Source organism: Dasypus novemcinctus, chromosome X, assembly GCF_030445035.2.
Source record: "Dasypus novemcinctus isolate mDasNov1 chromosome X, mDasNov1.1.hap2, whole genome shotgun sequence".
Classification (NCBI taxonomy): domain Eukaryota; kingdom Metazoa; phylum Chordata; class Mammalia; order Cingulata; family Dasypodidae; genus Dasypus; species Dasypus novemcinctus.
The window spans coordinates 126,181,202-126,253,290 of record NC_080704.1 but is presented as its reverse complement, the minus strand read 5'-3'; the positions used below and the strand labels follow the sequence as shown (position 1 = coordinate 126,253,290).

The 72,089-nt window shown below is 42.6% G+C and overlaps 1 pseudogene; it reads left to right on the top strand.

Moving 5' to 3' along the window:
• Positions 1-31,904: 31,904 nt before the first annotated feature.
• Positions 31,905-60,316, top strand: LOC139438004 (protein polybromo-1 pseudogene; annotated as a pseudogene).
• Positions 60,317-72,089: the final 11,773 nt, after the last annotated feature.

Here is a 72,089-nt window from a genome sequence, read left to right as displayed (position 1 = left end):
CCCCCAAAGGACTTGCTTGATATCCCTGAGAACCAGGGGACGGAAGAACCCTGACCATCCATCGGTGTCATGCCAGGCAAGATCTTCAGCCGCCTGTTGCGAGGAGGACTGGCCTGTGGCGCCTACGATGACGGGTCCGGCTGTGAGTGGGAAGTCACGAGCTTGGGAGAGTGGGATGCAGGAGATTTCGGCACTGGTGTCAAGAAGGCCGTCCATCCACTTTCCATTGACCTTGATGGTGAGGCGCGGCTGCAAAGCGGGCGACATGGGAACGGACAAGTGGATGCCTACGGGCGGGGCTGGCGCGGGGCGATTGGAGCCTCTTGATGGCGGGGCTGAGGCTTGCCCCGCTGCCCGTTTAAAGGCTGTCTCGGAACACGGCAATCGCGAGCCCAATGATACCCTTTTCCACAGCGCGGGCAGGGGGTGGAGGGCGGCCGGGCGGCAGGAACAGGGCGCGGTGGTGGCACCATAGGCTGGACTACGGGTTGCGGCGGAGCCGGAAGGTTGGGGCACTCCCGAGCGAAGTGGCCCAATTCGCCGCAGCGGAAGCAGGTGTTGGTTGTTTGGACTGCCACGACAATAGCCGCTGCAAGCACAGATGCTTGCCCAGAAACTCCGGAGCATGCGAGGACCCAGTCTTGGAGCGGCTTGTCACGAAGGGGACGAATGATGGCTTTGCAAGCTGGGTTAGCCCCCTCCTGCAGGATGTCCTTAACGAAGGACTCGCGGGCTGCATTGCCGACGACTCACCTCTCTGCAGTGGCCTGCACATGAGCTACGAACTCATTAAACGGCTCCTCGGGTTTTTGGAAAAGTTTCACGAGGGGCTCTGGGGTGGCCGCGGCGCACGAACGGAAGGCTCGAAAAACACAGTCACGGAGCTGGATGAAAAACCCAGGCGGGGTGGCAGTGTAGGCACTGGGATCGCCGTAAGGGCCGAACCCGAGAAATGCGTTTGCAGGGTAATGCACACCCTGACGAGCATTGTCGGCAATCTGATTGTCGATCAGGACACCGAGATGGGCTCGCCAGTCAATGAATTGCCCGGGGGAGAGAACCACTCGGGCTAGGGAGATCCAGTCGTAGGGGATGCAGCGAGGGATGGTCATACGCTCGAGAAGGTCTTGGGCATGAGGGCTGGCAAGGCCATCCTCTTTTATCGCGTTGCGGAGCATTTGGATGTCTTTGGGAGAGAAGGGGACCCACGCTTGTGGGCTCTGCGGAGTGCGAGCGGGATTGAGGGGGAACATCTGAGCCAGAGGCGGAGTGGGGGAGGTGAGAAAGGCGGTGTCGTACGCTGGTGGAGGAGGATTCCCGATGCTCCCGCTATTGCTGGGGCAGGCGGGATGCGAAGCGGGCCATGGAGGTGAGGCATTGGCAGTGCCACCGGGCGCCGGCCAGGAGGGCGCGGCGGCAACGGTGTTCCTGATTGGCCAAGATGGCGGCACGGTGACATCACGCCTGACATCACTTCTGGCCTCGGGCCAAGATGGAGGAGTGGCCACGTCATTTCCAGGTACAGGCCAAGATGGCACCGGAGGCTCTGCCGGTTTAGCCGAAAATGGCGATCGGCAGGCATCCGGGACGGGACCGGATGGCGACGAGACAGGAAGAGGTGGGTAAAGGCGGGAAGAGGGCGCCGAGGAAGAAGAAGGAGGAGGTGCGCCATGTTGGCATTGTTTGCAGGACGCGGTGGGGGGGGGAGAAGGCGGGGGTCGCCATGTTGGTTGGGGTCCGGATCGGAGGCTGTGGGGGGATCCAGTTCGAGCGCGGCCTCTAGCTGGGCGGACAGAGAACGAGCATCGTCGTCTCCATCAGGATCGCAGGTGAGAGGGTGGCTAGGCTCACAGGCAAGAGCGGAGGCAGGGGAGGGCACACCTTGGAGACAGGCGCGGATAGCGACGAGGGTCGGGATAAGGCCGGGGGGAAACTGCTTGCGATCATGCTCCATAGCGGACGTCACCCGCTGAATTAAATGTTCGTAGGTCTCTGGGCTCCAGAGAGCACAGGTGACGAGCCAAGGGTTAAAGGGTAGGAGAAGGTCCCAATACCGCTGTAGCTGACGGAGAGAGACCTTCACGTGGTGAGTCTCTAAGAGGGCAGCGAGCAGGCGGACTTGAGGAACCTGACGGGATGAGAGGGAGGCCCCCATCGCGGCAGAGGGCTCAGGAGGGGGGTGAAAGGAGCAACGCCAGAGAGTCCCTACCTTGAGCGGCGGCACGGGAGGACGGCGATGGGTCCCGTGCGAGGGGTCAGCAGCGGGCTGGCCAGACAAGGGGCCGTAGCTGGGGTCCCTGTTCGGGCACCACCTGTTGGCCTCCGCTGCGGCACTGCAGGCAGGTCGCTGCAGGCGAGTCGCTGCCGGGGATCGGGACTACGCCACGGCCTGACCGGGGCGGCAGCGGGCAGCTCAAGGCTTGGTGGGGATGCGCGGTTCGATGGAGGAAAAACCACAGAGACGAGGTCTATGCGCAGGTCTGATTTTATTCGGGAAGTACATGGGGTTTTATAGTGTCATGGAGGCGTGGAGGTTGTGGGAGGGGCATGTCCGCGGGGCAGCTGAGGATTGGCTGCAGAGGCAAGGGCGGACCTGCGGTTTATGACGTAAGCCATTGATGGCAGAGGGGGTTGTTTCCGAGGTTGTGCCGGGGCGGATACGGGATGAGGGCGGTTGAAATGAGGTGGGGAGAACAGCGATCGGCTGGGAGGGGGAAGATAACAGTGGCTGGGAGGAGGGGCAGAGGGAGGCAGCAGCACAAACTGCTGCTGAGAAGGGCCATAATACAGGGAGGTTACGAGGAACAGGCGGGCAAAGTATAAGGAAGCGAAAGGCAGGGTGGGAGCAGGGGACACCCTTGCCCCCCTTTTATCTCTTCTTTGTGTTCATACTTACCACCATCTCATCTTAAATTCCACCCCTGCAGACATCGGCTCATATCCTTCCTCCACTCTCCGATTTCCTGTAAGCCTATCATTCAGTCTCTTGCTATCTAGGGCAGCTTGTTTATTTCATATCATTAAGGTCATGTAGTATTTGTCCTTCAATGCCTGGGTTGCTTCACTCAACATAAGGTTCTCAAGATTCATCCATGTTATCACATGTGTTTGTAGTGTGTTTGTTCTTACAGCCGAGTAGTATTCCATTGTGTGTATATACCACATTTTATTGATCCACTCATCTGTTGATGGGCATTTGGGTTGATTCCAACTTTTGGCAATAGTGAACAATGCTGCTATGAACATTGGTGTACATATATCTGCACTGTGGAATTTTATTCATCATCTGTGGAAGAGATGATACCAAGTATACAGAATCTCTTCTTGAAAATTGAGGAAGAGTGAACACTTTCCCACTCACTCTGTCAGGCCAGCATTACTGTGATACCAGAACCAGACAAAAGACATTACAGCAGGCATTTTTAACCAGGGCTCCACAGATCCCCAAGGTGTCCATGGAAAGATTTCAGGGGGTCCATGAGTATGAACTGAAAAAACAATCAACTCAATTATATATCCAACATGATATGTATGTTGCATTGCCAAAACCTACACCACAGTTTAATATTCTTATTCAAGATAAACGACAACAGTCTGCACATTGACATTTCTTTAAAAAAAAGCCTTATTTTTGATCTTTGGTTTATTACTTACTGTCCTAACAAAGGACATATGTATCGTGTTATATCACATGCTTTTTATTTTTGAAAATGTATTTCAATATATTTAACTGATTTTCTTTGCAATTTTATTTTATGCATTTAAAAACATTCTTGTGGGGATCTGTTGGTTTTGGTGAGCTCACTAGCAAATAACATCTAGCCAAAATGGCTGCTAAGCATATATAATGGCTATCACAAATGGCACTGCCCTTCTTCCTCGCCACCTTCCCGCCAGAGAAGTCCGCGCGTGCCAACTTCAAAACTACCTCATCCAATCAAGTAGCTGCTTCATATTACCCCATTCCCCTTAGCCTATCTATGATTGACACATCACCTCAAGCTCCCACCCCTGCCTATATAAGCTGTACCACTTCCCCAATAAACTAGACCTGCGCCATGAGCCTGCGTCTCCGGAGTGGTTACTGTGTGTTTAACCCGACTGTGTGATACTGGGGCTCCATCATCACTTACCTCGTGGACAGGCAGCCTGCCCCAACCGGGCGGGATCAGCAATATGTTGGTGCAGGTGTGATATGTTTATTAAATATTACATAGTATAGTGTGGACTTAGTGTGATTTTTATTTTGATGTAGCATGATTTGAGTACAGTGGCTAATTGCCTGCAATAAAGTAGGCAAAAATGGTGGAGATGGCTTTATGACACTGTGGGAAAACTCGAATTTCTAAGTGTTTGCTAAAAATGACCATTTTAACAGATTTTGAACTGTGTTAGGTTATCAGATAATGAAATTATGGGAAAGTCAGAAAATGTAATTTTGAAAAATTCTGAAATTTAGTTTAAAGACATGCTGATATTGAGTGTCATAAAACTACTTGTCACTACCTTCTGAGAAGGGGTCCATGGTTTCCACCTGACTGGCAAAGGCATCCATGGAACTAAAAAGGTTAAGAACCCTACATTACAGGAAAAGAAAACTACAGATCAATACCATTCATTGATGCAAGCTTTCTAAACAAAATATTAGCAAATCAAATACAACAGTATATAAAGTGATAATGCATCACGACTAGGTGGAGTTTAATCTCAGAAAAGTAAGATTGGTTTAGCATAAGAAAAAGCAATGAAAGTAATTGATTATTTTAGCAGATTTAGAAAGAAACACCATGTGATAATATCATTATATGCATAAATAGGCATTTGAAAAAATCTAATATCCATTCCTGATTTTTAAAAAAACCCTCCGCAAGCTAGGAACAGAAGGCTATTTCCTAACCTGATAAAAGGCATCTATATAAAACCTATAGCTAACATCATACTTAAGGTGAAAGACTGAATTAATTTCCTCTAAGATTAAGACCAAGAATTCCGGACATGGAACACTTTCCCATCAGATTGAAGCACAGGGCCTCTGTTTTCATTCAGCACAAAATCCCCCACCATGTTTTCCACAGTGTCTTGAATGTAGTTAATAAGAAAGAATTGGCTGTACAAGAAGCCAAAGACTTCTGACTTTTTGTTCAGTTCCTCCTCTTCTACTCAATTTTGTTTTCCTTTATTTACTGCTCACCTCTTTGCTTGTATTGCAGTGTTTTTGTTTGGTCTGCTGTTCTAGAGTAAGGTGTTTTGTTTTGTTTTTCATTTTTAGATTTCTAAGCTTCCCACAAGGCTGTACAAGAAGTGGTGGCATTCAGTGGGTATAGTTTCTACTCTACTTTCTATTTACATTGCCTTTGTTCTGCCTTCTTTTCAGAACCTCAATGACTCTTTCATCTGTTTTGCTTTTGAAACAATGAATCCTTTCTTTTCTGTCTCTGGGTACCTGGAAGTTCCTTTTTGTCTTTATTCTTTTCTGATAATTTATCTTTTTCCTTTCATTGACTGTTGTGTTAATTTTGTCAAAGAATCAAATTATTTCATTTGTTGTCAGCCAGAATAATGCAATCAAGTGTGGCATTTAGGATAATCCACTGGTATTTGGGAATGCTTTCGTACATACCAACAAATAAATGTGTTAAAGAACACATTGGGTGATGCCTGAAGACATATTTTTAGTTCTGCATTTTGCTTAACTTTTTTTCTTTCACAGTATTTCTAATTCACTCAATCTTATCAACTCTACATGTGTTTTCATAGGCTGGTTTCACACTAGCATGTAGGGCATAAAGTGGCTTTGGTTCTTTTACCAAAAATACCTTGATTTCTTTTTCTGCTTCTCATCTATTGTATTTTCAATATTAAATTTTATCAAATTTTACCTTCACAGAACACATTCTCTTACTGAAAGTTACCACAATACCTTCTAAGAACCTGGGCAGAATGCAAACATATTTTGCTTTGACACCCTAGGGAGGGAACTTTATTGCATTTATTTTGATTCTGCTTTTCACCCCCTTCACTTCCCCCCTTCCAGGCAGTCAGGTGCACAACAATCAAATAAGAATGCGGCTTATGAATAGAAGGTGTGGACTCACTGGAAAGGGGCAAGTCGCTCCCCCCTTTCCAGCTTTCGGCCAAAATGGGCAGACAGAACCTACTCAAATTTGGTAACTCTCCCAGAGACCCAGCTACCCTGACTGGGGCAGCCCCAACAAACTTGGGTGTGTGGTGCAGACACAGATGGCCTCTGAGCCTCAGCAAAGGGGCAGACCAGAGACAAGACAGCAGAGCATGCACAAACATCTAGACTCCGCAAACATCCAGACTCCTCAGTTTTGCCCCATAATCATTTCACCCCCTTGCCAATGGCAAGGGAGGGTTCCAGCTCAACTGAATTCTACTTACATGACCATACAACTCCAACTCTAGCATTGAGCTGACACAGACAGAGGCAAAAATGTCATTAATCTGACCCACAAGTTCTCTCTATATATTTTCAGCATGGCTGCCCCCACAGCCATCACAAACCTTAGAACACTTAACATTTGGTATAAAGTGAATTCATTCACAATTTAGCACCATAACAAAAGATTTCAGCTAGACCTTTTTCACTGTTTAACTTTATACCCAGACCAAGCTTCACTAGAAAAGCCAATCCATTTTCCTGTAACCAAGTTTTTTGTTTTTTTTTTTAAATCCTGACCAATTTTCAGGGTGTTAGGACTTGAACCTATAAACAGCCCTTCCTATTATAATCAAGTCTCCATTCCTTTAGTGGATATGAGCCCAGTACCAGATTCTAATATGCAGTTAGACAAACCCAAAGCACCAGGGCTTTTCCTGGTTTTTCTCCTTTTTCCAGATCTAGAGAGAACAGTTTTCCCCCAATTTTCTGGGGCTACTAGGGTTCTCTCGGGAGATGATCAGCCTCTCCCTCCTAGCAATTAAAGCTAGGGCTTTCCAGACTGTGCTCACCTGGGAAGTCTTACCCTCTTCCATGTTCAGAGTTCTTTTTCATTCCCAGAAGCTTTCTCTTCAGACATTCCATTGCCCTCGATTTTTTCTGGAAGATTCTGGTGGAGCCCATATCATTTCTGGATTAAATTTAATCCAGGGGCACCCAGATTTGGGGTTCACCTGAGTCCTCCCAGCTTCCTTGGGGATTTGGAAGGGGCAGCAAAATGCTACCATCTCTGGTCTTCATTTGCAATCCCTCCGTGGTAGCCAAAAATGTTGTAGAACTTGAGGGAGGTTCAATTATTTGTGTATAGAGAAGCCAGGACTCAGGAATGATTTTGAGAAGGAAAATGGTTTATTGATGGTCGGCCGGACTCGGGAGCTTTCTGTTTCAATTCCGAGCTCGGAAAAGGACTTTCGAGTTTTTTTTTATACAGAGAGGAAAGGATAAATGGTCCCTTTGTTTCAGTTCTCAATAGGTTTGAATTAGCATATGTATCTTCCACATCTTATGTAAGCTTTTAGCATGGACTTCATGCATTCTAGATAAGCTTTTAGCATATTTTGTTTGCATTTCCCCTGAATACTTAAAGTTTATAGACCTTGCATTGTTAAACTGTTTCCTGGGACTGGAGTCATTGCCATGGTCACCAAGGGCAGGACTGCAGTCTCTTACCTGTCTCACACCCACAAGTCAGATAGCTTAGGTTATCTCTGAAGAGACAAAGAGCCTCCCACCCATAGCCCACATCACTCTGAATTTATATTCTTACTCTGTATACATGGGGAAGATGTTATGGGAAATGTGGAAAGTTAAATGAGGCAATATCTGAAAACTCTGGCACATGGCAATGTTCAGTAAATGAAAATGCCCTTACATATCACTAAGGCAAGAAGGGAGAAAGAACATACTAAGCTTTAGAAACACTGTAATATTTGGTCCTAAATACTTTACTTTCTCTCTGTACTGAAATGGTATAAAGTTGATTAGGTGTGGATCAACAAAAACGAAGCTTTCCCTTAGAAATCTTGTAAGTAGCAGAGCATACAGCTTGAGAGTTCATTTGGTTTTCTCTGCAAGGAATGCAAGTTTATTTCTTCATCTATCCAGCCCTTATATTTCTTGGTTTATCCAGCTCTTGTTATTCCTTCTTCTTTGTTGGCATATCTAATTTGATAGAGTTTATTTGCTTGCCTCTTAAGTCCCTGCAATTATCAGCTCTCTTTTATTTAGGGACTTGGCTTTAGTACATAGTATTTGTCAAATTTTAGAAAGTAGAAATTCCTTTGTATTCTGAAATGAGCTGAAGAAAAAACCACTCAGTGCAGTCCTCCCATAACATTTTTTTTTTAATTAGAGAAGTTGTAAATTTACAGAACAAACATGCATAAAATGCAAGGCTCCTATATGCTACTCTAATACTAATATCTTGCATTGGTTTTGAACATTTCTTACAATTTATGACAGCATATTTTTATAATTTTGCTATTAACTATAGTACATGGTTTAACTTAAGGCTCACTGTGTTAGGCAGTTCCATGGATAATTTTTTTTTTTATCCTAGCACCAGATAAACAACCTAAAGTTCCCCCCTTTTAGCCATATTCAAATATATAATACAGAGCTGTTAAGTACATTCACAGTGTTATGCTGCCATCTCCCCATCTATTATTAAACTTTTTCCATCATCCCAAATAGAAACTGTATATTTTAAGCCTTAACTCTCTGTTCCCTACCCCAACTGTGGCCCCTGGTAAGCTATAATCCTAACATTTTATTTATATTTCTGTTTCATCTCTGGTGAAAGCATGGCTCATGTCTTAATCATTTGTATAAATATCTGAGTGCTCTATCAAATTGTAAGTTCTTTGGAGTCAAGGATTGTGTTTTATTCAGTTTTGTGACCTCTAGAGGTTAACACAGTATGTGACTCATAGTAGATATTCAACAAATGTTTGTTGAATTATTATTTTAAAAAGTCTCCCTTACATGAAAGACACCATACATATTTTTTGTCTGTCAAATTAACAGACATTGCAAATATGTGGTTACACTGAATACCATTGATTATACTTGTGTTTATGCTTTAGTAATACATACGAATAAAAGGATTTGTTTTAAAAAATTAACAGACTTTCAAAAGAGTAATAGTATCCAGCATTGGTGAGACTGCAGAAGAAATGGTAATGTGTATTATTGTCATTGTCACTGACATTATTTTTTAAAATACACTTTTTAGGGAAGTTTTAGATTTACAGAAAAATTACACCAAAAATGTAGAGAATTCTCATATAACATCCCTCCACACACACAGTTTCCCTTATTATTAACATCTTTTATTAGTGTAGTATATTTGTTAGAGTTGTTGAACCAATATTGAAGCATTGCTACTAACCAAATTCTATAGTTTATATTATGGTTTACACTATGTGCTGTACAGTTTTATAGGTCTCAATAAATTTATAATGGTGTATGTCCATCATTGCAGTATTTTACAGAACTAGTTCACTGCCCTAGAAATGCCCTGTATTCCACCTATTCTTCTCTCTCCCTCCCTTCTGAACCCCTGGCAACCTTTATCTTTTTATCAATGTTACAAGTTTTTCCATTAACAAGAGATAATAACTACAATAACAATAAATCTTTTTTGGTCTTTGGTTACACTTCCCCCTTATTTTTGTTCATTCTTCAATCCTGAGGGATGTGGATGATGTCTGCTCTCATTGCTTCAGTCTGAGAGGGGACTTAGATATTATGGGACAAATAGAAAGAATTGCTTTGCTTGAAGTTATAGATATTCCTTGTTTTTGGGGATGGGATTTCATCACTTTGTTGGTTGTCCAGGGCAACCCTGAAGAACTGGAGAGAAGGAGTTGACCAGTAGAAGAATAATGAGTAGGGGAATTATAAATGAGTATAACTGTATGATATTGGGGAAACAGATTTTCATATACTCCCAAACTGGGTGTGTCAATGGGGTGCTGATTTCATGAAGCTGTGTTCCTTACCTCTGTCTCACCTAACCTAGAGCCCTTGAGAGCACTTTGGTTTGAGGATTTGTTTACTGTGGCAGTGAGTGAAATCTGCCTGAGACCTGCATAAGCATAACCTCTGGAATAATCGTCTGACTCACTTTGCGATCTCTTAGTCATAAGAAATCTTTATTTAATGTTTCCCCCTTTTTGTCAAGGTCTTTCTCCAAATGCATCACTGGTTAGTGCTTGGTAATAATACCTTGGTGCCAGGGATATTCTTCCCTGAGAATCATGTCCTCTGTCATTGGGAAGGTTGTATGTTTATTTGCTGAATTTGACTTAGAGAGAGGTAACATTTGAATAGCAGGGAGGTTTTCAGTAGTTAATTCTTAAGCATTAATTATAGGTAGCCTCTTTCATTTTTACAAGAATAAGATTTATAAGTACAAGCCTTAAGATCGAGGTCTTGGCATATAAGCTTGTTTTCTCTCCTGATGCATGGCTTATATATTCCAGCAATTTTGTCATCATATTTGAGAAAGCAGGAGGACTTCCCCAAGATGGAAGTTTAAATATTTTGTTAGCTACTGTATGGGCCTCTGTATATCCAATAAACATACCTATGACAATACAAATACATTTATATCCCACAGAAGTAAGCTTTATATGCATTCTCCCCATATATCATCACTTCAAATAGTGATATACCTTTGGTATAAGAATGAAAGTACATCCTTAAATTTGTAGTCTTAACCACAATCCTTGGCCACCCTAGAGTTCACTGAGTTATGCAGTCATCTGTTTTATCCATGAGCTTTTCATCTTTCCTCACAGGTAACCCAAAGTTTCCCTCTCAATCATATCCACACTCACACTTCAATGCTGTTAATTACACCCATATCCCTGAACCACCATCACCTCTGACAATTTCGAAACTGTAACAATCAACTTAATTGTAAATTCTGCACAGATTAAGCATTGGTTTACCAATCTTGACTCCCTTTCTATTAAGCAATCTTACAGGAATGAATTCTGACAATATGTTTAAAATATTGTAAATATTCTCTTCCCTTTTGACACTTGAGTTCTAGCGTTTCCATAGAAAATAAGTGAAACATTTAAAGCAATATAGTTGTGATGATTCTTATAGCAGAATTGATTATAATTTTAAAAATCTTAGTAACTTAAATATCAAATAACAGAACAGTGGTTAAATAAACAATATGATGACCATACAATGAAATGTATTATTCAGCTACTAAAAATTATGATGTAGAACTGCATTTATTAAGATTGAATGATATTCTCTATAGACTTAAGTAAGAAAAATAGTTTGGCAGTAGTACAATTCTATTTATAATATACATCTGTATTTCCTTATATATCTATCTGTACATATCTATACATGTGTTGAATGGCTACATACTAAATTGATAATAATGCTTACTATTTGGTGGTATGATTATGTATGCTTTTAATATTCTTTTTTCTCCTTCGTCGTGTCTTCTATTTTCTTCTGAAGTGAAATAGCAATTAAATTTATTTCTAAATGAATACAGGGAAAGTAGGAAAAATGATTGAACAAATGGATAGTTACAAAATACTTGTTAACAATTTCATGCTGATTCCATCTCTGAGGGCTGAACCCTAAGCCACTGAAGTGCAAATGAGGATATGAATTTTAAAAAGTGTGACAAAGATCTTTCTGTTTTTTGTCCATTTTAAAAAGAACTGACATGGAAATGGGATGTTGTTTTTCATTTTTTTTATCCAACTACATATTCTGAGGTAATTTAAAATAAATTTTATCTTATTTTTTTTCAAAAATTCACAGTGATTTTTTAAAAGAAAATAAATTCTTGGGTAACGAGATATTGTCCTATTGTTTTCTGCAATGTCTCTCCCTTTTATCTTAAGATATGAAAATCTGTTTTTCATATCGAAATATTTATGTAGAAACAATCAGCATGGCAATTTCACTATTGCCAACTGAAAACACACAAATACAGTCTTCATTTGCTGAATGATTTAACCTACTGATAATTTTGTAAAGATTTGAGGACTGTAGTTCAGTCTATAATAACTGTCACGTTTATTTATTAAAAGACAGAACTGTAACTTTTCTTTTTTCTAGAAATATCACTGAATTACAATGTTTTAGCACTTTGTCAGGTGTTTTAAAGGCAGATTTGCATTCATTCTTAAAAGCAAAAGTTTAAAGAAACATAATTGCTACTGCTTAAGAGGAGATGGTTTAAGATAAGGGAGGAAATGGAAGTAGAGAAGAATGCTAAAACTGGAATCTTGTGGCAATATTTCCCTCTTTCGTGGAAGCCAGTATAAGCTAGATCCATCTCAATTTAGGGCCTAAGGGGCCCCACAGTTTTTAAGTTTGATTTCCATTTATAGTAGCCCCATGAAAGAGATTCAAGGACAAATTTGTGTGTGGGGGGGGGGTATCCAAATTTAGAGCACTTCAAACTCTTTTTTCACTTTGTATCCTTCCATATTTTCTTTTGTTGTTGTTGTTTCTTTTTTGAGGGATTGATAATGCTAGTCATGATAGAAGTCAGATGATGAAGGATCTGAAATTTTATCCTAAAGTGTTTGTACTTTATAACATAAGTAGGGCTATTGAAGATTTAGGTGTCATTATTTCTGTCTGGTCTCAATTCCATGGGCTGACCTTGGTGGTGTTCATCTCAGGTTGGTTCAGCTCTGGAAAATCAAATTTATACCACCAAAACACAGAGCAATGCTTAAAAGTCAATTTTTAATTAAAATTATAAATGTTTCTGAAAAAAAGATTGGAATACATATTTTCCCTTTTCCCTTGGGAAATAACAACAGGGGCACAAGTTTACTTAGATAAATGAAAATTCAGAGGAAGTTTTTGTCATTATGGAGATAAAACTGTTAATAAAGTGAGGTAAATCTTACAGAGATGCATCCAGGAGACATACCTCAGTCAGACCTAGGCACAGTTATGAGGTTGTCACAATTTGCCTTTGGACTGAGTTTAATAATTTACCTAAGCCAGTGTTTTCTAATTCTCATCTCTTACCTAATCTAAGAGCTTACACTGTATTGTTCTCTAATGCAGAAAGACTTTAAGATATTAGAAGTTTTACCACATTGTATAGAAAATTCCCACTTAGGCTATGAAAGGACCCTAGATATTCATCCATCAATCATTTTAGTTTATTCGCAATACAAAGCATCTCTTGCACTTTAAAAGGTAATTAAAATGATTATTAAGCATATAATAGATAGTATAAACCATAGCTAAAGCATACATCTTTGACTTTGAAATACAAAAATCAGAATTTATCTCAAATAGAATAATATTAAGCACCTAAAACTGAAATCAATGTAAGTCAAAAATAAAAAAAATGGCACAGAAATGCAATTAAATAATTCTAACTGAAGCCAAATTACAGAATATGTAAGGGCATTGGAAAATAACTCAAGAGGCAACAGAGAGAGAAAGAAAAGAGATTTGAAAGGAAGAGGAGCCTGAGTTTAAATAATGAGAGAGAAGCTTATTAACTTTGCTACGGGACAGATGGTAGAAGTTATTATCATTTATCTCTATTTGAGGTGATAACTTTGTACTATAACTGGTAGATTTCCCCCCTCCTTATTTCATTTCTTTTTCTCATTTTTTAAAAAAGGATAAGCTAAAGTGCAGTATCACTGAGAGGAGGAGGGGGTGTTTGTTGAAAAGTTAGAGGAGGAACAAGGAAAGGAATGGTCTCTGTCCACCCCAGTATATGTGCCATTGCCTCAGGTCTATAAATGTTTGAAAGCCACTTTTACGTGGGAAGTTTTGAGTAGCCTTTCTTAGGCAGTGGAAGAAATGCTTTCCCTTTAATCAGATATTTTAGAGTTCATGTGACATTTATTACTTAGTCGGACATTATTTCAAATACCCAGAAGTAAAGATGAATATATGATACAATTCACAAAGAGTTCTTAGAGGAATGGATATGCACTGTGACCTTCTTCTGGACCGTTTTGTTAGTTGACTTTCCTTTTTTCTTTTAACATAGGCTCCAGTTGTTGAGTTCATTCCACTCACAGTAGAATGATTTCGCTTGTTTCATTAAGAAAATTGCCAACAACAAAAAACAAAATATGTTGTGTTTGATAGATTTATTGTGGCAGAGTTGCTGGACAGGAAGCTTGAGATGTGGAAAAACCACAATGGAAAGTTCAATTTGTGAGTATGTGAAGCAAACTGATTACATCAAGTTCATATCTTCCAACGGTAGAATTACGACCCTGGTGTTCTGTTGAACTTTTTCATATATTGGAGTTCAGCCCTTTATATAGGAAACATATATTCATATGTTATTAGTGTTTATGAGGTAACTGGAGATACAGAAATAAACAAGATGTCAAATCTTTCCTGAAGGAGCTGATGATGTAAGAGGGAATATGGACAAGAAAACTGGTAATTAAAATATAATACTGTAAGCGATGTGCTAGACATATACACAAGGCTCTATGGAGACACATTGGAGGATATTTACCTCATTCAGGGTGAGGAACATATTTCAGGCAGAAGAAACTACTATCTTAAAAACATGGGTATGAAAGACAGCATGCTGCACTCAGAGAACTGCCAAAGTTTGTTATGAATAGATTGTATGGTGTATATTGGGGGAATGCCTGGAGATGATGCCAGAGAGCTAGATAGGTGTTCACTAACTACAGCATGCAATGTCATATGTACCATTTTTGGGAGTTTGAAGTAAAGCTATAGGATCCATACTTTAGAGGGGAAGGGCTTTGCAGTTTATTTCTAGTAGTATTCATTCATAGGTTTATAGTAATACAGGAACCTTTTTTTTAATCTAGTTTCCCCAGTAGTTGTTGGCTTTTACTTACTGGGCACTTATTAAACTTTGATTGACTTTGAACATCTTGGCAGCCAACTAGTTGGCTGAAATTATGGCCCTGAAATAGAGCAAAAATAATGGGTCTATAGGTCTGGTTTGGAAAATCAGATGCCTCATTAGAACTAGATTCTAAGAAATATACAATTGGACATATTACAGTTAGTGTTAAGTGATGGAACTGTGCTAGCAAAGGGTTGACCACTTCAGACTAGAGCAGCATGGGTGAATGCCCTTCTTAGTGAGGGCGTTCTCCTGGGTTTAGGTCTTAGTTTTTCAGAATAGGAACTCAATTTTATCTTTTTGCCCATGCTAACTAAAATCATAAAACTCTATCTTTCAGAAGTCCATTTTCTTAATTTATGATAAGAATTGTATCCAGCAATATAGTTGGTGTTAGTCTTTTGTACAATCTTTTGCACAGGGTTTAACCTCCTGCTCGGCATGTTCATTCAGGAGAAGAAATTACACATCAGAATATTACTTTTTGGACAAGTCAAAACAAAGAGAACTGATATTCTCAGGGGACATTTTCATCAGGGTATGGTGGCAAGACAAATTTTCTTTCTCTACTCCAGAAATATTCCTTTCTAGAGAATTTGTATTTGTAGAATCAGAGGACTGGTTCTCCTGGACAGAACACACTGACAAATTCTCTCTCTTTACTTCTCTCTATAATCCATGCAAACACTCTCCTGCCCCCACTTGTATGACATTGCATGTCACAGCCTAGCTTACAGTAATCATAGTTTATTTTTCTTGATGGAAACTAAGTTGACAATGGAAAATCATCAATAGCACGTAAGTAAAATATCTCTTTGTGTGGAAAGACCACTGCAATGACTGGTTTTATCCATTATTTGTTTCATTTTCAAAAAGTAACCACTTCTATTCTGAGAGCCACATTCTTGGTTATAGTCCCCATTTTGAACCTGTTGTATCTCCAGGTCCTTGTGAAATAATTTAGCTATAGATTTCTGGTTATAAAATCTTAGTTATAGATTTTTAAGCGGGAAGGAACCATGGAGAGTTTCAGTTCAATAGTTTATAAACATTTAAAAAACTCTAGAACTCTTTTTGCCAAATGTGTTCCCAAAGCACATACAAATATTAAAATAGGGCTCTGAGGGAACCCTGATGTATTTTCACCTGCTTCTTTTACAGATAGAGAAACTGATGCTAATACAAGGGGAATAATTTACACAGGATTTCACAGATGGTCAGTGGCAGACCCAAGGCTAGAAACGAGACTCTAATCTAGTTTAGTGCTGTTTTTACTCCATCATTTACTACTCTTAAAATGTGTATAAGGGCAGGGATGGGAAAACAATCTGATACCTTCATTTTGTGATCTCTACAAATACTTATTGACCATTCTGGCTAGAAAATTCCTTTTGAAATCTTTCAAATACTGTTTTGATCAATAAAAGGACATTGAGAGGAATTTATATGATAGGAATTTTCACCAGTACCCGTGTATACTGATGTTTTCTGACCATTTGTGTTATTCCAATAGCTTACTCTAGTGTTACTGATATATAATTATACACATGCTTTTAAAAAATTCATGTTAAATATTATTAACATAATAGTATACCATTAATAGAATTGTTTGTGCAGGGGGTGGTTGACACAAGTTGGTAGTACTGTCAGAAGAGATTTTTATGGTTGCATGGGAGCAATTTGAGCTGGGTGGTTTCAGGGTTTTCTTCTCCACTTCTGAGAGTGTTTATTCTCCTTTATGTTCTATAACTTGAGATGGCCCCTGATGTCTAGATAAGGCTGACTATAGAAGATAGGGAGAAAGCTATGAACAACACTTTGGAATTCTCCTTGAGCTCAATGGCTGTCTTTCTCTCTGACTGTTGGGTCAAGGAGGGGTTTCAGGAACAAAGTTTAATAAGTTTTGTGTTTTGAGGGAGGACAGGGTAAGACTACCTTATTTAGGTTATTACTCCATTTGTAGTATCATTTGTTTTCCTATCTGTAAAAATGGGCCTTTTCCTGGGCATCAGGAGAAAAAAGATTTTAATACTGATGCTTGGTTATCTAGATTGGTGGCCTTTATATGTCATTCATTAACCTAACTTATTATGACCTACTCTATCCACTGTGCTTGTTCTTGAGCATACAGAAAGGAAATAAAGTGGTCCTTATTCAGATGGAACTCAAGTCTGATAGAGGATGCGACACATTGTTTAAGAGTATGCTTAAATGTCTAAGTGTTACGGTAAATGTGCTAAGGAGATACAGAGGGGCTATCAGTTAACCTAAACTAGAGGGTAAAAAAGGCTAAACGATTCCTGGGAGAAAAGACATATAGGCTTACTCTAGAAGTGCAGGATGAGAGATGTTTCCCAGTAGCAGGTGAAGGGAGATATTCCCAGGCAGACTAGACACTGACAAAGATGCAAAGGCAACAGATAACAACGTTTGGCAAATGAAATGAGTTCAATAGGGCTGAAACATAAGGTTTGCTGGGGAAAGCCAGTGACAGAGAGAGATAAGCAGGGGTTGAATCATGAAGTCCTAGGCTACTATGCTAAGGAATTTTGTGTTTATTTTAAAGGCAGTGAAGGATCATTGAAGGGTTCTAAAACCAGGTGCATGACAACATTAGAGTTACCTTTGAGAAAAATCTTCCTTCCAGTCATATGGAGCTTGGATTAGGGGGAGGTAAGATAAAGGTTAGGAGGCCTGAGTAAAAGGAATCGTCTTGCACAGTGAAGTGATGCCATTAAGACAGTGAAGATGCAGGAAGAAGGAGGGATTAAAGTGATATGAAGGAGGAGAATGGAGAGGACTATGATACTATTATCTAGGGAGGGCTGGCCCTAGAAGTTAGGTAGAATATTTTGATCAAAACTTTGGAGTTTCCCCCTTGAGCACAATGGTTACCTGATGCTGGCTGGCCATTCAGTCAAGAAGGAGCTGTTGGGTGACGGAGTCCTCTTGAATTTTTATTTGAGTGAATGAGAAGTCTTACCCCCTATTTGTGGTCTCAGTTTCCTCCTCTGGAAAATAAGAAGGCAGGATAAGATTATCTCTTAGGTCCCTAGCAGTTCTGACATAAATACTTATCCATTTTTTATTTAATAGAATATTATTGAACATTTGGCAGTCATTCAGAACTAATGGAAGTCCAAGAACCTAAGCTGTGGTACCCCATTTGCTAACTATGCTACTATTTCTAGCTCTTGCTCTTCAGTCCAGCTATGCATCCTTCCTCTGACCTCCACCATTCTGGATCATGAAGATAACTACCTATGCATTTTCCATTTTATGTATGGCTCTTGGGTTTTCATTTATTTATTAAGCTTTCCTTGACTGCTTCCTGAGGGCCAGGCACTGTCCAAGGTGCTGGGAGTCAAAGATAAAATTCCTGTACTCACGTGGAAGATACAAATGTGCAAACAAGTAGATAATTAATGGCAATGCATTGTGATAAGTGTTCTGGAAGTGGTATGGATGTGAGGATCCTGGGGACAGAAAATAAAGGTATCTGGCTACATGGGGATGCTGAAAAATCAGCTATAGTTTGAGAAGAAAATAAGGCTGCATGTAAACTTGGAAGGCATAGAAGGAAAAAGCAGATGCCCAGTGAGGTAGGGGAAGTGGTGTGTACTAGGCAGAATATACAGCTTAAATAATTGCTGCAAGAAAGCACACACTGTGTGTACAGGGATGTTCAAGTAATTGCTTTAGTTATCCAGTTTTTGCAATTCAGTCTGCACTTTGGAGCACCTAGCTTGATATAGGGTAGGTGTGTCCATTTGAAGCTGAGTAGACCCCAGAATATCATGTTCTTAGAGCTAACCCATTCCTATGGGTTTGAAATTATTTTATGTGGAACATTTTGATTAGGTCACTGCAGTTAAGGGCCTTTAGATTAGACTACTTCAGTAAGGAATGACCCCAGGTGAGTCTTTTTTCCTTTTACTGGAGTCCTTTCTAAACTAAAATGTAGGACAGAAAACAATGGTTTCCCACAAAAAATAATGGTCTCTATGGTAATTAAGTTCTCAGTCTAGCCCATAAAAGCTTAAGTAACATGTAATGTATCTTAAGGACCATACTCTATTAATATCTCCATATAATGACAACATTGGGCACAGCTTCTGTAGGAAAATCTATTCCATGTTTCAACCATGGATTCTAAAAATACCCCCTTTCCCACTGAAGCTTCAGTAATGTGTATGAAGAAACTCTTGATTTTCCCAACCTTCCATGTGGTAAAACACTTCTCCGAGGAACTTTCTCAGATAGAGGTTACTACCAGTGTCTCATGGAAAGAGGAAGAGGATATAACAGGGAAAAGGGGGGAAATAGGCACTTCAGTAGGGGACAAAAGGGTATGGGGAAGAAAATAGAGACAAGGAAGTGGTCAATGATGGTAGGGAAAGAACGGGTTCCTAAGGGTCATTGAAGACAGAAATAGCTGGGAAAACAATGGGAGACAACGTAGCTGGGAAAGCACTCCTTGCCAGGGTGGGAATGTGAATGAGGAAAGAAATTAGCACTTAGTGAGATTCTACTGAGTTCCATCATGCCTGAGGCATTTACAAATGCCTTTTTTCAACCTTTAAAGGAATGTCTCATTCCTGTTTTCAGGGGAGTAAACTGAGTTGCAAAGAAGTAAAAAAGAATTTTTTGGAATAACATGTAAGTCAGTAAGTGGCAGAGCTGAGATTCACAATCAGAGCCCATGAAATTCCTACAATGCACATGTTTATTAGGAAGAAATACTTGCAAGCTGCAGCTGCCTTCTCATGTTATTGCTGAAAAAAATTAGGCAAAAGATATGAGAGTGATTCTTTTAAGATACGACAATTGCATAGACAGCACCAGAACTAAAACCATGATGTCCTGACTCAGCTCAGTGCAATTCATTGCATGGAATACCTGCTGTGGGCAAGATAATATCTTAGGCACCATGGTTAATACATGTTACTACAGGTCACAAACTCAGTATTTAATGCTTTGGGGTTTATCTGCCTCATCCAAGGAGGCAAGGTAGCCTATGCTAAATGCCAGAGAAGAGACATAAACATAGTATACTGGAAGAAGATTGAGACTGTAATTGTAACTTAAATGATCTAAGAAGTCTTGTGAAGGATGTGGCTATAGTATATGGAGGGTTATTTGCTCAAGTCTGTACAACTTATAAGTGGTTGAATCTGGAACCTACATACTTACTCATTCCCTTGGGTGATTGTATGTGGTCTAGTTGGAGAAGAAACTGGCAAGACTGGCATGGTGGTTTGGAGCTGTATACACCCCCAGAGAAACAAATTCTTAAACCTAATCAATTCTTGTGGGTGTGAACCCATTATATGTAGGACCTTTGATGAGGTTTCTTCAGTTAAGTGGTGACTAACCTCAATCAGGGTGGGTCTTAATCTAATTACTGGAGTCCTTTAAGCAAAAGGAAATTCAGACCCATAAAGATAAAAAGTCATGGGAAATAAGTAGCTGAAATTCAGTGGTACCCAGAAAAGAAATGGAAGATCAGGATTGGTTGTCATGTGCATTGCCATGTGACAGAGAATCCAATGACCAAGGATTATTTGCAGTCCACCCCAGAATGCCAGTCTTTAAGGAGAAATGATCACATTAATGATGCCTTGATTTGAACTTTTTCCTGGCCTCAAAACCATGAGACATTAAATTTCCATTGTTTAAGCCATCACTTTGAATGGTATTTGCTTGAGCAGCCTAAGAAACTAAAACAACTTCTTGTTAGTTTTGGAGGGCTTTGAATGCTATGTTAAAGATTTTGGTCTTTGATCATTGACTTTCCAGCACCAACTAATGAGTTTTAAGTTGGGGTAGTATAATTTGATCAGATGATACTATTCTGCTCACTCCCCTACTGCATGAAACCAATAAATAACAGTGGAAAGATATGAATAAAATAAAGTACCAAACTGAGTGATAGATGATGATGAATTCTATGAAAGCTGGAAAAGAGAATTGTTGGCTAGATTTATTAGGGAAGGATTTAAAGAAAAAGTAGAACTTAATATAAGCCTATATAAGATTTTCTTAGAAAAGGAAAGGGAGAAACAGGGTACTGCAGGAGAAGTAAATGACATGTTGAAAGGCACAAAATGGGGAAGTAGTGGGATGTAGTTTGTAAGAACACAGTGCTGCTTGACTGGAGCAGAGCCAAGTGTGAAGGAGGACAGCAGAAGACCAGTTGTAAAGTCTGCATTATGAATTACCTCGAGGGCTGAGATGAGGATTGAGGATACTGGCTTAGGGCCACATGGTTATGTCATCTTTCATAAGGATAAAGGACTATGGTTGTAACAGTGCTCAAGCTCAGTACATTTATTTAGGTGATAAAAAATGATGGCTGCTCACTCAGCATTTATGGGAGTTCCTGTCCTGAAAGAGGTTCTAACCTCATTAAAGAGACCACATAATCATGTTTGAAATGTTTGATATATATGAGCATTCGTAATATATTTGAAGCTGAGTACAAATGAAGGATCAAATAGGAAAGGTAGTTTTACTTGAAACCAAGTTGGGCAAATAGAAGTTTGAGAATCCTGAGACTAGAAGTAGAGGTCTACCCTTGGGTCAGAGAAGGAAGGAGTGAATGTTGAGAACTGTGACCAGGTCATTTGGGAGAGGTGAGCTCTAAGATTGGTTTTAAAGGAAGAGAAATGAGGTTCCTTATGATAAAGATAAACATTTAAATGTGTTATTTGCTTTGTGACATTTAAAGCTGTGGAGAAAATTTTATTCTGTTGTCCTGTTTTATTCTTTTCTGAGTGCTGAAATTGCATTTTAGATGAAACACTAAATGTGGAATATATGTAAGTGGCACATTTTAGAGTTACAATCCTTGAGAGTTTGTTGTTTTGCTGAGTTTATATATTTTATTGAGCATTGAAACAAGAACCTTCACGTCCTGCTTGCTTTTTTTTTTTTTTTGGCAACTGTAATATTACAGAGACTTTATAATGGTGCAATTTTTTTCTGGTCTCAAAAGATTATTATTTAAAGATAGACTCTCAAGTTTCCCAAGCATCAATTAACACAATATTCAATGAGATCAATTGGAATTATAATATAGGAATCACAGTACAGAGATCTAGGTATTAGGAATTTTTTAGCTTTGCTTGAAGTCTGAATATTGATGTATTTTTACAATGAATATTTACACTTTAGAGGACAAAAATCAGGGGGATAGTCAACATAAAGAAAAGAAAGCAGAAATGATGGTGTTACATGTAGGAATTTCATGTTATTACCTACAGTTGTTCATTTATTCACTTACTCTATAAGTTATTTACTGAGTCCAGTTCTAATCTACATCTCTAAGAGCAGCAGAGACTACAAAATAAACATAACAAATTCCCTGACTTTAAGGAGTTTATAGATGGAGATAGATATTACTTAAATAAAGACTGTGTGTCATAAGGCTGTTGTAATTTGAAGAGAGAGATAGCATTGTGGTTTACAGTGATAGGTGGAAGCATCACAGAAGAATATGTGCTGACACTTGAGAAATCGGTAAAAGTTGAAAAATGTAAGAATTAAAATGAGAATGAAGTTCATTGGACTTGCCCAGGATGACTAACAAATGACGATGATGGACAATATCCATTCCCCAAAACAGAAAGTATCTATAACTGCAAGCAAGGTAGTTCCATCCATCTGCTCCATGGGATCTAAGCCCCCTCTCAATCAGAAACAGAGTGGGTATCACCATCCTAAATCCTCAAGATTGAGGAATGAACAAACATAAGGGGTGGGGGGACTGTAGCTAAGGACTAAAGTAGATTTAATGTTATTCTAGCAATGGAAGAAATTGTATTATTGAAATAAAGGCAGTGGTCACTAGAGGTTCTGGGGGGGGGGTGAGTGAAAAATAAGTGTAACATGGGACATTTTGAGGACATTAAAATTGTTCTGAATGACATTGCAATTATGGATATAGGCCATTATATATTTTGTCAAAACCTATAAAAATGTGCAGTGCACAGTGTAAACTATAATGTAAACAACTGACCATGGCTAGTTGCAATACTTCAATATGTGTTCATAAATTGTAACAAATATGCCCCACTAATGAAAGATGTTGTTAACAGGGAAATGTTTGGAAGGGGGAGGGGTGGAGTATAGGGAATTCCTATATTTTAGATGTACTATTTATGTAATCTGAAGTTTCTTTAAAAATAAAATAAAATATTTTTAAAATGAGGGGAGAGTATAACTAAATGTGGAGAAGGAAGACTACCAAAGGCTTTTTCAGGGAACAGAGGAAAGACCAAATTGGCCATAGAAGAAGATTTGTATAAAGTAGTGTGAGATAAATTTGAAAGATGTAATTTGGGCCAGGCTGTGGAGAGTCTATTTCAGGGTAAGGAAATTGAGCTTTATCTCCTAGGCAGTGGGGAGCCATAATACTGTGGTTTAGTACTTTATCCTTTAGACAGATACTAGACTAAAGATTAATTGCGTCTTTATATATGTATCATATCACAGAGCACCAAAGCTTAGTATTTAACATTGCAGCAACAATTCAGTAAGATCTTGAATCAGAAAGCACAGTGGATGCTACCATATGGGAAAGGGAAAGAGAAAAAAATACATTGATATTCATACACTGTCACAGTCACAGTTTCACTTCATTTCTTTGTTCTATTCTTAATCTACTTTAAATATTTTTAGCATTCACTACACTGTGTAAAAGGGTCTAATGAACAGTTAGGACCATTGTGCACTTGTGTCAAATTTTCATACAGAATATGAATCCTATTTTTTCCCAATTTTTTAAATTGATTTTGTAAAAATATTACATTAAAAAAATATATGAGGACCCCTTCAACCCCACCACCACCACCCCACCACTCCCCCCCCAGCAACACTCATTTCCATCATCATGACACATCCATTGCGTTTGGTAAGTACGTCTCTGGGCACCTCTGCACCTCATGGTCAATAGTCCACATCATGGCCCATACTCTCCCCCATTCCATCCAGTGGGCCCTGTGAGGATTTATAATGTCCGGTGATTGCCCCTGAAGCACCATCCACGGCAGCTCCAAGCCCCTAAGACACCTCCACATCTCGTCTCTTCCTGCCATTCCCCATACCCATTAGCCACCATGTCCACTTTTCCCACTCCAATGCCACCTTTTCTCAGTGGACATTGGATTGGTTGTGTCCATTGCACCTCTATGTCAAGAGGAGGCTCCGATTCCTCATGGATACTGGATGCAATCCTCTCGCTTTCAGTTGTAGGCACTCTAGGCTCCGTGGTGTGGTGGCTGTCCTTCTTCAAATCCATCTTAGCTGAGTGAGGTGAGTCCAATAAATCAGATTGTAGGTGCTGGAGTCTGTTGAGGCTCAGGGCCTGGCTATCACATTGTCAGTCCAGAGATTCAGATCCCCTAAATATATCTTAAACCCTGACAGCAACTACAACTCCAGCACAGTAGCATGAAAGTCTTAAGAAGAGAGATCCCATCTGAGTCCAGATTCATCACGCATAAACACCAGCTCCAAAGAAGGGCCATCTGACATGGCAGTTAACCCATCTGCCATGACCATAGCACCCATGGGCCTCTTTAGCCCTCAAAGAAACCGATATCTGGGGGTTGTATCTACTTTATCTGTCTCTTAGACTCTGCTCAGTTGTGCATAAGGGCAATCCTTCTGACAACCTCCAGACTCTTTTTTAGAGACTCGTAGCCATATAAACTCATTTCTCCTTTCCATTTCCCCCTTACATTAGGTCAAACAGCATTTTAAAGTCATGTTATTTTATGTAGACAGGGATATTCTGCTGATCTGCATTGAACCTTCCATTCAAGGTCATTTTCCAGTTGCATCATCAGTTGGTACTTAATAGTGATCCCTCGGTGCCAGGGAGGCCCATCCCCAGGTGTCATGTCCCACACTGGGGGGAAGGCATTGCATTTACATGCTGAGTTTGGCTTCGAGACTGGCCACATTTGAGCAACATGAAGGCTGTCAGGAGGAAACTCCCAGGCACAATGCTGCTCTAGGTCTTGTTCTTATTTCAGGCATATCAGCTCACAAGCATAGTCATTAGCGTCAGGGGCTCACTGTTGGACCCTCTTTCCTTCCTGGTCCTTGCCGCTGCACCTGGGAGACTGTCGCTGCTCCCCTAGGGACCACAATAGAGCACCACCGGCCAGGAACCCAGTACTCTCCCAGCTGTAGTTTTTAATTGTTGCCACTATGAGTATATCCAAACATTACCATGCACCCTGGACATATGTCCTGTATAGCTCCCTGTCAGCCATATATCACCTGTCAATAGTATCCTATACCAGTATTCCTCCATTGCCATTGTTGAACCACTCTGTGATCCAGAACTTCCTGAAAATTGAAGCCCAATATAATGTCAGGATCCCTTACTAGCTAAATGGCATAGAGCGATGGGTTTAAAGGTTAGATACAGAATACGTGTTGACTTGGAAAAAATTCTATATCCTATTTTTTTCTTTTTTTTCCCCCTAATTATTGAACTTCTCTTAACAAGAGCCCTAGACCACAGCAATTCATATATATAATATACAGCACTCCCACACATCCATCACAAAACCTTTTCCCTTCCACAGCGATACTTTTACACCCTATTCACATCATATTTACTTAAATTGATGTACAGAGTCTGAGACAATAGCTTTCAAACAAGGTGACATCTGTGCTTACATTGTGGTGCATACTTTAGGATACACAGTTTTCTAATTTTTTAGTTACCCTATGTTTTACATTATGGTTTACATTATCAGTCTGTTGTTTCCTATATGTTATGGTGTAATATTACATGTTTTATATCCATCCTTGTGTACTCTCACGAAACTCCTCTCTTACCTCACATTTACCTTGGTTCCACACATTTAACATCCATTCTCCCATCCACCTTGGTGCCCACGGTGACAGCCAACCTCCGTTTCCCTAGGAGCCACGTCTAGAGATAGTTGGAATAGTGTTCAGGGCCTAACTTGCTCAACTGCCCCAATGCCCTGGGAGCCACCCTTTTTCTCCAGAGATACAGTTCCCTCTATTTGATGGCATTAGTCCTCCCCAGGATGTGGGTCCACCCCCACTCTCACTACTTGGGTCTCTACCCAATGGTGCCACCCACTCTGGCAAAATGAGCATTCAGACATTCCTCAGGAGCCCGTCCCACATCAGACCATCCCCTCCGAGCATTCTAAACAGGTAACCCTCTTAATTATATTTTGATACGATTTTCTCGGCATTTTACTCTCCACCAACACCTGACACTCTCCTATGTTCGTATGCTACCCCTCCCTCCCCCCACTTTTGGGCAATGTTACCCATCCGCCCATCCCCAGCCACCCTCAAACCCGCAAAGCCCCTCCCAAAGGCGACCCCTTGCCCCCATTTTATCTCTTCTTTGTGTTCATACTTACCACCAGCTCGTCATAAATTCCACCCCTGCAGACGTCAGCTCACATCCTTCCTCCACCCCCCGATTTCCTGTAAGCCTATCATTCAGTCTCTTGCTCTCTGAGGCAGCTTGCTTATTTCATATCATTGAGGTCATGTAGTATTTGTCCTTCAATGCCTGGGTTGCTTCACTCAACATAAGGTTCTCAAGATTCATCCATGTTATCACGTGTGTTTGTAGTGTATTTGTTCTTACAGCTGAGTAGTATTCCATTGTGTGTATATACCACATTTTATTGATCCACTCATCTGTTGATGGGCATTTAGGTTGTGAATCCTCTTTTAAAGGTATTGGTAATATGGAATGGTGCCTTTAAATTGTCATAGTATGACAAGTGCCAAAATGAGGGAAAATTAGGTGAATTGCTATTATAAAATATCTAGTCTATCCATGCTTTAGCATACATTTCCTCATAAAGATCAGTGAGGCATTAGAGGCTCAAGCAGAAATACCTGGTGTTTTGATGGGGAATCTACACAATGAATTGGTATGATAATAGGTGGAAAAAATCTGCATATACCCAATGCTTATTTCTCAGTTTTGTGCTGGGAAAACTGAGAATTGGGTCCACTATTCAAGCATTTCTGGGTATTTCAAAGTGTTTATTATCTAGTAGGTAACATATTTACTGGAGTTTTTGTATGTTTGTTTAGTTAGCTACTTGTCGTGTAGACAAAAAACTATTTATGATGAGGAAAATTTCTATTGATAACTTTTATTTGTGGAATTTTTTGTGCACTTTGAATCTTGGTAGAAATATACCATTGTTAAAAAATTGCTGAAAATTCACTTTTTCTCCTTCTCATTTCATTCTCTTTAAAATGTAGCTGTCTGTTAAACAGGCAATGACATGTTATTCAAAAAGAAAGGCACATGCATATCCAAGTACAACCCCTTTTATGGTTTGCTCACTGGGGGATTTATTCCACTCTAGGAAGCTACCTGCTCTCTCCATGTCTGACCTGTAAAGTCCACCATTTGGAGCTGTACTCTGAAAGTTGACAGATTTTCCACATTATATTCACATGAAGTTTTTACCTCAGAGGAAAATAAAACAGAGTGAAACACTAGATGAGGATTTTTACACATTCCCAATTCTGTGATTATTATCACTCTACTTCTATTTCCAAAGTCCAAGCTCTTTGTCTTTGCCAATCCAAATCCTCTCCATGATTTAAGGTTCAGTTTGTATGCAACCTTTTCCAGAAGTATTTACTGACTATACAGAAAGAAAAAAACCTCTTTTCCTCTGGCCCAGCACCCTGTTGACACCACTCATATGGCACTTCTCATATATAACCTCATAACAGTAATTTATTTGAGTGGGCTTTTTTGTCTTGCAGGAAAAATACCCAAAGGATAGAGAATATGTCTCATATATCTTTATTTCCTCCCATAGAACCTACATAATGCTTAGCATATTGCGAGGCTTCATAAAAATTAATTGAATGAATTCATGTATGATATGCATTTAATTTCAGAGCTTTAAGGAGAAAATTACAACTTCAGGAATTTAGGTTTAGGGGACACTTGGAAATAAGATACAATTATTCTTCTCAGGGCTTCTGGACTAGGTTTTCCCATGAATAAGTTTGAGAAAACATAGCTGAATTGAAAGATCAATCTTGCTTTGGAAGAGCAGGAAGTAGCTGATTTGGGGGAAAAACTTTGTTACCCTTCAGTAAACATATATTGAGTAGATCTTTCATGCCAGGTACTGTGCTATATTGGGGATAGAGAGACAACCAAGGCAGAATTCCTGTCTCTAAGATGACCCCAGTCTATTCAAGGAAGTATAGGAAAGGTAAGCAGTGTCAAGTAAAAAACGGAAAGGTAAGCCTTCTAGAATACAGATACCAATTTATTTATTTATTTTTTAATTGATTTTGTAAAAATATTACATTAAAAAAACAATATGAGGTCCCATTCAACCCCACCACTCTCCCCCCAGCAACACTCACTCCCATCATCATGATACATCCATTGCATTTGGTAAGTACATCTCTGGGCATCTCTGCACCTCATGGTCAATGGTCCACATCATGGCCCATACTCTCCCACATTCCATCCAGTGGGCCCTGGGAGGATTTACAATGTCCAGTGATTGCCCCTGCAGCACCATCCAGGGCAACTCTAAGTCCCAAAGGCGCCTCCACACTCATCTCTTTCTCCCATTCCCCATACCCATATCAGACACCATGTCCACTTTTCCCACTCCACTCCAATGACACCTTTTCTCTGTGGACCTTGGATTGGTTATGTCCGTGGCATCTCTATGTCAAGAGGAGGCTCAGATTCCACATGGATACTGGATGCAATCCTCCTGCTTTCAGTTGTCGGCACTCTAGGCTCCATGGTGTGGTGGTTGTCCTTCTTCAACTCCATCTTGGCTGAGTGAGGTGTGTCCAATAAATCAGATTGTAGGAGCTGAAGTCTGTTGAGGCTCAGGGCCTAGCTATCATATTGTCAGTCCAGAAATTCAAATCCCCTAAATACATCTTAAACCCCAACACCAACTACAATTCCTGTAGAGTAGCGTGAAAGTCTTATGAAAAGAGATTCCATCTGAGTCCAGTTTCATCACGCAGAAACACCAGCTCCAAAGAAGGGCCATCTGACATGGCAGTGAACCCCATCTGCCATGACCATAGAGCCCGTGGGTCTCTTTAGCCCTCAAAGGAACCAATACCTGGGGTTGTATCTACTTTATCTGTCTCTTAGATTCTGCTCAGTTGTGCATAAGGGTAATCCTTCTGACAGCCTCCAGACTCTTTTTTAGAGACTCGTAGCCATATAAACTCATTTCTTCTTTCCATTTCCCCCTTACATTAGGTCAAACAGCATTTTAAAGTCATGTTATTATATGTAGACAGGGATATTCTGCTAGATCCACATTGAACCTTCCATTCAAGGTCATTTTCCAGTTGCATCATCAGTTGGTACTTGATAGTGATCCCTCGGTGCCAGGGAGGCTCATCCCCGGGTGTCATGTCCCACGCTGGGGGGAAGGCATTGCATTTACATGCTGAGTTTGGCTTCGAGACTGGCCACATTTGAGTAACATAAAGGCTGTCAGGAGGAAATTCCCAGGCACAGTGCTGCTCTAGGCCTTGTTCTTATTTCAGGCATGTAGGCTCACAAGCATAGTCATTAGTATCATGGTCTCACTGTTGGACCCTCATTCCTTCCTGGTCCTTACCGTTGCACCTGGGGGACTGCCACTGCTTCCCTAGTGACCACAACAGAGCACCACCGGCCAGGAACCCAGTACCCCCACCAGCTGTAGTTTTTAATTGTTGCCACTATGAGTGTATCCAAACATTACCATGCACCCTGGACATATGCCCTGTATAGCTCCCTGTCAGCCGTATATCACCTGTCAATAGTATCCTATACCAGTATTCCTCCGCTGCCATTGTTGAACTACTCTGTGATCCAAAACTTCCTGAAAATTGAAGCCCAATATAATGTAAGGATCCCTTACTAGTAAAATGGCATAGAGCGATGGGTTTAAAGGTTAGATATAGAATACGTGTTGACTTGGAAAAATTCTACATCCTATCTTTTTCTTTTTTCTTTTTCCCTAATTATTGAACTTCTCTTCACAAGAGCCCTAGACCATAGTAATTCATATATACAATATGCAGTATTCCCACACATCTACCGTAAAACCTTTTCCCTTCCACAGCGATATTCTTATACCTTATTCATATCATATTTACTTACAGTGATGTAGAGACTCTGTGACAATAGCTTTCAAACAAGATGACATCTGTGCTTACATTGTGGTCCATGTTGGAGACAGCTAAAATGAGAGTAGATCCTTGAAGGCCCAGTTTATTAACTTTCTGTTGCATGTTCTCGGCTGAGTTTGATAATTCCAAAGGATCACTTAGGCAGAGTAGGAATAGTCAACCAGTTATCATAAGGTGATATTGGCCTTCATTATCAAACAAGTGGAATTTTTTCATCTTTTATGTCTTCATTCTTCTTTGTACCATCTGGGTGTAAAGTTAGGGAGTTAGTTATACTTTCAAAGAATAGCACATGCATGTTTCAGGCCAGAAAAAGTCCAGAGAGGATAATATCTGGGACCTATTTCCATTCTTGGCTTTGGAAGCTTCCCTTGATCTACATACACATAAAGCTAGGACCACAGGTGTTCATATCCATACATAGATACACACATATGCTCTGATCCTCCTCAGCACATACTGGCACTCACATTGACATACAAAGGCACACATACTGTCAAACATATATGCACACATACTCACATCATTTGCATACCAGAAAGCCTTGAACCAGTCACTGGTTCCTCCTGCTTTCTGTTTTACAAAGAGTTTAAAGGAGGTTGCATACAATGGTCCACTGCCTGTCCCCCAAATTGGCACCTTGCTTCTAGAAGAGCTGGATATATAAGTTCTCCCTAGGGATATCCTTCCTGGGGTCTGAACACTCATCCCAAGGAGGCCCATACTCAGCGATCTATTTTGTTCACTTTTTAACACTGCATAAGTTCTTATCAATGGAAATAATTAATTTTCTCATGAGGAAATGTTTAAAAGGAACACAAGGCCAAAGTAGATACATTGACACTGGTTTGTGAGTATAGAGAAATCTATTCCTTTTATGCTACATATGGAACCGAGCTTCAGGTCTCTAATTGGTTCAGATTTTGTGATTTTGCTTTACAGATTTAGTCAAATGGTAATGATTGAATATCTGACTGACAGACTGATATCTATTACTGCAATGAACATTCTGTATAATTATTGGGGGCAGTTCATCTATGATCCACTTCCCTGGTAAGGATACCTTAAATGAATGAGAGTCACAAAACCCCGTTTAGATTCCTAGGACTTCTTGCAGGTGAGACTGATAAACTTGACATGCTTTACAATGATAAATAATATGCTATATGTGCTTGCTGTGTTTCAAACTAAATGGAACAATATTAATTCAAACCATAAATAGCACAAAAGAAACTCATATTTTAAAGATTGACATATGAGAGACCCTCCCTCCCCCCATACCAAACAGAATTTTAGCTACTTTTAAGCAGAACTAGTTAAATATAGCTCTTATCTTTATAGACTATGGATATGTTTGATATTTTGCTAAACCTTTTTAAAAAATACAAGATTTATTATTAATAAGATATGTTTATTGATCGAAAAGAAGAAATTAGATGCACAGACTTTGGGCTGACCTAATTTAGAGGTTCAAGTCAAAGAGAATGATAATTGAAAGAAACCAGGTTTGGAAGAACATGGGATTTGCTGCATTATTGGTGATAGCCTGAGATTAGAACAATAGAATGGATGTGACTCCATGACGGGGCTTTTGAGAAGGAATAATAGAACTAAAATAGCAATAAAGAGGCTCAGTAAAGAAAATGAATCATAGTTATATGGATATCACTGAATATGCCACACTGGAAACTGTTTTAGACAGTGGCAAGAGGGTTGTCATCATAGGGTACTCATAACTGACAGCTCTGCTCATATAAGAGGTCAGAACATAAATCAGTTGTGGATCCACGTCTTGGGTTGGCCTGTTGCTTGGACTCTGTGTTTAAATGCTGTGAATTCTAAATGCTGACCATGAAGTCCCAGCTTGGCCTGATCGTGGAAGAGAGAAAGATTACAATTGATTTGAGCAGCCAAGCACAGGATGTTTACACTTTTAACAGTGAGTGAAATGCAAAGGGTGATATCTGAGGTGTTATTCAGGTGGCAGGCCAGCTTAGTGAAAAGGAAAAGTGATGATTTTCTAAACCAATCTCCCCAAAATGTTATGAAATACAGATCTTCATTCAAAAATTTAAACCATACTTTATGTATGATAAGCTTTTATTATCTTTACATTTTGCTCCTTCGGAACTGTGCTCAGGGATAGTGCTTTGGGGTAAAATTTAATTTTTTTCTTTGATTCTCTGAGGACTGGGAAGCATGTGGAGTGTAGAAAAATTCTCTATGCTAACTTTTTTCAAAAAGATTTATTTATTTTATTTATTTCTCTCCCCTGCCCCCCCCACCCACCCCTGTTGACTGTTCTCTGTGTCTATTTGCTGCATCTTCTTTGTCTACTTCTGTTGTTGTCAGCGGCATGGGAATCTGTGTTTTCTCTTTTGTTGCATCATCTTGTTTTGTCAGTTCTTCATGTGTGCAGCATCATTCCTGGGCAGACTGCACTTTTTTTGCACTGGGCGGCTCTCCTTACAGGGCACACTCCTTGTGCATGGACCATATGTTATAACCCCCACTCTGATTAAAGAAACATTTGAAAAAATTAGTTTGCTTTATAAATTTTTTATCACATACGTGAAACTTGAGTAATGTGAAAAATCAGGTAATGCAAACAAGCAAAACCAAGAGAAAATAATGATCACTCTTAATGGTACCCCAGAGGTAAAATATAATATGAAAAATATAGACCATAATGAAATGGTGTGTATGTATGCATTATGGATGTGCATACATACAAATATATATACATGCTTTACTACATTATAGGAGAAAATGTTATTTTACAATCTCTTTATTGTTTTCTTTTAAAACTTTAATACCCCAAATAGCAGGGCTTCTGAAGGTTCTGGAGACATCCAGACACTATAGTCAGGGCAGATAGCTCAGGAGTTTGGTCCCTTGCCAGTAAACCATGCTTTGGAACTTATGTTCCCTAGTATAACAGAGTTGGACTCATTTGTGGTTTCCCTACACATGGTTCTTACATCCTTCTATTTGAAACCATAATTAATACTAGAGTTAGTAGATGTACATCCAAGAGACTTAAATCTTTGTGCTTTCCATGTGCCAACAGGACCCTGAATCTCAATGGAGTTGCAACACCTACTCTCCAGTTCATAGTTCTCACCCAGGACAACCAACAAGGAAGTGATCATGGACAACTACCATACCAAGGAATCAAGAGAGTCTACAGCTGCAAGCAAGAGAATCCCATCTCTTGGCCCTATGGGATCACAGCCCCTTTCAATTAGGGGTGGAGTGACATCACCACCCCAGATGCCTCAGGATTGGGAAATGAACTACTACGGGCTAAAGTAAACTTACCATTATTCTAATATAGACTTATTGTGATTCTAGCAATGGAAGAATTTATATCTTTGATATGGAGGTAGTGGCCACCAGAGGTTTTGAGGGCAGAGAGAGGGGAGAACATGTATAATATAGGGACATTCTGGGGACTTGGGAATTGTCCTTAATGACATTGCAATGACAGATACAGGCCATTATTTATCTTGACATAACCTGTAGACCTGGGTGGGAGAAAGTGTAAAATACAATGTAAACTTTAATCCACGCTTAGTGGCAGTGCTTCAAAACGTGTTGGTCAATTTCAAAGAATGTACCTCACTAATGAAAGATGTTTTTAATATGGGAAAATGTGGGAGGTGTGGGGAGCGGGGCATATGGGAATCTCCTATATTTTTTAGGTGTCATTTACATAATCTAAGTATCTTTAAAAAATGGAAAAAAACACTTACTGATTACAAAGGCAAAACTAGAAACTTGAAATGGAAGAAGCCTCATAGATAGCACCTTATTCAATGCTCAAAATGAACATAATCAATAATAGAACAAATCTGAATCAGAAGATGCAATAAGTAAAATAGAGCATCCCTTCTCTGATAGTCCTTCATTGGCTGCATAACCTGAATATAAAAATGAGGAAATATCAGAAAACCAAAATTGAGGGTATTTTATAAAATAATAGGCCGATATATTGTCAAAGTGATGAGAGTCAAAGAAAGACAGTATATCCACCCAAGAAAGAAGGAGCCTAAAAAGACATGAAAAGTAAAGTCAACGTGTGATTCTGAACTGAAGCATTGTATTATAAAGATCATGATTGGGAGATCTGGCAAATTTGAATGGGGTCTGCAATTTAGGTGATTGAAATGCACCACAGTTGATTTCCTTAGGTTAATGTTTGTATTGTAGTTAGGTAAGATAATATCTTTGTATGTAAGAAATATATAGTAATATTTTTGGACATGATAGAATATTAGCTAGATATACCACTCTCAGATGTTTCAGGGAGCAAAAGGGTTCTCGAACTGTATTTGCAAAATTTCTCTAAGTTTGATATGGTTTCAAAAATAATTATGTATTTGGGGTATTGCTACAGTTTCAAAAGAAAGAAAAAGAAATACAACATTCCATTTGACAAATCCATAAATGAGAAACATAGCTTAAAAACAAACAAACATCCCAGCATTTTGGACCCAAATTAAATAAATAAACTTATTTTTCCTTGTGAAAAATAATAAATAAATAAATATTTAATAAGTGGGCATATATAATCAAATAAGTTAGGACATTTATCTTGGCTACATCTTCTTGTTCTCCATCCTTTGTAACTAGGGCATATTCAGTATGTGTGTAAACCAGTAGAGGTGTATTAGTTGTTTATAGACAAGATCTGTTCTTTTGGGGATGGAGTACATACTGTTTGGTTGGTTCCTATATAATATTAATATTTAAATATTTGAATATTATCTCTGAATGTCACAAGAAATCTTACTATGCTATAAAATACTGTACTACAATGAGAATTCTGCTGTAGGTAGTCAAGAAAATCCTGCAATGTGCTAAGTGATCAGGGGAGATATAGATGTGTAGGTGTCCCTGCCCCCAAAAAAACTTACTGGTAGTTAAGTGGTTGTGCCATCCATGCAAGAAAAAATAACAGTGGTGCTGCTCAGTATTGATTATGCTAACTGCCAAATAAGTAGTGTAGAGAGAGCAATAACAGAGTTCAGAAGCCTGGAATAGTCAGAAAAGTCTTCACAGAGGAGGTAATATTTGCGATAAGAAGAGTGGAGGAATGCAATTCAAGTAAAAGGAATTAGCAAAGAGCATGATGTGTTGGGAAATTACAAGATTAGTTTCGCTTTTAGACCCATTCTCTCCTTTCCCTGCTCTGCAATTGTTTTAAACTTTTGTAAACCAGCTTTATAGGGTTTACTTGCCAAATGACTTCTGGTTAGATTTGGACAATTGAAGACACTGATCAGAGATTGGAGGGCAGAAGAAGGAAAGAAGGCATGGTATTTTCCCCATCTTTCTCTGCTTCAGTTAAAGTCTCTGAGAGTTGGCATTGTCTCCTCTGCAGCTCTAGTTCTTGCTGGGAAGCCCCAAATTCCCAGGTTCTATTGAGTAGTTCCCTCCCCAAGGTTCCAGCTCTTTCCTGGTAGCCCTGGCTCCTGGGCTCTTACCTAGGTTCCTGGGCTCTTACCTTATACATTTATTCTCCAGTCTTATGGAGGGTAGTAGCTTTTTGCATTGCCTAAGCTGTAGGTTTTCTTACCTTTCCCCCATTTGCTCTTTCTGTTATTCTACCACATTTGTAACAAGATTCCTGTATTAGAGTTCCTTTATTGAGTGATCTGGTGTTGGTTCTCTTTTCCTGATTGCATACTGAGTGATGCAGTGAGTATCTGGAAGTGGAGAAGATAAGCCTGGAAAGATGATTAGACAGACTGGCAAATAACTCTGTTTCTTACCCAATTAGGAAAACTTGGCATACCAAGAGCCTCCAGAATAGGTGTGTGTGGAGAAATATATTCAGCTGTTGAAAGACTAGTGTTTGTCCCTCAGAGATTTCCATTTACTTCCCAGGATGCCGTAAGTTGTAGAAGTTATCTTCCTCTTCACTTTACACACCAATAGACATTGAAGAGAGGGAAGAAGAATTAAAATGAAGTGGAACAAAAAATTTCCATGATGAATTTGGTAATGGAGATACACACATACACCAATCAATGGGAATACCGACACCTGGGACTGTTTTGTAAAATATGAAAGCCTTCCATGAGGAAGTGATATCTGAACTAAATCCTGAATGTATGTGTATTAGTTCTACCTGCTGCTATAAGAAATTATCACAAACTTAGTGGCTTAACAAAAACAAATTTATTATCTTGTAGTTCTGGAGATAAGAAGTCCCAAAGTCAAGATGTTAAACTGTCAGATCTGTGTTCCTTCTGGAGGCCTTAGGGGACATTCATTCCTTTGCCTTTTATAGCTTCTATGGGCCACCTGACTTCCTTAGCTCATGGCTCTCTTCCCCATCTTCAAAACAAGCAGTTCCCAGTGACCCCAGCGTGGTTTCCACAGGGAGGAGAAACACTTCATTCCCATTGACCTATGAGGAGCTGCAGTGTTGCTGGGACACCTAGGACACATCCACCTACTGATCTCTCATCTACTTTCAATGCAAGCTGTAAGCACAGTCCATTCAAGAGCATTTCTTGAGAGGACAGGCAAGATGGCATTGGATTAATTTCACCCGTATCATCTCACCAACAGAAAAATGGTTGAATGGGGACAAAATTCTGCTTGAGTGAGCTGTTTTGGGAACCCATAAAGTAGGAGGCTTCAGGACATTGATCTGGAGAGAACATGACAAAATGAGTGATTGCTTAATTGTGAAAGCTGCAGAGTAATTGACTGATAAACACTGGCAGCCTGACAAGCTCCACAGGGGCTTCAGAAGGTAATCTGATTTTTTTTAATGTTTGGTTGACTCTCTACTAGTGAGTTTGTCTTTTCTTTTCTTGTCATTCCTTCACCTTTATACCCACCCCTTTTTAAAGTTAGGTATTACCAGCTTGTTTCTTGTTTGCTGTGTTTCCTTTTCCTCAAATTCCTCTTTTCTGTGTGTACCAATTTTTCCCTTCCTACATATTTCTATCTTCCACCTTCTGTTTGTGCTCTGACATTCTACTTCTCTTTGTTTAACCCCCAATTTTTCTGTTTTTTTCCCTTACACTTCTATTATATTTTAGATCATTCATGAACTCTTTCTGTTTTTGTCCTTTATTTTCTCTACCTCTATATCCTCATCATGCTGACCTTTTATTTCATACTATATTCTCCTCCATATTCAGTTTCCCATTTCATTATAGGTACTCCACTTTTTTGTTAATGTAACTCTACACTGCTTACATGAGTTTAATATTCATTCTCCTAGGTCTTATATGGTATTTCTGCTAAATTTTACTATCAATATTAATATTATACTCTTTATTTTCTTACCTCTTTTCTTTCCCTGGCACTAATCTTTTTCATTCAAGTGAGCTTAAACAACAACAAGGAAATAGAATGAAAAGAACAAAATGTCAAAGAAAAAAAAACACACACACAAAACAACTAAATAAAACCTGACGCTAGATGGAGAAGTTAATCAATCCAACAAACCCATCCATATGAAAAGATAACCAGACAAAAAAAATTACAATCCATACCAAAAATCAGGAAGACATGGCCCAGTCCAATGGGCAAACTAAAAACCAGGAAGAGGAGTAGAACATCAAACAATTAAAGCTGTCCAAACAAATATCGTGGACCAACTTAATGAAGTGAAGGAAGAGATTAAGGATATTAAGAAAACACTGGGAGAGCATACTGAAGAAATTGTAAGCACGTGCAAAAAGTAATGGATATGATTGTGATGAATGGCACAATACAAGAAATCAAAAACACACTCTCAGCAAATAACACCAGACTTAAAGAGGCAAAGGAAATAATTAGTGATGTGGAAGACTGTACATCTGAACCAAACAGATAGTAGAAATGGTTAGATAGAAAGACAGAAAAAAATCCAGCAGGGCTTAGGGATCTGAATGACAATAGAAAATTTAGAAACACATGCATTATAGGCATCCCAGAAGGAGATGAGAAGAGAAAGGTGACAGAAGGTGTGTTGGAAGAAATAATGGCTGAAAACTTCACAAAACTATTGAGGGAGCTGTATATACATGTCTAGGAAGTACAGCACACCCCAAACAGTATAAATCCCAACAGGGCTACTCCAAGACATATACTTGTCAACTTATCCAATACTCAAGACTAGGAGAAAATACTGAAGGCAGCAAGAAAAAAGAGACTCATCACAAAAAAAGGGATGCTCAATGAGATTAAGTGCTGACTTATCATCTGAAACCATGCAGGCATGAAGGCAGTGGTTAGACATAGTCAATGCACTAAGAGAAAAAAATTTCCATTCTCTCCAGCAGAGCTGGCATTCAAAAATGATGAGACTTCAAAATATTCACAAATAAACAGAGATTAAAAGATTATACCAATAAGAAACCTGCCCAACAAGAAATAGTAAAGGGAGTTCTTCAGGTTTAAAGAAAAATACAGGAATTGGAGGAGAGTGTAAGAACAATTAAAATGACAAAAAGAGGAATAAAAACAACCTATAACAAATACATAGAAAATATGGCTAATGTAAGTAATTCCTTGAGAGTAATAACACTGACTGTTAATGGATTAAACTCACAAGTCAAGAGACACAGAATGGCAGAATGGGTAAGAAAACATGACCCATCTATATGCATCTACAAGAAACCCACCTTAGACCCAGGGATTCAAGGAGGTTGAAAATGAATGGTTGGAAAACCATTTTATAAGCAAACAACAACCAAAAAAGAGCAGGAGTAGCATTACTTACATTGGACAAAATATACTTTAAATGCAAAGTTATTGTGAAAGACAAAGGACACTATATATTAGTAAAAGGGGTAATAGTTCAAGAACAAAAAACTATCATAAACATTTATGCAACTAACCAGGGCACCTCAAAGTACATGAGGCAAACAATATCAGGAAAATGACAAGGATGTCCACTATCACTCCTCTAACTTATTGTGTTAGAAGTATTTACTTGAGCACTGTAGCAAGAAACAGAGATAAAAGTCAACCAAATTGGAAAGGAAGAAATCAAAATTTCACTATTTTCAGACAACATGATCCTATATATAGAAAGCCCTGAGAAGTCTACAAAAAAGCTTCTAGAACTTATAAATGAGTTCAGGAAAGTTGCACATTATAAGATCAATGCCAAAAAAAATCAGTAGCATTTCTGTACACCAATAATGAACAATTTCAAGAGGAAATCAAGAAAAAATACCATTTAAAATAGTAAATACAAAATCAAATAACCACAAATAAATTTAACTAAAAAAAGACCTATACACACAGAAAACTATACAACGCTGATAAAGAAAATCAACAAACACTTAAGTAAATGGAAGAACACTCCCTGTTCATGGATATAAAGACTAAGTATCATTAATATGTCTATCCTACCCAAACTAATCTATAGATTTAATGTGATCCCATACACAAGGTCCAAGGTTCAAACCCTGGGCCTCCTGGCCCATGAAGTAAGCTGGCCCACATGCAGTGCTGCCAGGTACAAGGAGTGTGATGCCATGCAGGGGAGTCCCCCACATAGGGGAGACCCATGTGCAAGGAGTGCACCCCACAAGGAGAACTGCCCCATGCAAAAAAAAGCACAGCCCACCCCAAAGTGGTGCTGTACACACAGAACGCTAATGCTGCAAGATGATGCAACAAAAAGATACAGATTGCAGGTGATGACAAGAATGCAAGTGAACACAGAACACACAGTGAATGAACACAAGAGAGCAGAAAATGGGAGTGGGGAAGGGGAGAGAAGTAAATAAAATAAACCTTTAAATAAACAAAGAAATTTATTTGGAAGTGAAAGTGGCTTCAAATAGGCAAAGACACATTGGAAAATAAAAGTTATATCAGAGGAATCACACTACCTGACTTTAAAACATACTACAAAGCTGTAGTTGTCAAAATAGCATGGTATTGGCACAAGGATAGACATACTGACCAATGAAACTGAATTAAGAATTCTGATATAGATCCTCACATACACAGTCATCTGATATTTGACAAGGCACCAAGCCAACACAACTGGGAGACAATGGAGCTTGGAGAACTGGATATCCATATTCAAAAGAATGAAAGAGGAATACCTCCTTACACCTTATACAAAAGTCAAATCAAGATGGATCAAAGATGTCAGTATAAGAGCCAAGACCATAAAGACCTTGGAAATGCAATATAGGAAATCATCTCCAAGTCATTTAATTGGAAATGGCTTCATGAACTTCACAACCAAAGGATGAGCAGCAAAATAAAAACATCACATAAATGGGACCTCATCAAAATTAAATCTTTTGCACATCAAAGGAGTTTATCAAGAAAGTGAAAAGATAGCCTACCTAATGGGAGAAGATATTTGGTAACCATATATCTAATAGGAGCATAATATCCAGCATATATAAAGAAATCTTATGGTCTGAAAATAAAAAGACAACCCATTTAAAAATGGACAAGATTTTTTTTTGGTCTTTTTTTCACACTTTCTTTATAAAGTTAATAGATCATAAAGAATGTTACATTAAAAAACATTAAAAACATAAGAGGCTCCCATATACCCTGTTCCCCAAACCCCCACCACATCATTTTTTAAAATTATATTTCTTTGAAGATATATACATCACACGCAAAAAATATTACACTAAAAATATAAGAGGTTCTTGTATACCCCCACCCCTCCCCCCCACTCCTTCCACACCAACAACCTCCATCATTGTGACACACTCATTGCATTCTGGAGCACTGCTGCACCACATAGATAATAGTTTAACCTGTAGTTCACACTCTCCAACAGTACATTCAGTAGGTTAAAGCAGGATATATAAAAGTCTGTAATCTGACCCTGCAATATCATGTATGACAACACAAAGTCCCAAAAATGCTCCCATATCACATCTCTTCTTCCTTATCCCTGCTCTCAGCAATTACTGTGGTGACTTTCTCCACCTCAATGCTACAATTTCTTCTATTACTAGTCACAAGAGTTTTATAGTAGAATATCAGTAAGTCCACTCTAATCCATGTTTTATTCCTCCATTCTGTGGACACTAGGGTGTGGAAGTCCACTTCACCTCTAGATTAGGAGGGGGATTAGATTACATATGGATGATGGATGCAATTCCTCTGCTTGCAGTTGTTGGCACTCAATTCCCTGATGTGGTGTTTGAACAACTTCACCTCCCTGTTAGCTGACCTAGGTAAGTCCATTGAACCAGAGAGTAGGAGTCACAATTCTGCTGAGGCTCAGGACCCAGCTGGCACATGGGAAGTCCAGAGATTCAAGTTCCCTAAGTATGCACCATCCCTACCACCAACCACAGGTTCAGTAAAGTGACAAGACATGTCACATCCAAGTCTTGCTCCATCACATTCAGGAGCACAAATTCCAAAGCAGGGCCCTCTGACAGGGCACAGAACTCCAAATCCATCTGCCATGACCATATACCCTGTGGAACTCCATAGCCTTCACAAGAACCAGTACCTATGGTTATATCAACTTTGGCTCTCTCTGGGGTCCTGCTGAGGTGTGCATAAGCGTGATCCCTCTGATGACCTCCTGACTCTTTTTTGAAGACTCTTAACCATATAAATTCATTTGTCTTTGCCATTTCCCCCTTTTATTCAAGGAAAAAAGCAGTTTTTAACATTTGATCCAATATGTAGGCTGAGATATTCTGCTGGTCTGAGTTGACCCTTTTATTCAAGGTCTCTTTTTAGTTGCATCACCAGGTAGTGATTGATAGTAATCTCTTGATGCCAGGGAGGCTCATCCCCAGGAGTCATGTCCCACACTGGGGGGAAGGTAATGCATCTCCATGCTGTGTTTGGCTTAGAGAGTGGCCACATTTGAGCAACATGGAGGCTTTCAGGAGGTAACATTTAGGCACCCTGCAGCTCCAGGTCTAGTTCATATTTCAGGTGCAGTCTCATCAGTATCAGGGGCTCATCATTCGACCATCCTTCTTTGTTGTTCTTTGCTGTTGCACTTGGGGGATTATTGTTGTTCCTTTGGGGAATGTGACAGAGCTCCCCTTGGTAGGAACTCAGCAGTCCCTCAGTTTATGTGTTTAACTGTAACTAATATAAAAATTCCCAACATATATCAGAACATTTTTATGTCCCCTATAAAAATGTCCTGGAAAACTCCCCACAACTCATGTGCCCCCCATCAATAGCACGCTACACCAGTATGCCTCCCCTGCCATAGCTGAACCTCTCTGTGGTCCAAATCTTCTTCAACAATGAAGCCTAGTATATTACCAAATTCAATTAAGGTCCATAGGATGGAGGAATAGAGTATGGATTAGAGTGGACTTAATGATATTCTATTCATGAACTATTGTGATTAGTATTTGAAGAAAGTGTGGCATTGGTGTGGAGAAAGTGGCCATGGCAGCTGCTGGGGGTAGGGAGTGGGAGGAAGAGATGTGATGTGGGGGCATTTTTGGGGGTTGGAGTTGTCCTGGGTGGTGCTGCAGGGACAGTTCAGACATTGTATGTCTTCCCATGGCCCACTGGGTGGGCTGTGGGAGAGTGTGGGCTATGGGGTGGACCATTGACCATGAGGTGCAGTGGTGCTCAGAGATGTATTCACCAAGTTCAATGAATGGAATGACTCATGATGATGGAGGAGGTTGTTGTTATGGGGGGAGGCAGGGGGTGTGGGGGGTAGTGGGTATATTGGGACCACATATTTTTTTAATGTAACATTAAAAAATAAATAAAGACAAAAAATAGGAAATTGAAATTTAGTGATGGGCTGTAAGTTTAGAAATAGAAAATATAATAATTTAGAAATACTAAAATAAAGTATAAATAAATTGATGTATTAATAAAATGAAAAATATTATAAGACTTTGTTGCAAACATTTTGCCTTTCATCACTGTAATAGGTGTTGCCCTGTATGTACAGTGACAAGGCACTTTCTTTCATTTCTTCCTCAGTATCTACATCCTTTCTTTTTTTTAATTTTTAATTTTGTCTTCACAAAAGTTTTAGATCACAGTATTTCACATATATAATATAGGGTACTCCCACATATCCAACATCAAACACTTTGTTAATTCTCCAGCAATGATCTTTTTACATGTTCACGTTATATTTGCTGCAGCTGATGTACAGATTTTGAAAGAGCTATCAAACATAGTTGCACTTTGGTTTACATTATGGTTTATATTTTAGAATGTACAAATTTCTAAATTTTTAGTTATCTTATGTTTTACATTATGGTTTACATTTTAGCTTATAGACTTTTATACACTTTTGGTGTAAGTTAACATGTCCTATATCCATCATTGCATGATCTTGTGGAGCACTTCCATTGCCCCCCAGTTGCCCTGCTTCCATCTGTTCTATACCTCTCTCCTTCTCCCCTCAGGGCCCACCGTGACAATCAATCTTCACTAATTGAGAGACCAGATTTACAGATACTGCAACAATGCTGAGGGTTTGACTTACTAGACTGCCCTAACTTATTGGGAGCCATCGATTCTCTGGGGAGACACAATCCCTCTGTTTGGGAACATCAGGTCTCTCCAGGATGTGGGTAGACCTTCACACTTATTGTATGGGTCTCCACCCAATGTTATAACACACTATGACAAAATGAGCACTCACACAGTCTCTGGAAGCTTGTCCCTGTACCAGAGGCTTCCCCTAAGCACCTTAAACATGTAATCCTTCCTTATTATATTTTCTGAAGAATTTTCTCAACATTATAGCTTCAAACATATACTTGACATTCTCCCATATTCAACTGTTTCCCCCTGCCCACCCCCCAAATCCTTGGGCCATCTGAGCCATCCTCCCTACCCTAACCTCCATCAAGTCCACAAAGCCCCACCCAAACGTATCCTTATGACTCCATCTTATCCCTTCCCTGTACAAATACTTACCTCCAGCTTATCATAGAATTCACCTAATTAAGCGTCAGCTAACTACCTTTCTCTCCCTCACCAAATTGCTTTAAGCTTATCTTCCAGTCTCTAGGTTTGTGAGACAACTTGGTTTGCTGGTTTCATATCAGAGAGTTCCTGTAGTATTTGTCCTTCAATGTCTGGCTTGCTTCACTTAATATAAGATCCTCAAGACTAATCCATGTTATCACATGTGCTTGTACTATATTCCTTCTCATAGCTGAAGAATATTCCATTTTACGTATATTTGACATTTTAATTATCTATTCATCTGTTGATGGGCATTTGGGTTGATACCAACTTTTGCTAATAGTGAAAAATTCTGCTATGAACATTGGTGTTCATATATTGATTTGTGTCCTTATCTTCAGTTTTTCTGGGTATATATGCAGCAGTGGAATTGCTGGGTCATATGGCAAATCTATGGTTAAATTTTGAGAAACCTCCAAACTGTCCTCCAGAATGGCTGGATCCTTCTGCATTCCCACCAGGAGTGAATGAATGTTCCCATTGATCCACATCCTTTCCAGCACATGTAGTGTTCTATTTTTTTGATAGCTGACAGTCTTATGGGAGTAAGATGGTATCTCATTGTAGTTTTGATTTGCATTTCCCTAATAGCCAGTGATTTTGAGCATTTTTTTCTTGTGCTTTTTAGCCATTTGTATTTCTTCTTTGGAGAAGCATCTGTTCAAATCTTTTTCCCATTTCTTAAGTGGGTTGATTGCCTTTTTATTTTCAAGATATAGGAGTTCTTTATATAGCAGGATACAAGTCTTCTATCAGATACATATTTAGCAAATATTTTCCCCCATTGTGTAGGTTCTCTTTTCACATTCTTGAAACACTCCTTTGAGGTGCAAAATGCTTTCATTTTGAGGAAGTCCCATTTATCTATTTGTTTTTTTGCTGCTTGTACTTTGGGTGTTAATTTCATGAAGACATTTCCTATTACAAGATCCTGTAGTGGTTTCCCTACATTGTTTTCCAAGGTCTTTACGGCCTTGGCTTTTCCATTTAAGTCTTTGATCCACCTTGAGTTGATTTTTGTTTAAGGTATGAGATGGTAATTCCCCTTCCTTCTTTTGCATATGGATATCCAATTCTCTAGGCACCATTTGTTAAAGCGGCCATTCTTTCCCCATTGCGTGGATTTGGTGGCCTTGATGAATATCAGATGACTGTATATATGAGGATCTATATCAGAACTCTCAGTTTGGTTCCATTGGTCAGTGTGTCTGTCTTGTACACCAACACCATGCTATTTTCACTACTGTAGCTTTGTAGTATGTTTTGAACTCAGGTAGTGTGATTCCTCCAGTTTCATTTTTCTTTTTCAATATGTCTTTGGCTATTTGGGGTCTCTTTCCTTTCCAAATAAATGTCATAGTTACTTTTTCTAGTTCGGTTACAAATGTTGTGTTGATTTTTATAGGGATTGCATTGAATCTGTAGATCAGTTTTGGTAGGATAGACATTTTAATAATATTTAGTCTTCCTATCCATGAGCAGGGGATATTCTTCCATTTATTTAGGACTTCTTTGATTTCCTTGAACAGTGTTGTGTAGTTTTCTGTGTATAAGTCTTTTACATCTTTAGTTAAATTTATTCCTAAGTATTTGACTTTTAAATTTACTACTGTAAATGGTACTTGTTTCTTGATTTCCCCCTCAGATTGCTCATCATCGGTGTACAGAAAGGCAACAGATTTTTGTGCTTTGATCTTATACCCTCCAACTTTACTGAACACATTTATAAGTTCTAGAAGCTCTGTTGTAGACTTCTCAGGGCTTTCTATGCATAGGATCATGCTTTCTATGCATAGGATCAAAGAGAGATGACATTGAGGATGGAGACTGCATGATCTCTTCAGCCACCTCTGATACTAGTAGTGCCAAAAGAAAAAGTAAAAAGAACATAAGAAAGGAGTGAATGAAAATCATATTCAATGTTGTTCTTGAAGCTCAAGAACTGGGTTCAGGCAGAAGACTTTATGATCTGTTTATGTTTAAACCATCCAAAAAGGACTGACCTGATCAATATAAAATTATCTTGGAGCCAATAGACTTGAAAATAATTGAACATAACATCCTCAATGACAAATATGCTGGGGAGGAAGGAATGATAGAAGACATGAAGTTGATATTCTGGAATGCAAGGCACTATAACAAAGAGGACTCATTGGTATACAATGATGCACACATCCCGGAGAAATTGCTCAAGGACAAAAGGAAAGAGCTGGGCCGACTGCCTGATGATGATGACATGGCTTCTCCCACACTCAAGCTGAGTAGGAAGAGTGGCATTTCTCCTAAAAAATCTAAATACATGACTCCAATGCAGCAGAAACTGAATGAAGTCTATGAAGCTGTGTACTGATAAGTGGGGCCATAACTTCAGTGCCATATTTCTGAGACTTCCCTCCAGATATGAACTGCCTGCCTACTACCTGACAATCAAAAAGCCTATGGACATGGAAAAAATTAGAAGACACATGATGGCCAACCAGTACCAAGATATTGACTCGATGGTTGAAGATTTTGTCATGTTTAACAATGCCTGTGTTTATATTGAACCTGAGTCTCTGATCTATAAAGATGCACTTGTCCTAAAGAAAGTTCTGCTTGAAAAATATTTTTTTATTTATTTTTCTCCCCTTCACCCTTCCCCATTGTCTGCTCTCTGTATCCTCTTGCTGTGTGTTCTTCTGTGTCCCCTTGCACCCTCTGCATCATCTTGCTGCATCAGCTCTCTGTGTGTGTGGTGCCACTTCTGGGGGTGCTGCCCTTTTTTCACATAGGGAAGCTCTCCTTGCAGAGCACAGAGCTTCTGCATGGGCCACCCCCACACGGGGCATGGCACTCCTTGGACACAGCAGCTCTGCACATGGTCCATCTCAACACACTGGTCAGGAGGCCCTGAGTATCAAGCCCTGGCCCCTCCCATGTGGTAGTCAGACACTATCAGTTGAGCCTCATCTGCTTCCCAAACCCTTCTTTCTTAAACTGGCAAGGATCATACTTACCAGCTCAGGCACAGATGCAGAACTTGTTCTGAAAGTGTCAGAGGCTGTGATCTCACCTACCTAGCATCCTTCTATGTTTTTATCTTAAGAAAACTCCACATTCTCAGTGGAGTTCGGTTTTCTCCTCTCTGATAAGGACTGGAGTTCTTATGAGTGAAACTTTTGTTCAGGTCTTACCAAATACCTCCCCAGAACCTTTTATTTGCAGCAGGGAAGAATAACACATAAATTCCTGGATTACCCTTTCATTATGAATCAAATAAATATGCTGTTTTTTTCTCTAATAATTATGGTTTAACTAAAGTCTTATGGAAACTGTTCAATAATAAAATAACATTTTTCACTGCAAAAATATCGCTGTGTCACATTTTTGTATTTGTTGCCAGGGTCCAAAGTCAGTTAAAGCATAAGTAAGCCCTGACTTAATGAAATGAAGGCATAAAAATAGGATAAAAAATAATATTACATTAGTTCCCTTTTGTTGTTGTAATCAATTATCACACACTCCATAGCTTAAATCAACACAAATTTATTATCTTATAATTCTGGAAGTCAGGGGACCTACACAGTTCTCACTGGACTAAAATCAAGGTTTCAGCAGAGCTGAATTCTTTCCAGAGACTTTAGGGGAGAATCTGTTCCTTACTTTTTTCAGGTACTAGAGTTGTTCCTTGACTCACAGTTGTTCCAGAAATCACATCACTCTTACTTTTGCTTCTGCCATTCCATCTCACTTTCTGACTCACCCACCTCCTCTTTCCTTTATAATGACTGTTGTGATTGCCTTAGGTAATCCAGGATAATCTCCCTATCTCAAAAGCCATAAATTAATCTCATTTGAAAGCCCCTTGGCCATCTAAGATTTATGATATTTAGCATGTAGACATCTTTGGGGGGCATTATATTTACTGATTGTTTTCTCCTACTACCACAGACTCACCATAAAAAGTTTTTTATTAAGTAGATGTCTGAATACTGAACTATACCTTGTCATTCACTTCTATTGTGAATTCAGAAATATGTTCACAAAGAAAAAAATTATTTGTATATAACTTAAAGACATAGTAGAAATTACCTTAGGAATCCTAATAATATCCCCACAGGAACTTTCCCTTAACACTGACAAGCATATGCATTTGATTTTTCATTTAAACCCTCCTGGCAATTGGTCAAACAGGTAGTCTTCCTATGATCTTTTACATCTCCTTTCAAAAATTATTTTTAGGGAAACTCTAAATAATATCAGGATATTTTTTAACACACAATAAACAGATCCTCATTTATCCAAGACAGAAAAGCTGTTATTTTCTCTTTAAATAGGACTGACCAGCTAACAATTAATGCTTATAGACCATAGTGATTAACTGATTTCCAGAAGAATCCATCAAAGAAAAAGAATTAAAGCAGAATCTTCTTTAACAAGAGATTCTGCAGTGCCAATAGGCTAAAGTTTATACATATATATCAGTGAATGGTTATAGGTATAGATTTCACAGTGGCATAGTAACAATGTGATTCTAATCATTGTTTTCATTTAGTAAAAGGTGAAAAATGAGCCTAAATATATTATTCTGGCTCAATGTAAATGCAAGAGATAAACAATGCTACCTTCATTAATGAGGGCTTATGGAAAGAAAACCTGAGTGTGAGGGTTTAGAAAGATGCTTTTAGTACTAGGGAGTCATTATTTTGAGCATTAGTCTTTCCATGGCTGGGCTGGCTGTGCCTTAGGACCACTGGAGTCTGAGCCTTTTGAATACAGCACTTTGGTGTATAACCCAAGTTAAGTTGTGCACCAAACTTCATAATTCCCAAAAGACAGAATCTAATCAGTTAGTCAACATCAATTTTGGATCTTCACCATTGGGCAGAGTTTCAAGCAAGCCACAGGTATTTGGCCTTCCCTGTGTCTAGGCCATACATAATTGCATTTTATCTTGGGACCAGTCATTTATGGACAGTGTGAAAGGGACAACTTTTCATATGAACAATTGCAGCTTCATGCAGAGAAAACTATCTGAGCCTCTTCATTCAGGATGGACTCTAAGAATGGCAGGGAATTGAAATTTCATAGAGTCTGTTTATTACACCAAATAACCCAGAGTATAACTGTATATCCATTAATTCATTTAATCATTACATTAATATTTATAAAAAATTACAATAGCCTTATACTTGGCACTGGGTTACAACATAGAACAAAAATAGCCATATCTCTTCCCCCATGGAGTTTATAATCTAGTCTGTTCACCTCCGTGATCTGTACAGTCAGAGATTACCAAGTGCCAGGTGGAAATTCCACATTGTGATATATATTAGCTGTGTGATCTTCGGCAAATCAATTTACCTCTCTGAGACTCCCTCATCTCTTAAGTGCAGATTCACCACAAAAAAGAGTTTGTGAATCGTAAAGCAGCATGGAAAAGTATTTTGATAGAAATCTCCTGGACTCTCAATATTAAGAGCATTTCAAATTATGTGGTGTATTACATTAATTGATTTCCTTATGGTGAAAGATTCTTGAATACCAGGGATGAAAACCACTTGATCATGGTCTATAATTCTTTTGATGTGTTGTTGAATACAATTAGAAAGTAGTTTGATGAGGATTTTAACATCTAAGTTCACTACAGAGATAAACTGTAGTTTTCTTGTGGCATCTTTTTTTGGTTTTAGTATTAGGTATTAGGGTGATGTTGACATCATAGAGTGAGTTAGGAAATGTTCCCTCCACTTCTATTTTTTGGAAGAGTTTAAGCAGTTTGGTGTTATTTCTTTCCAAAGTGTTTGCTAGAATTCACATGTGAATCCATCTGGACTTGGATTCTTCTTTATTGGGAAGTTTTTGATGAATAATTCTATATTGTTTCTTGTGATTATTCTGTTGAGTTCATCAATTTCTTCTTTTGTCAATGTTTCCAGGAATTTGTCCATTTCCTCTAAATTATCCATCTTGTTGGCACATACATTTTCAAAGAGTCCTTTTATGATACTCTTTATTTCTGTGGGGTCAGTGGTGATGCCTCCTTCCTTGTTTCTTTTTTTTTTTTTTAAAGATTTATTTATTTATTTAATTTCACCCCCTCCCCTGGTTGTCTGTTCTTGGTGTCTATTTGCTGCGTCTTGTTTCTTTGTCCGCTTCTGTTGTCATCAGTGGCACGGGAAGTGTGGGCGGCGCCATTCCTGGGCAGGCTGCTCTTTCTTTTCACGCTGGGCGGCTTTCCTCACGGGCGCACTCCTTGCGTGTGGGGCTCCCCCATGGCACGGCACTCCTTGCGCGCATCAGCGCTGCACATGGCCAGCTCCACACGGGTCAAGGAGGCCTGGGGTTTGAACCACAGACCTCCCATAACAGACGCCCTAACCACTGGGCCAAATCCGTTTCCCTCCTTGTTTCTTATTTTGGGTATTTGCTTCTTTTTCTTTTTTCTTTGTTAGCCTAGCTAATGGTATGCCAATTTTATTGATCTTCTCAAAGAACTGGCATTTGGTTTTATTTTTTCTAGTGTTTATTTAATGTCAATTTCAATTAGTGCTGCTCTGATCTTTGTTATTTCTTTCTTTATTCTTACTTTATTAGAGTACTTGTTACTTGTTAGTTTGTTGCTTTTTTTTTACTAATTTCTCCAAGTGTGCAGTTAGGTCTTTGATTTTTGCTCTTTCTTTTTTGATGTATTAATTTATGGCTATGGATATCCCTCTTGGTACAGCATTTTCTGTATCCCATAACTTTTTTTCCTTTCTTTTCCCATTTTTTTGTCTTTATTTATATTTTTAATATTACATTAAAAAAATATGAGGTCCCCATATACCCCCAACCCCCCTCACCCCACACCTCCCCCTATAACAAAAATTTCCTCCATCACCATAAGACATTAATTGCATTTTGTGAATACAACTCTGAGCACCACTGCACCTCATGGTAAATGGTCCACACCATACCCCACACTTTACCACATTCCATGCAGTGGGCCATGGGAGGATATACAGTGTCTGGTAACTATCCCTACAACATCACCCGGGACAACTCCAAATCTGGAAAATGCCTCCACATCTCATCTCTTCCACCCATTCCCTACCCCCAGCAGCCACCATGGTCACTTTCTGTGCACCAATGCCATATTTTCTTTGATTACTAATCACAATAGTTCATGAATCGATTATCAGTAAGTCCACTCTAATCCATATTCTATTCCTCCATCCTGTGGACCTTAGAATGGTTGTATCCACTCCATATCTGTAACAAGAGGGGGCTTAGATTCCACATGGATGCTGGATGCAATCCTCCTGCTTTGAATTGTAGGCACTCTTGGCTCCATGGTGTGGTGGTTGACCTTCTTCAACTCGATGTTACCTGAGTGGGGTAAGCCCAATAAACCAGAGTGTAGGAGTTGCAAGTCTGTTGAGGGTCAGGGCCTGGCTATCACATGGTCAGTCCATAGATTCAGTTCCCCTGGGTATATATTAAACCCCAGCACCAACTACAATTCCGGTAAAAGTAACAGGAGAGGCTTGTGAACAAAGATCACATCTGAGTCCAGCTCCGTCACACAGAAACACAAACTCCAGAGTAGGGCCAACTGACATGGTACTGAACTCCATCAGCCATGACCGTAGAACCTGTGGGTCTCTGTAGCCCTCAGAAGAACCAATACCTGAGGTTGTATCTACTTTATCTGTCTCTGGGGCTCGGCTGAGGTGTGCATAAGGGCAACCCCTCTGATAAACTCCTGGTTCTTTTTGGAGACTCATAGCCATAAAAACTCATTTGTCCTTTCCATTTCCCCCTTGATTCAGGTCAAAAAGCATTTTTAACTCCTGGGGTTATATGTAAATTGAGATATTCTGCTGATCCAAGTTGACCCTTTTATTCAAGGTCATTTTCTAGTTACATCATCAGCCGGTACTTGGTAGTAATCCCTCGGTGCCAAGGAGGTTCATCCCTGGGAGTCATGTCCCACACTGGGGGGAAGGCAACACATTTGCATGCTGAGTTTGGCTTTGAGACTGGCCACACTTGAGCAACACAGAGGCTCTCAGGAGGTAACACTTAGGCCCCCTACAGCTCTAGGCCTTGTTCTTATTTCAGGTGCACAGGCTCACAAGCATAGTCATTAGTATCAAGGGCTCATTGTTGGACCTTCATTCTTTTTTGGTCTTTGCTGTTGCACTTGGGGGATTGTTGCTGTTCCTTTAGGGAATGTGATAGAGCTCCCCTGGCTAGGAACTCAGCATTCCCTCAGTTGTTGTTTTTAATTGTATCTGCTATGAAAATATCCAAACATTTTCATATACCCTGGATATATGCCCTGTAGAACTCCCTGCCAACCATGTGTCCCCTGTCAATAACATCCCACACCAGTATTCCTCCCCTGCCATGGTTGAACCTCTCTGTGATCCAAAACTTCCTGAAAAGTGAGGCCCAATATATTGCTAGGTTCCATTAATAGTAAATGGAATATAGCGATGAGTTTAAAGGTTAGATATAGAATACATATTAATTTGGAAAAATTATGGTAAAAATAAATTGGAGTATCAAAAAATTTAAAAATGCAAAGGCTTTGTTTTTGATGTTTTGCCTTCCGTCACTGCAATAAGTGTCGCCCTGTATGCAAATTGGCAAGGCAACTACTTATGTCTTCTCCTCAGTGTCTACGTCTTATCTTTTTCTTTTCTTTTTTATAATTTAGATCACAGTAGTTCAAATATACAATATAAAGTACTCCCACATATCCAACATAAAACCTTTTCTCTTCCACAGCAATAATCTTTTTACATATTCATACTATATTTACTGAAACTGATATACAGATATTGAGACAATAGCTTTCAAACAAGGTAACATTTGTGTTTACATTGTGGTTTATATTTTAGACTATAAAATTTTCTAAATGTTTAATTATCTTATGTTTTATATTATGATTTACTTTTTAGCCTATCAGCTCCTATATATTTTTGGTGTAATTTTACATGTCTTATATCCATACTTGCATACTGTTGTGGAACACTTCTATTGCCTGCACAGTTACATTGGTTCCATCTATTCAATACCTGTTTCCCCCTCCCCTTAGGGCCCACAGTGACAGTCAATCTTCATTGCTTGACGAGCCATGTTCAGAGATACTTGCAACAGTGTTGAGAGCTTGACATGCTCAGCTGCCCTAATGCCTGGGAGCCACGTTTTCTCTCGAGAGATACATTTCCCTCTGCTTGAGAACATCAGTCCTCCCCAGGATGTGGGTATACCTTCACTCTCATTATATGGGTCTCTATCCAATGATATAACCCACTTTGGCAAAATGAGCATTCACATGTTCCCTAGGATCCTGTCCTGCATCAGATTATCTCCTTTAAGCATCTTAAATAGGTAACCTTCCTTATTATATTTTTGAAAAATTTTTCTCAGCATTATACTCTCAAACAAATACCTGACAATCTCCTATCTTCATATGTTGCTCCACCCTCCCCACAATTTCTTGGGCAATATTACCCATCCTCCCATCCCTAACCCCCCCTCAAGCCCACAAATCCCCACCCAAACCTAACCCTATGCCCCCATTTTTTCCCTTTCTTGAACAAATACTTACCTCCAGCTATCATAGTTTTCACCCATGTAGGTGTCAGCTTACATCTTTCCTCTACTCCTCAATTTTCTGTAAGCTTATCATCCAGTCTCTAGCTCTCTGAGGCAGTTTGGTTTACTTATATCATTGAGGTCATGTAGTATTTGTCCTTCAATGCCTGGCACCCAATAACTTTTGACATGTTGTGTTCTCATTTTTATTAGTTTCAAGGCAGTTATTAATTTCTTTTGAGATTTCCTCCTTGATCCACTGTTTTTCCAAGATTGTGTTCTTCAACTTCCCTATATTTGTGCCTAATCTGGTTCTCTGTTTCTTACTGATTTCCTACTTTATTCCATTGTATTCAGAGAAATTACTTGGTATAATTTCAATGTTTCTGAATTCATTGAGAGTTGTTCTATGGCCTAGTGTTGTCCTCATGTATTTTGAGGCACACTGGTTTGGTGCATACATGTTTATGTTTGTTCTTTCTTCATGATATATTACCCCTTTTATTACTATATAGTGCCCATTTTTGCCTCTTACAATAATTTTGCATTTAAAGTCTATCTTACCCAATATTAGATTAGCTACTTTTGCCCTTTTTTGGTTATTGTTTGCTTGTAAAATTGTTTTCCAATTATTTACTTTCAGCCTTCTTTCGTCCCTGGGTCTAAGCTGAATTTCCTGTAGACAGCATAAAGATGGTTCATATTTCCTTATTTATTCTGCTAATTTCTTGACCTTTAAGGTTAATCCATTAGCATTCTGTGTTATTACTGTAAAGGAATTACTTACATTAGCCATATATTCTTTTGGTTTATGTATTCCATATGTTGTTTATATTTATCTTCTTATCTTTTAGGTTGTCCATGTACTCTCCTCCAACTGCCTCCTGTTTTTCCTTTCAAACTGCAGAACTCCCTTCAGTATTTCTTGAAGTGCAGGTTTCTCATTGACTACACTTAATTTCTGTTTATCTGTGAATATTTTGAACTCTTCATCATTTTTGAATGCCAGTTTTGCTGGATAGAGAATTCTTGGTAGGAAGGTTTTTTTTTCTCTTAGCATCTTTATTATGTCATACCACTGTCTTCATGCCGGCATGGTTTCAGATGAGAAATCCACACTTAATCTTATCAAGCTTCTCTTGTATGTGATAGTTCTCTCTTCCCTTGCTGCTTTCAGTAGTCTCTCTTTGTCTTGAGCATTGGACAATTTGGCAATTATATGTCTCAGAGTAGGCCTGATAGGATTTATACTGTTTGGGATGCACTGTGCTTCCTGGATATGTAAATCCATGTCCTCCAGTAGGGTTGCAGCTTTTTCAGCCATTATTTCCTCCAACATATTATATGTCCCCTTTCCCTAGTCTTCTCCTTCTGGGATGCCTATTATGTGTATGTTTGTGTGTTTTCTATTGTCATTCAAATTCCTAAGGCCCTGCTCAATTTTTTCTATGTTTTAATCTCTCTCTTTTGTTGTCTGTTTGCTTTCAGATGTATAATCTTTCACATTGTCAATTATTTACTCTGCATGTTCAAATCTGTTATTATGTACTTCCATTGTATTTTTTATTTCTTGTATTGTACCATTCATCACCATCATAACCATTATATTTTCATGCATATTTACAATTTCTTTGGTATGTTCTTCCAGTGCCTTCTTATTTTATTTTACTTTTTTCATTTTCTTAGTATCTTTTTAAAAAAGATACATAGACCACACAAAATTTTACATTGAATATATGAGTCATGTCCCACCCTGGGGGAAAGGTAATGCATTAATATGCTGAGTTTGACTTAGAGAGTGGCCATATTTGAACAACAGGAGATAACTCTTAGTTAGGCACCCTACAGCTCCAGACCTAGTTGAAACTTCTAGCACACAGGCTCATAAGTTCAGTCATCAGTATCAGGAGCCCATTACTGGACAATTCTTTTTCACTGGTCTTTGCCCTTGAATGTGGTGGATTGTTGCTACCCTTTTGGGGAGTGCAAAAGAGTTGCCCATAATGAGAACTCAGCACTCACTCAGTTGTCATGTGAAACTCCACACCAAATGTCAATACCCAACAAACATATGAACATATCTATATACCCTATATGTGTGCCCTGAAGAACTCTCTCCCACCCATGCATTCCCCATCAATGATACTCCACATTCAGCTCCACAACTACCATAGCTAAACCCCTCTGTGATCCAAAATTTCTTCAAAAATTAGGTCTAATTTATTGTCAAATTCAATTAATAGAAAAATGAAATAGTAATAAAAGGTTTAAAGATAAGAAAAAGAATACACAGTAATGTAAAAAATAAAACTATAGATGTCTGTTAGGTCTAAATTGTTGATCATGCCGTTCAACTTCTCTCGTTCCTTGTTGGTCTTCAGTCTAATTGTTCTATCTCATGATATGAGTGGGGTGTTGAAGTCTCCAATGATCCTTGTAGAGATGTCTATTTCTCCCTTGAGTTTTGCCAGAGTTTGTCCCGTGTATTTTGGGCTACACTGGTTACCTACATAGATATTTATGACTGATTGCTTCCTGGTGGATGGTCCCTTTTATTCATACATTCTCTATCTCTCATAACTTTTTGCATTAAAGTCTGTTTTGCCTGAGAGCAGTCTAGCTCCCCCTGTTATTTTTGGTGATTGTTTGCATGGAGTATCTTTTTCCAACCTTTTGATTTCAGCCGTTTCACCCAGATGGGTGACTCATGTTTTTTTTTTTAATCCATTCCGTCAGCCCTGTACCTTTTGATTGGGGAGTTTAATCCACTCACCTTCAATGATATTGCTTTAAATGCCTTATTTACTTCCACCGTTTTACTCTTGGGTTTTCTTAGGTCATATGCTATTTTTGCCTGTCTTCTTACTCTTTGGGTTAGCCATTCTGCTAGTCTTTCTTCTCTGCTCTTCTCCAGGCCTCTCTCTCTCCTGTCTTTTGATCTCGGGTTCTAAGGCTTCCTTTACTATTTCCTGCAAAGGTCGATTCTCTTCTTGGCAAAGTCTCTTAGTTTCTGTTTCTTTGTGAGTGGTTTATACTCGCCCTCATATCGGAAGGACAATTTTGTGGGATAAAGAATTCTAGGCTGGTGGTTTTGCTCCTTCACTGTCCTAATTGTATCATGCCTCTGTCTTCTCTCCTTCATGATTTCTGAAGAGAAATCCACATGGAGTCTTACTGGGCATCCTTGTAGGTGATGGTTTGCTTCTCCCTTGCTGCTCTGAGAATTTTCTCCTTGTCTTTGACATTTGACCTTCTGAGTAGTATGTGTTCTGGAGGAGGTCTCTTTGGATTTATTCTGACTGGGGTATGGTGCACTTCGTGGCCTCGTAACTTCATTCCTTCCACAAGAGTGGGGAAATTTTTCCACTCATCTTTCCTCAAAGACTCTTCCTGCCTCTTTTCCCTTCTCTTCTCCTTCTGGAATGACCATGACATGTGCGTGGCTGTGTCCCATGTTGTCATTCAATTCTCTGAGCCCCTGCTAAGTCCTTTCCCATTCTTTTCACTCTCTGTTCTTTGCTCCCTTCCATTTCACTTGTTCTGTCTTTGGTTTCACTTATTCTTTTGTCTGTCATTTCGAGTCTGCTGTTGCGTGCCTCTGATGGGCTATGGATCACACGTCTTTTGTCTTTCATTCCCATGAGCTCTGTCACTTCGCTGGTCAAGATTTCAAACGTGTCTTTGCACTCTCTCAATGTCTTCTTGTTGTCATTTATCTCCTTAACCACATTGTCCCTCAGCTCATTATTGTGATTTTGAAAATTTGTGCGCGTTTCACTGATGAGGCCTCTCGAATCCTGCGTCTGTTCTGGGGCTTTGGTCTGTTCCTTTTCTTGGGCTGTGCCTTCCGTATTCTTAGTAGGGTCCATAATTTGTTGCTGATGTCTGGGCATCTGATGAGGATGTGATGTACTCAGATGCTCCCTTTTTTTTCTTTGGTAGGGTGGTAGCGGCAGGAGGCTGTGTGTTACCACTGCTCTTTCATTCTTGCCTCGACCCAGACGTGGATTGTTAGGATGGGCCCTGCTCCTTGCTCAAAACTGGGCTCTGGACTCAGGAATTGGTGGCAGATCTGCTTCTTGGTGCCATGGGGAGGAAATCTCTGAAGGCTGGAAAAGCCTCTCTTACTGATTTTTCACTTTCTCACATGCCAGTGGACGGTGCACCTGGACCCTACCTGGAGGCGGGCACAGCCTTGGGAGTCTGATCAGGGGAGAAGGCAGGTCAGCCTTGTGCTTCTGCCCCTCTGCCTCCTCCTGTCCTCCCTGAGAAGACCCAGGGCACCTGAACCCACCCTGTCTCTAGCAGAGCCCAGGGGGATATGAGAGGGGCAGGGGAGCCCAGGGCAGATGCAGGGCGAACCCCCAGCACTGAGGGTCAGGGTGCTCACTGCTGCTAAGGAGCTCTCCTGGGCCACCTGGCCCTGCCCCCGTGGACGGTGAGCAGGCAGCTCTGGCACTCAAGTCCTGCAGCCCTGAGAGAGCGAGCCCGGCCTCTGAGGTGGGATCACGGTCCCTGCTCTTGCCCTCCCCTCTTCCTGAGCAGTGCCTTGCCCCTGGCATACTCGCTGGGCCAAGGGACCTTCTGAGTCAAAGCTCTTTCGAGGCTTCACACCAACTCTTCAACCCCAACACACCTGCCTGAGCTGGCCATCATTGGCTTCCTTTGGCCTTCTAGAAAACGCAGGGTCTGTGATCCCGACACAGGGCTGTGACCTGCTCCAGCTGTGTGTTTTCCACCCTGGACACTCTGACTCCAAAGGCTGTGCTTTGCAGAAGAGCCCAAGCAGGTGGTGGGTTACAGGGAATAGCCATGCAGGCAGGGGGCTCTGGGGTGGACAAGGCTTTGCCTGCTTAAGCCTAAATGAGGCTCCCGTGGAGCTGGAATGCATGGCAGGGGGCACCCTGGGAGGGCTTCTGGCCATGGCACACAGAACGGCAGAACTGGGGGCTGCTGAAGGGTCAAAAGCTCTCCCCACACCCAGGCATGGGTCACTGAGCACCTCCACAGTAAGGAGGCCGGCCTCAGCGTCCTGCTCTGAACATGGTGGAGGTGTGGTCACCTCCCTGTTGACCGTGCTGCCTGCACATCCAGTGTAAGAGTCAAGCAGCTGGTCGGGAAGGTCAGTGCCCAGATGACTTCTGGTGTTGAGGTCCTATCCTCCTCCTTGGGGCTCCAAGGCCTGCGGTCACCAGCCTGATGGTCTCTCCAGCTCAGAGGTCATGCTGGAAAGCTTCCAAGTCTCTTTTCTTCCCACTGCCTCCCAGTCATGCAGTCACTCCACAAACTTTTATGGGGTGCCTTCTGGGGGTTTGGCACCAGGGACAGGGAGTCAGGCACTGTCTGGGCCCTGCTAGAGCTGACAGCTGGGGAGGGGTAGATTTGGGCATAAGAATATGGTCACTGCTGACACAAAGATGAGGAGAAGGTGCTGTGGGCACACAGAAAGTCACCCACTCCAGAGGGGACACATCAAGGCAGGCTACCTGGGGCCGTGGACAGCACGGGGAGTCCCTGGAATGGTGCAGGTGGGGGGTGGCGGGCATGGTGGGAAAAGCAGGCAGACTGGTGGGCAGGGTGAGCATGGCTGTGCTGGGCCAGGCCCCCCACAGGCTGAGTGTTTTCCTTGGCCCAAGGGCAGCTGTTGCAAAGTACCAGCAATGGGTTGGCTTTGGTTAGGGGATTTCTTTGGGGTCAAAGCTGCAAGAACGTGAAAAGTCCAACTCGAGGCATGGTGACAGGTGCTTTCCCATCAAAGTCAGCCGCCACGAGGTAAAGCAAGATGGCCGTGGGTCTCTACCGAGGACTCTGCTCTTCCACAGCTCTCAGCAAAGCTGGCACGGGACTGCTCTCTTTTGGACCTCCTTGCTCAGTCTCAGCGGGGCAGGATCAAACATGGCGGCGTACTTTCCCTGCCTCTGTCTGTTTCTCTCTCTGTGCTTCTGCTTGTATCAGTGCCAGGAGGGCAGTCTGGGGAGACTTGACCTGAGTCAAGCCTCACTGACATAGTCCAATCGAGACCCTCAAGTGGTCTTATTAAGTCATCTAATCAAAGACCTCTCTACTGACGGTCATGCTTTGAACTTCTGTACTCAAGTTCAAAGTGGATCACAGGCACAGCAAGAGATGGCTGTAAACATCATCTTTCTCTTCTTCGGTATTCATCCAATAACTTCAAACAGCCACACTGTGGGTGATGTGGGAGTGGAACGTCAGGGAGAGAGACCTTGACCATTAAGGATTGGACCTGAACATTAAGATGCAGGAGACCATGGCACGCGGGGCTGCAGGCATCTAGGCATGTGGTTCATGAAGGGGTACCTCCCAAATGGGAAAGCGCCAGTGCCCTCAAAGCATTGACCTCTTCTGACACCTGTCTTTAGAGAAACTTCAGACCTGATGTTCTGGGGGCAGGGCTGAGGTGTCCCCAATGGAAGTAGGCCCAAAGCATGCTGGTTTGCTTAAATTACAGAACTTTACTGGCTCAGGGGTCCAAAATCAATGTATTCTCTCTCTCTCTCTCTCCTCTCTCTCTCTCTCTCTCTCTCTCTCTCTCTCTCTCTCTCTCTCTCTCTCTCTCTCTCTCTCTGGCTTTTCCTGGTTTTTGGCTTCTTGCTCTATGTCCAAGATCCTTGGTCTCTAAAGACTTCAGCCTCTGGATGAGGAGGGGGGGTGATGAAGAGGAGGGAGAGGTGCTCAAGCCATTGGACAGGAATGAGATCAAGATGAAGGTGGAGATGCTTGACTCCATGGACTGCCCCAACTAGCAGAAGCTTGTGCCCAGATCAAATGAAGAGCTCAGGACAAGCCCTGCCCCCTGCTGTCAATGCAGTAGCCAGAAAAGCCCTGGTAGGGTCCTCTCCAAGAGCTAGGATCTCAACGCTGGGAGCAACTGGATCTGGCCCTGACTGTGACGTGATGCTTGATGCTGTCCTCCAAGCCCTGGGTGGAGGGGACATTCCTTGAAGGAAGGATGTCCTGGTTCAGTGCATCCACAAACCAGGCCACTGTCCAGCAGGCAGAGCCAGTTGTCACCATCACTCTCTGGCTGAGAAAGGAAGAGCTCAAGTTGAAGATGCTGCAGCTAGGAAAGGGGCTGCTCTTGGTTTGCATTTCCTTACACATGGGGCAGGGACACCCTGAGTGGCCTGGTCCATGACCATTGATGGTCAAAGACTGACCTTTGTTTGAATAACGCCTCTTTGGGCTTGCTTTGACAAAGACCAGTGCTCAGCTGGAATTGGCCTTCTTCAGTCCACTTTGCCGAAAGATTCTTGAGGTCTCAGTGGGGGACTTGGAGCCAGGGGAGAGTGTCCTGTTGCCTTGGGGTCAGGGGATCTTGTTGCACCGTCATTGGACTGTCCACTCATTCATTCTGTGCTCCTCACTGGAAATGCTGGCATTGTTCTGAGCAGCCTGATGCACTTGCCTTCTGTAGAGTAGGTGAGGGCACTGATTGGCCCAAAGCAGTGATCCCAAGGAAACTGCAGCCCAGGAGTTCATCCTTCTCTTTTCAAATAGACAAGTTCCTGAAGGTCCCTTGGGACCTGGAGAAGGAAGGGGAGGAGCAGAAGCTCCTGGCCCAGTAATCTTCCCAGACTGCACTCCATCGGGGAAGTGGTCCGAGGCTGCCCTTGGCTCCTGGCACTGAGACAAGCCCTGGAGGTTTCTGCCTGGGTAGGAAACCCTGTGGGGGTGGGGGGTGTGGAGCCCTGGTTTGGAGGCTGCAATCCTTCCTTACACTCGGGATGCTGCCCAGCCCTGTGCCCTGGGCCAATTGCTCCCTCTCTCTCAGTGTCAGTTTCCCAGTTTTATACCGAAGAGCTGGACATAAACTGTGTGAGTGTGTGCTCAGAGAGCATGCTCCAGCTCGCCTCCCATGGATGGGGTATGGGCATATGGCTGGCATGCCTACTGCCCACATCCCGGGAGAGTACAGGACAGGGCACTCATCTGGGAAACTGCCCTCAGCCTCAGGCCTTGCCACTCCTCTCCTGCCTGTGGCTCTCCAGGTGGCTCCCGACTGCTGGCCTGCTGCTGGGCTCCAGGCAGGGACGTCCTCCCCCAGCTGCCCCAGTGTCAGGGCTCGTTGTACCAGCCACTGCCTGGCAGCCTCCCCAGCTGATGTGGCTCCCATCAGCAGGGCAGTGCCATGCTGCTTAATGTTCCCTCCTTGTTGCCCAGTTCCACTTCTGTTCTGGTGCTCGGGTAGGAGTGGGCAGGGAGGGTCTCTGGCAAGACCAAGCTCCATCCAGGGACCCACAGGTGTGAGCGGCAGGCTCCAGAGCTCTGCTCCTGCCACAGGATTGGGGAGCGGGTGGGCCCGCAGGCTCTGACCGGCTCGGTCGACCAGGGGGACTCTGTGCACAGGGCAGTGATGCCCACTGGTCACTGCAGGGCACACATGGGCGATGCATCCATGGCTCTGCTTGCAGGCACCAGCCAATGCCATGTGCCACCAGCCCTCCCCATGCCTCCCTGGTCCAGTGAAACTTGGGGGCACCTGGAACACTGCTGGGTGGGGTAGCCATGCTGCCGATGGGCTTGGTGGGCTTGGAGAGCCTGGAGAAGCTGGGGGTGAAGAGGGTGGGAGGGGCTGCCTGATATCTGGCCACCTCCCCACAGTCAAGGTGCCCAGGTGCCACCCACAGAGGACAGCCAGGAGCAGGGCACCTGGAGGCAGGCAGGTGAGTGTGACCCATGATAAGGCCAGGTGATCCCCTCCTCTTCCTCTTCGGCCTCCTGGCCCCTGTGTTTGTAGATGGGATCCCTGAACTGGATGGCCAGCCTGTCCCCAGCTGGTATATGAGAGGACGTGAGGGAGTCCAGGGAACCGAGCCCCACTACCAGGGCGGAACTAGTGTTGGGGGACAATGATTGGTATCACAGCAACCCTCTGGCAACCAGTGAATCTTTCCCTTTTAGAGGTGAGCATCCAGCACCAACAGTTCACGGTGACCACTGGAGCCAAAGACTGTCTTATTGACAGAGAAAATGCATTCGAGACCAATGTTTCCTCATGAAAGTGTATGAAGAGAGTGTTGGACTTCCCTGATCACCCAGATGAAAGGGGCCTCTCGGCCCTCACCTAGGGTAGGTGGGAGGCTGGTGCAGGCTCCTGGGCTCTGTTCTGAGCCAGGGCTTCAACCTTTAGTTCCCGGTCATGGGGAAGCCAGGCTAGAGCCCACAGGGAGCTCAGGACAGAGCCTGTCACCCCCGGGACAGGGAGCTGCTCAGTGATTGAACGTGCCATGAGGGGAATTGGCAAGACTATGGTCGTCGGTCCCATCAGGTCGTGACTTGCACCCCCTCCCAAAAGGAACTGTCCACACCCCCGTGACATCAGCAAAGCCCGAGTTGTGGACCGATGGACACAGCCCTCCCAGGGTCCCGCCAGCTCGAAGCGCTCAGACCCAAACTCCTCCTGAGGCCAGTCAGCAGCCACACAGTGGGGAGTGTGGACCTCAGACTGCACGGCCCAACTTCCTCTTGACCCACAGAAAAGGGCTCGTGGGGTCTCTGACTGACAGGAAGGAGCGCTCTTGTCTTGGCATCGAGAGCTCCCATGTGCTGCCGCAGGCCCTGGTCAGCAAGGAGAGCCCACCAGGGAGTCCGTGCAGAGGCGAGGCCTGCCTGGGATTTTCTGGGGGAAGGACTTGCACAGGGTATGGCACAGCACTGGGAAGCACTTGTTCACAGGGAGCAGTGGTGTGGACACAAAGGAGGCCCAGCTGGAGGCCGGGACTCTGCAGCTCAAATCCCCATCCCCGCCTCAGGAAAAGGAATCCTGGGGCCAGGGATGAGGATCGAAAAGCAGGAAATCCAAGGTCAAGGGTGGATCGTGAGGCCCTAAGGGGCACTGAGGAGGCCGGGTCTGCCTGCCCTTGGACTGGTGCCAAAAATCCTCCTCTTTTGCTCCTCTGTCCCTTTCCATTCCACATTCTCAGCTATGTTCTCATTCTTGCCCTACCTACTGCTGGTGTCACCCTATCATTTGCCCTTGAAAACAACAAGTTCTTATTTGGTGTGCAAGCAAAGCCTCAGGCAAGAAGTGGGAAAGGTTCCTTCTTCCTCCAAAGTGGTAGAAAGGCAGCCACTGCCCTGCCCGGGCTCAGGAAATGGTATTTGTGAATGGTCTAAAGCCCGACAGGCCTCCTGGGTGCTCTCAGCTCCCACCGGGTGGAACACTGAAACGCACTGAAGTGCTCTCTGGTGTGGATTCCCGTGTTTGCTTCAGGAACCCGGGGAGGGGCAGCTGGCTCTTTTCACTTCTCCCTTCTAAAATAAATGGATGACTCTGCAGGATTTCTCCTTTGAGCACTGCAAGAGCCTGTATCTCATTTCGATGAACACAGGAAATGCAAGAACCAAACTCAACTCCCAGGCTATAGTGGAAACAAGAATTTAATAACAAAACCTTCACATCTAACATCTACTAAGGACAAAGGTAAATATTGCTCCTCCCCTTTAGATAGATAGTCTTTGTTACTGTTGATTCTCAATTCAGTTCTTTGACAATCTCTTGCAGATCCTCCCTCTGACTAGCCATGTTTCAGGCTATAGGACAGGCCCAGGGGTGTGAGTGGAGTCTGGGGGTGGCCCAGACTGGCTGCTGGGGAGGGAAGTGCCTGCCTGGCCTGGCCCATGGTGGTTGGGGTCAGCAGAACGACTTGGCCAGGCAGACCTGGAAGGGAAGGGGGCCCTGAGGCTGGGGGGCAGCTGGGGCCAGTTACAGTTTCCCCTTTCGGTACCTGGGTCCCTTCTGCTGACTCCCCCGAAGGGCTGAGAGAGCTCTCTCCTTGACCTCGTCATCCAGGGGTGTGGTCTTCCTCTGGAGAAGAAACTGATAATCGTGCGAGGGCCCATAGCATAATACACGTTGGCGCCACCCGGGATCTACAGCGCTGGGGGAGTGGGGCAGAGGGGTGGTCAGCCATGCTCAGGGGCACAGATGAACCCCACCCTCTGTGTTCCCACAACAGCTGGCCTAGGCCGGGCACCCGACTTCCCCAGTCCATCTCCAGGACAGCAGCGAAGCCGTGTGAATGACACCCTGAATGACCAGGGAAGACTCTGCAGAGGCACAGCTGAAAGCGGGGGACCCTTGTTCCAAAAGCGACTCTGACTCCCATCTGCCAGCCTCAGAGTGGAGCTGCCACGAGGTCATCTCATCCCCCCAAGCACCCCTGCTGCCTTCCCTGCTCGGGATTGCCGCGCTGAAACTGTCCTTCTCCAACCCAGCACGCACCCCTGAGCCCAGCGCTCCTCGGTCCAGACTGCCGAGCCCGCTGAGGGCAGCCCCGCACCGGGCCTCCTGAGTGGGGCCTCGCACCTTCGGGCCAGGGCCGTACTGCCCCCACCCACCCCTGCACCCCCACCCTCTCCACTCCCCACTGACTCTCTGCCATCTCCTGAGATGATCTGCACCAGCTGGTAGTCCGCAGACTGCTCCCCAGCCAGCTCGTGCTCTTCCAGGGCCTTGCTGATCACGGCTGGAGCCCTGTCTTGGTTGGTCACCTGCAGTGGGTCAATGACAGGCCTCAGGGCATGGGTCCTGGAGCCAGCTCCCCACAGCGCAGGTGCCAGAGACCCCAAGGAGGCCCCTCTGCTTGGAGCTGGGTCTACAGGGGCCTCCCTGTCTTCTCTTGCTCCCCCCGGGGACACTCCACACAGTGAGGGCTCTTTTCCAGTCATTCCTCACCCCATCTCCTACAAGAACCTGCACCTCTGTCTTGAGGGTGTTTCCAAGGGAGGGTCCAAATCCCCTGCCCTGCAGGCTGAACCCCGCCCCCTGGCTCCTCGGCCTGTAAGACTGCTAGGGGCTCCCAGAGCCCTGGGACAAAGGGTGGCCTCGCAGCAGAGGGTGGGGACTGTGGAGTGACCTCGGACCCTCTCTCTGTCCCTCCTTCCTCCCCATCACAGGGGATGGCTCGCCCTTGGGGAGGGCCCCTGCCCTGCCCCTGCCCCTCCAAGAGGCCTCCCCGTAGCAGTGAACCCCAGGCAGAACACACACATCCAGTCCAAGCCCAGATGTCCGAGAGGAGGCTGGTAGACACCCTACGGCCCTGCAGGATGCCCTGGGCTCCAGGAGGCACCTGTGCTCAGCAAGGTCTAGACTGCAGCTGCCTTGAGCACAAGGGCCCAGGTGCAGGCAGGGCTCAGGCCAAGGGCCACTCAGTGACAGCTTAGAACAAGGGTGCCAGCTCCTGGCCACAAGAGAAGTGCAGCACGTTTGGCTGTGCACCACTGCAGCTCTGCAGCCTCTGGGCCGTGGGGCAGGGGTGGCTCCATCTGCACATCCATCCGGGATCTGGGCCCTGCTCATGCCTTCATGGCCACCAACCTGGGGCAGACCCTGTCCTCCCCTCTGAGTCAAAGCAGCAGCCCCTCGCCGGCGGGTGTCTCCATGCACTGCCTCACCGTCCACTCTGAGGCCAAAGCTCTCCTGCTGTCCCTGCTCTGCTCTGATCCTTCAGGGGTTCCTGAGAAAGTCAGGCTCTGTCCAGCAGCTCCAGGGCCTGATGGGACCCAGCTCCCAATGTCTCTCTGACCCCGGCCCTTCCCCGACCCCTGCTTCTCCAGCCCTGGTCTCCCGGCTGCTCCTCGGCCTGCCAAGCACACGCCTCCTCTGGCCTGCCTGTGTCCACCGTCCTGAGCCCTGACCGCCATCACACACACGCTTTTCCTGCCCCTGGACATGGCCATCTGTCCTTCCCCAGCCACTGTCAAGTCTGCTCCAGGGCGCCAGGCAGGGACCACGGCACCGCTCAGGTGCCTACGGCCTGAGCTACCGTGGCCCGGGGGGTGGCCACACACCCGGCTCACCAGGATGCTCTGGACCTTGTGGCCTCTGTCCTCGGCCAGGGTGACACGGACGAAGCACGGGCACCCACGTGCCATTTGTAGCACGGCTGTGAGTCATGGCACTTTCGGCTGTTCCGGGTGGCCCTGGCTTGGATTGAGGAGGAAGAGGACATTCCTCCCAATGCTGATGTGATGGTGGAGCCGATCCGAGATGATGTGCAGGTCGACTGCCCCGGCTGTGGGGGACGGGAGGTCAGCAGAAGGCCGGGAGCCTTGGGGCAGCCTGGGCTGCTTGAGAAGCTCTGGGAGGCTCTAGGTCTGGACGAGTCAAGGGGCTCCACCCCTTGTGGACACGGGGAGGCCCCAGCAAGCACAGGAGGGGCAGCAGGAGGGCAAGGGCCCCAGGGAGCAGGGGTGGGCAGTCACCTTCTCTTCCTGACCATCCTGGGCCTCCAGGACATGGTGCAGGTGGATTTCCACCACAGAGCCGGAGGAGCCAGCCACGTGCATGTGAGCAGAATCTGCTGCATCCCTGCCGCTCAGGTCAGGGCCACCCTGGAGCTGGATGCTGGAGTGGGCGGTGCTGCTGCTGCTGCTGGACTCAGCATCGGGGCCCTGGCAGCTGGATGGAGGCTCGGCTTACCTCGAGGGCCTCCCCTGGCATGCCTGCCAACCTCTGCCCTGCTAAATCCGCACACAGCTAAGTCTTAGGTCCATCAAGAGGAGCCAGTGGGCCCCGACTGCCTCTGAGCTCACGCAGCACCACCCCATTGCCCAGAGGAGGAAACAGGCCCAGGGAGGGGGTGACTCTCCCAGCCCCAGGGCTGGTCTGGTGTGGAGCTGGGATCCTGGTGCTCAGTGACAGGCAGGCGCCCCCCAGCCCATGCTCAGCCTGGAGCTCCCCTGAGCCCCAGCCAGCCCACACTTGCCTGCCCCACAATGGGAACTCACTCTCTGCTCCAAGACTTGCTGCCTTCTGGGGGCTACTGGGCCTGGAAGCTCTCACTGGCCGACTCGGGTGGTGGCTCTCACTCACAAGACAGGAGGCTATAGGACAGGCAGCTTCCGTCAGGCTCCTGGGAGCCCCAGCTCGGGCTCCCTCCTGGGGAGTTGGTGTCCACATGCCCCAGTCTCCTCGGCAACAGGGCCTACGCGGGCCCAGAAGCCACCAGGGTGCTTCCACCCCCACCAGGACCTGAAGTCTTCACCTGTCCTTCTGGCTGAGCTGCTCCATGGCCTCAAACCAGGCCCTGAAGTGCCCATCGGGCACAAGGCAGTCATAGTAGCAGCACACCTGCAGCTGCTGCAGCTCAGCCACCAGCTGGTATTCCTGGGGTCAGATGAAGGAGGAGGCACTGCTGAGACCCGGGTGGCTTGCCTGGGCCGGGGCCTAGGTTTGACCCCTGGGTTCCCCAGCCCTCCCCTGCCTTCCGGGCTCTACCCGCTCTCAGGGCTGAGTTCACACTGCTCCTCCTCCAGGAAGTTGACCTTCCACCAGGTGAACACCCATGCTCCTGAGGGATGAGGGACAGGTCAGCCCTGTCTTTTCTCCTCCAACTCCCCAGCAGCCTTCCAGGAAGCTGCCTGCAGCCTGGGGGTGCCCTGTCAGGAGGCTGTCTCTTGTCCAGCCCCCACCCCCAGCCCCACCCCCGCACTGCTGACTGCAGCTGCTCACCTTCCTCCTTTTCTCAAAATTCACCATGGTCCCCTGCAAGGCAGAGAGGTCACATCTGTCGCAAGGGGGCCCCCAGCCATTGCCGTGCTCATCGCCCCTGAGCCCTTGTCACGTGGCACAACTGTGGGTTCCATGGGCACAGGGCAGCCCAGACCAGGCATGGACTCAGGCAGGCTTGTGGACACAGGAGTGGGGCCTGCAACAGGAGCCTCAAAGCCCGTCCGGCCCAGCCTCTGACCACAGTGGAGAGATGCCCCCGGACCAGCCTGCACTCACTCTGCTGCCACAAGTCCATGGCACCCAGCTCCAGGGCAGCCAGTATGCAGTGTGCCTACTGCTCAGCGCTTGGGGCTCGGGCTGGACTCTCCTTCCAAGCCTCAGGGACCCTTTCCCATGTGGCCCTGGCCCCCAGGCTCACTCACATCCAGAAACTCGTGCATGGCAGAGTCCACCATCAAAAACCGAGTGAAGAATGTCCCCAGCAATGGATGGCACCCTGTGGTGTTGAGTGGGCGGGGATGTGTACAGGCGCTCAGGTGCCCCCAACACCCTGCCCTGACCACCCCACAGGCTCAGACTCCTAGGACCACCCAGCATCAGCCTGGCACATGCTCAGGCATTCAGCTGTTACCCTAAAGACCCCCACCCAGCCTCCGAGGGCCCCAAAGTCCCCTGCAGTCACCTCCCAGCACCAGCGTTTCTTCCATCACAAGCCCACACCCCGCCCCACCCAGTCCACCAGCATCAGCTCTTCCAGGCTCTTACTCTGACTTGCTGCCACTAGTCCCCGAGGATTCCCTCAGCTCCTGGCCCTCAAGCTTCCAGGGGAACAGACATGGAAGGGAGGCTCCCTGGGCTCAGAGGCCCAGGAGGGATGCCTGGGAGGAGGGTCCCACCCTGACTTGGAGGCCACCCACCCTGACCCCCTGGCATGAGCCACACCCACCACTTCCTGCTGCTGCTGCTGGCCTCTGTTGGGATTCGCATCCAGGGTGGCAAGCTCAGGGTTCCCCTCCTGTCAGGATTGAGCAGCTCGGGGTCAGTGAGGCCCTCCTAGCTGTCTGACACAGCCATTCGTAATGAGGCACAGGTCTGAGAGCCCCATGTGGACGGAGACTTCTCATTCTGCCGGTTCATCATCTCCTCCTGGAACATCCTAGCCCCCCCACCACCACGTCCGAGTACCAACCCCGGCCTATGGCCCTGCAGCTGCCCCCCACCTGCCCACGAACCAGGCAGATCCCTCTTCATCTTTCTCCAGAAGAGGCCTGACAGGATGTTTGCAAAGAAACACCCAGGCAAACACTCACAAGCCCACCTCTTGAGCCCTGGCCCCCTGCCTGCTCTTCACCTGGGTGATCAGCTCACTGCTCTGGGAGGAGTTGTTCTCAGTGGAGAAAATCTCAGTGTCTGAAAAAGGTAGAAGCTGTCCCTGGGGGAGGGCAAGAAGGAAGGAGAAAGGTGGAAGCGGGTGGGAGTGTCCAGGGGACAACCCACTGTGCTGTAGCCAGGTCCTGGGACCTGGACCGCCTGGGTGGGTGGTGCTGGCCATATTTGCCAACTATATTGTCCCTGTATATTTACTTCCATTGGCAAAGATATATGAGAAGAAGCAGAGCAAGAGGGTCACTGTTGAATTATAGACTTGCATTGCTGTGCAGTAAGTGAAGGAAAATAATGTTTTAGACCTTTCACATTTATATGCGTGAGATGATGAAAAGTGGAAGGAGATAAGGAAGTAACAGAAGCAATGAGCTGATCTATTGTCAGAGTCTGTGGACCCAAAGGGTATCGGGAATGACAAAGAGAGATTGGGATCAGGGGTGCTGAGAGCATTGAAGCCTCAAGCTCATCAGATGACTTTATTGATTACAAGGGGCTCTTTATATACCACAGTGTACATGTCTACAAGCAGGACCACCACAGCCTATGTGCCAATAAGCACAGACCTAGCACAAACATAGTGTACGTGACATGAAGGAGCAACACGTATTAACTATCAGCATTACCTAGTCTAAGGAATTTTAGAAAAAAATCTTATCTCAAGGTACAAAGTCTAAGTGTTCTATTCATTACAAAAGGTATGAGCTCATCTTTTCTTTCAGCCTTTAACAGCTTCAGCCCATTTGCCGGGAACTCCCAATCACCGCATTCCTTAGGTTGCAAGAGTAGTCATGGAGACAGCACCAGTATGGAAACAGCACATTTCTCCTTTAGAAGCCACTGTGTCTCAGTTTCCAACAGTCTATGGTTTGACTTCCAGGGACCAAAAGTCCAGGTAAATTGGTATGAGCTTGAATGTGTGTAATATATAATTTTTGTTGATGTTTTTGAAGAACCTGTTGTAAGGACAATAATAATACCTCAATAGGATCTGTCCCATATATATTGGCATCAAGAACCTTTTGTACAGAAAAAGACATATCCTGAATCAGTTATGACATTAATAGGCTGAGTTACATCCTGTAATGACTGAATAACAGCCACTCTCTCAGCTTTTTGGGGAGTAGGATAAGTTTCTTGTAAGATTTTAGTGGTAGATCCATGATAACCTGCTTTTCCTTTTCCATTACCATCTGTAAAATAATTAGGTCCATCAATAGGGATGTCAGAAATTATTTGATTGCATGCAAAAGTGTCATTTTGAAGAAATGTTCAAGTTTATTTTGTGGGAAATGATTATAAATTTGTCCCAGGAAGTCAGCAAGAACTATTTGCATACACATGCTATTTTGTAATATATGATTTATCTTCTTTTTTTTAAATGGTAGTATAAGAATATCAGGATCCTTTGCATGAAATTGCCTTACACACTTTCTTCCTTTGAATATCAAATCCATAATTTTTTCTATATAAGTTAAATTTTTTTTTAGTTTCTTTATTTGGAAGATAGAGCCATTCAATAATTAAATCTGTTTGATATATAAGTCCAGTATGAGAATACTTGGTAGAAAAAATAAGCAGTTGCATAGGCAACTGTAGATCAGTTCTTTGAGTAAAAGCTTGAGATATTCGTTAATCCACTAATTGTAATTCTTGTTCTGCTAAAGCAGTTAATGTCCTAGGGCTATTAAGATCTGAACTTCCTTCTAAATTATGAAATAAATTTTGTAATTGATAATTGGGCATGCCAGTAGTAGGATGTAACAAACTAATATCCCCTAATAATTTCTGAAAATCATTTAAAGTCTGCAAATGATCTCTTATTATAGATATTTTAGCTGGGGTAATAGTGGTTTCTTGTAATTTATATACTAAATAATTCATAGGATATATATCTTGTACTTTATCTGGAGCAATACACAAACCATTTTCAGATAACTGTAGCACAGCTTGTTCAAATATTTGTCATAAAAGTTCATCTGATTCTGCAGCAAATAAAATATCTCATCCATATAGTGAATTATGTATTGTAAAGGAAATTGTTCTCAAACTCATTCCAAGGGTTGATTTACAAAATGTTGACATAAAGTAGGACTGTTCATCATCCCTTGCAGTAATACAGTCCACTAATATCTTTCAGTAGGTTGCATATGATTTATTCTTGGCACAGTAAAAGCAAATTATTCTTTATCCTGGTCTTGTAAAGGAATTGTAAAAAAACAACAACAATCTTTTAAATATTATTTTGACTTTCCAATTTTTTGGAATCATATTAGGAGAAGGCAGTCCAGGTTGCAAAGGACCCATAGGCTCCATTACTTTATTCCTCAGAGATCAGTTGACATTCTCCATTTACCTTACTTCTTTTTTATGACAAACACTGGTAAATTCCAAGGACTTCTTGAGGGTTCAATATGTCCTTCAGCTATTTCCTCTGTAATGATTGTTTGCGAAGCTTCTAATTTTCCTTTTGTTGAGGACCATTGCTCTATCCAAACAAGAGATTGCCATTTCCATTTTAAAGGCAGAGCTTTTTGTACACTAGGGAATGTAGCACTGGCCCTTTTTAGTTTAAAGTAGTTACAAGACCTCTTTTGTCATTGCCATATCTAACTTCCTGGGACAAAATTTTATCTAAAGTATTCTCTTTAAGAATAGAAATAACTATTTGACATTGC